General features: G+C 43.6%; 3 protein-coding genes across 3 annotated transcripts; all 3 read right to left on the bottom strand.

Annotated features, from left to right (window-relative positions):
- Nucleotides 1-23,850: 23,850 nt before the first annotated feature.
- Nucleotides 23,851-25,774, bottom strand: LOC121536282 (NAD(P)H dehydrogenase [quinone] 1-like). The gene is made up of 6 exons (XM_041843549.2): nt 25,666-25,774; nt 25,346-25,510; nt 25,054-25,184; nt 24,782-24,895; nt 24,458-24,559; nt 23,851-24,229 (listed from the first exon to the last, which is right to left on the bottom strand). The coding sequence occupies exons 1-6, from the start codon at nt 25,679-25,681 to the stop codon at nt 23,930-23,932; spliced, it is 828 nt and encodes a 275-aa protein (XP_041699483.2). The 5' UTR covers nt 25,682-25,774; the 3' UTR covers nt 23,851-23,929.
- A 26,755-nt stretch (nt 25,775-52,529) lies between these two features.
- On the bottom strand, nt 52,530-54,441 carry LOC121536281 (NAD(P)H dehydrogenase [quinone] 1-like). Its single transcript, XM_041843547.2, has 6 exons — nt 54,345-54,441; nt 54,026-54,190; nt 53,734-53,864; nt 53,462-53,575; nt 53,138-53,239; nt 52,530-52,909 (listed from the first exon to the last, which is right to left on the bottom strand). Exons 1-6 carry the CDS (start codon nt 54,358-54,360, stop codon nt 52,610-52,612), a joined length of 828 nt encoding a protein of 275 aa, XP_041699481.1. The 5' UTR covers nt 54,361-54,441; the 3' UTR covers nt 52,530-52,609.
- Nucleotides 54,442-67,104: 12,663 nt separating this feature from the next.
- Nucleotides 67,105-69,022, bottom strand: LOC121536280 (NAD(P)H dehydrogenase [quinone] 1-like). The gene is made up of 6 exons (XM_041843546.2): nt 68,920-69,022; nt 68,601-68,765; nt 68,309-68,439; nt 68,037-68,150; nt 67,713-67,814; nt 67,105-67,484 (listed from the first exon to the last, which is right to left on the bottom strand). Exons 1-6 carry the CDS (start codon nt 68,933-68,935, stop codon nt 67,185-67,187), a joined length of 828 nt encoding a protein of 275 aa, XP_041699480.1. The 5' UTR covers nt 68,936-69,022; the 3' UTR covers nt 67,105-67,184.
- Between the last annotated feature and the right edge of the window lie 3,067 nt (nt 69,023-72,089).

Genomic DNA, 72,089 nt, shown 5'->3' on the forward strand with positions numbered 1-72,089 from the left:
TCTGGAGTTTTGAATTCATCTTCATCAGCCGTTTCTGCTCGTATTCGTCTTCATCTCTGATGCCATAATCACCATGCTAGATGATCACTGAAAGCTTCCTTCTCGTAAGGTGGGTGTCTTTGTGCTGAATCCGTATGTGAGAAAGGTGTACTAACATCTGCCATTAGTCTCTCCTAACACTACCTTAGTTAAATAATTACTATTTTAGTCAATTTTCCCCTATATCAACCCTTTATATTCCTTTATTGTGACCTATGTTATTTTAGACTGTATAGCCTATGGCTATGACTTCCCCCCTTAAATTCTTAATATAACCTAAACAAATCCATTAACAATCCTGAATAATTAACCCCAATTCCTATTCCTATGTCACCAATATCAATTAGGGTTAGCTATCTTACCACAACCCATCAACTGCAAGTAAATTAGTCAACTTCAAAGCAATCCCAAAAACAAAGCCTCTAACCCTTCAATACTCCAATTCCCATAACCCCTTGCTCTATTAGCTCTTGCACTATAAGCACCTAATTATCTTAAATTTAAAGAATAATGTCAGTCCTTGATTCCCAACCCAACTGTAATTAAACCCCAGTGATACACAGAGCATCCAAAATGCAATTTTTAATGAAATAGTATTTGCCAAGTCTATGTAAAATCGTCATAACATCACATATCTTGTAACAGTAACCTTTTTTATGACTTGATCCTCTGCCGCGTCACGTGATCACTTCCTGTATCTCCTCGCTCCCCCTCTCTCCTGTCTCTCATGACAAGGGACAAAGACACAAGAACAGCTTTTAGTAGTTCATGCCATCACTGAGTATTTCCAACCATTCAATATTCATTCGTTCTACATTATTCACTCTAAGACTAAACTCAGAACTAAATAGATCGCTCAAAAACATTATTTTAATCCGTTATTTAATTATTTAATTCAATCCATTATAATCCATTATCATATATTTAATTTATAAATTCAATAGGTCCCAAAACAAGTTTCATCTTAACCCACCACCGTTTAAACTTATAAGATTCGTGTTAAAGTCTCTTTATGCGTATTTGTTCCGTCGTCTGTGTTCCTCTGTCTCCCCCTGCAGTTTAATCAATGTGTTGTTTTGCAGAATCCCACGCATGCGCAAATATCATTTTAACCTCATGCTTGAGTTTTAGCATCCCCTCGTGGTGTCGTTTAGTGCCGTAAAACAAAACGTTCCCTAATCTCGTGCCATAAACTCCCCTTTCTGTAGTGTAGTGTCGCAAAATTAAACGCATGCGCACATCCATTCAAAAACCCGTTTTCACCTCCACTAAATGGATAACAGTCCAGCTGTACCTTTCGTTCCCCTCCTAGTCAACCAACATTTAACAGCGCTCACAAAACATACAACCTGACTTACAGACAGTGACAAGTTTAAGAGACTTTAATCCATCGCAATGGAATCTCTAAGGATATCCGTTAGCATGTAGCACGCAACACAATTAGCATGTAGCATTTAGCTTAGCCCAAGGTACACTGCGACACAAAACACAGTTAGCATTTAGCCTTAAGCATTAACATTAGCATTTAGCCACGATGTACCACGTGGCCTGAAACAATCAAGCATTAGCTTCAGCCTCCAGCCAACTGCGGCCTACTAGCTATACAAATGAACACCCCGCACCGTGGCCAAATCATTGTCTATCAGTAATATCTCCTTCTAACTTTGTGTTGCCGTAAGTTCTGGATAATCATAGAGAGGTTACCCCAAGCATTATAGTTCGTCAACCATACGATGAGTATATAACATGCATATAATTCGTCCAGCTTAATAATTCCCAGAATTAACCATACACCACATAACGCGTTGCAAGGATTTTATGGCCCATTCCTAAAGAATCGCCTCGATTCGAGGGCTTTTCCAGATCCCCCGGTGCCCTAAAAATGCATACGTATTCCAACATTTATTCTCTACTAATCCATTGTCACCCGTTACCAATGAATTATACACGTTCAATACTTAAATCCTACCGTTTAATGCTCTACATTCCAATTAACTGCCGTTTTTGATGGAATAAATTTTAGCAGACTCCAGTCGACCAGCAATAACGCCACCTGAGGCCAGGTTATAATGGAACATCTCCTCAATGTACACAAGTCATATCCAATCTAACAAACTCCGAAGCGGCAAGAACACTCACCCTTTCCATGCCTCAGAGAGAGTTAGCTCGGCGATTGACTGAAACACAGAAGAGACGCAAAACCAGCCCCACGTTGGGCGCCATTATGTCGTATATGATGAATGGTGGCAATTATTGCTGTCAACAAAAAGTCCGCTATGCTGCATCGTGTTAGAGGCTTTTATTAAAATCACGAGTTTACAGCATAGATACAGACTCGCGATGTCCGGAGAACGGCTCCCCAGATTGATATGGCCGTTCTGCCGTCTCATCGTTTACCCCCTATTTATAAACAATGCAAAAAGAGGAGTGACTCCCCTCTTCTGGCCAATCACCAGTCTCCCCTGGGGCATCACCCTCCCAACGCTACATTTGAACTAAGATCATAAAACAACATTCTTTGTTCCTCCAAAACATTTAACAAAGGCATAATCTTCAGATACGATAGTCTTCAGGCAATTGAGGCATTGATTGTGTATGTGTAACATTCAGAATGTGAATGTGAAGATAACATATTTATGTCTCGTTGAACGGGGTATGGTAGAAGATGCCAGGTGCACTGGTTTGAGTGTGTCAAGAACTGCAACATGCTGGGTTTTTCTCGCTCCACAGTTTCCCGTGTTTATCAAGAATGGTCCACCATCCTAAACGAAAGCCTCGTGAAGCAGTCAATGCGTAGTCGTTCTTTGCTGATGTGAAGAAGAAACTGAATGAAAGAGAGTACAGCGAGGGAAAACGACAGGCAAGTAATCTGTATGCATATGGTCCCAATTCAGACCTGACTTGACCTCTACGGGATCGGTGTCCCGTATACGGGACGGTTGAGCTACCGTGCGCTAATGTGATTAGCATGACTGTTGTAAGTAACAGCAAACTTTCCAGGACATAGACATGTCTTATATGGGCAGAAAGCTTAAATTCTTGTTAATCTAACTGCACTGTCCAATTTACAGTAGCTATTACAGTGAAAAAAGACCATGCTATTGTTTGAGGAGAGTGCAAAACAACAACAAAAATTATCACTGCAACTGGTTTGATATATTCACCTCTGACAGTAAATAATGTACTTACATATCTTGCACTGATTTGTCATCCTAAGGGTCCCAGAGATAAAATGTAGCATAGTTTTGTTTGATAAAATCCATTTTTATATTCAAATGTATGAACTGTGTTCTACAGTTTGAACCCCTGCTGTCTCTGGCTCCACACACACACCCCGCCCGGCCATCTAGAAAGTTAGTGTATAAGCTAATGATCCATCATGTATGACATTCCTGGGAGTGTGTAAACTTACATTTTGTATTACCATATCATTTTTGTATGTTCTCTATAGTTATGTACTTGAAAATGTATCAATTGACCAGACTTGATACAAAATAGTCCAGTATTAAAATGCTTCACTGGATCAATCTGAAACTTTTCACACACACTGCTTCCATCTAGTGACCAAAATCTAAATTGCGCCTAAACTGCAATATTATAATGTGGCCTTTCTCTTGCATTTCAACTTCAAAGTGTTTCCTTTAAAATGTTATCAAGAATATGCATATCCTTGCTTCAGGTCCTGAGCTACAGGCAGTTACATTTGGGTATGTCATTTTAGGCGAAAATTGAAAAAAAGGGTCTGATCGTTAAGAGATTAAGCTTGCATAAATTGAATGCAATTCCCTTTTCATGCGCTTTTCTCTCTATACATATTCTGACCTTGAATTTAAGCATGAGAATAGAATGCTAGTCATACACTTTTCGTTTTAGGTGGAGCTCAAATAAATGAAGGTGTTTTGGAGGTGTGTCTACAGAAACAATGTATTTTGGACTTGACTTAATGCCACCATGTTTTTTGCGTAAGGAACCATGAATAAGGTCGCAGGAACCTGACGGTTACAAGTGGAAAAAACATATTATGTATTCTCCATGCATTGTAATTTATAAATTGATAATAGATCGGTAAATTAGTAATCCGTTTAGAGAAGGACATTGTAAAGACACAGATGATTTTTCCTTATGATCCTTGGAGACGAATGTCAAACCAGCCAAAAGGAAGCAAACTGAAAATCATACCAACATGACATGTATTGCAGACCCCTTTCCACAGTGAAATAAGATTATTCTGTATATATAATGTATGTGGACACCCCTTCAAATTAGTGGATTCGGCTATTTCAGCCACACACGTTGCTGACAGGTGTATAAAATCGTAGGAACTGGGTTCTACTGTTTGAACCCCTGCTTCTACAGTTTGAACCCCTGCTGTCGTGGCACCGTCATATGATGCCACCGTTCCAACAAGTCAGTTTGTCAAATTTCTACCCTGCTAGAGCTGCCCCGGTCAACTGTAAGTGCTGTTATTGTGAAGTGGAAACGTCTAGGTGTGAAGAGGAAACGTCTAGGAGCAACAACGGCTCAGCCGGGAAGTGGTAGTTCACGCTAGAGGAAAGCCTTCCCAGAAGAGTGGAGGCTGTTATAGCAGCAAAGGGGGGAACCAACTCCATATCAATGCCCATGATTTTGGAATGAAATGTTTGACAAGCAGGTGTCCACATACCTTTGGTCATGTAGTGTATATAAATAGCTGTGCCGTTATTCATAATTTTAATTGTGTGCCCTCCTAATTTGCATGGATGAAATTTGGAGACCTGAACTATAGTCTTCTGTTGGGCTGAACATGCCAAGTTGATGTATGCGCTTTAGAAAGTATTTTTTATATTTTTTATTTCACCTTTATTTAACCAGGTAAGCCAGTCGAGAACAAGTTCTCATTTACAACTGCGACCTGGCCAAGATAAAGCAAAGCAGTGCGATAAAAACAACAACAACACAAAGTTACATATGGAATAAACAAAAACAAAATGTACAGTCAATAACACAATATAAAATCTATATACAGTGTGTTTAAATGTAGTAAGTTATGGAGGTAAGGCAATAAATAGGCCATAGTGCAAAATAATTACAATTTAGTATTAACACGAGTGGTAGATGTGCAGAAGATGATGTGCAAATAGAGATACTGGGGTGCAAATGAGCAAAATAAATAACAATGTAAATAACAATATGGGGATGAGGAAGTTGGGTGGGCTAATTACATATGGGCTGTGTACAGGTGCAGTGATCGGTAAGCTGCTCTGACAACTGATGCTTAAAGTTAGTGAGGGAGATAAGTGTCTCCAGCTTCAGAGATTTTTGCAGTTCGTTCCAGTCATTTGCAGCAGATAACTGGAAGGAATGGCGGCCAAAGGAGGTGTTGGCTTTGGGGATGACCAGTGAGATATACCTGCTGGAGTGCATCCTACGGGTGGGTGTTGCTATGGTGACCAATGATCTAAGATAAGGCGGGGATTTGCCTAGAAGTGATTTATAGATGACCTGAAGCCAGTGGGTTTGGCGACGAATATGTAGTGAGGGCCAGCCAACGAGAGCGTACAGGTCACAATGGTGGGTAGTATATGGGGCTTTGGTGACAAAACGGATGGCACTGTGATAGACTACATCCAATTTGCTGAGTAGAGTGTTGGAAGCTATTTTGTAAATGACATCGCCGAAGTCAAGGATCTGTAGGATAGTCCGTTTTACGAGGGCATGTTTAGCAGCATGAGTGAAGGAGGCTTTGTTGCGAAATAGGAAGCCGATTCTAGATTTAACTTTGGTTAGGAGATGCTTAATGTGAGTCTGGAAGGAGAGTTTACAGTCTAACCAGACACCTAGGTATTTGTAGTTGTGCAAGCAGCGTTCGATTGAAGAGCATGCATTTAGTTTTACTAGCGTTTAAGAGCAGTTGGAGGCCACGGAAGGAGTCTTGTATGGCATTGAAGCTCATTTGGAGGTTTGTTAACACAGTGTCCAATGAAGGGCCAGATGTATACAAAATGGTGTCGTCTGCGTAGAGGTGGATCTGAGAGTCACCAGCAGCAAGAGCGACATCATTGATATACACAGAATAGAGTCGGCCCGAGAATTGAACCCTGTGGCACCCCCATAGAGACTGCCAGAGGTCCAGACAACAGGCCCTCCGATTTGACACATTGAACTCCATCTGAGAAGTAGTTGGTGAACCAGGCGAAGCAGTCATTTGAGAAACCAAGGCTATTTAGTCTGCCAATAAGAATGCAGTGATTGACAGAGTCAAAAGCCTTGGCCAGGTCGATGAAGACGGCTGCACAGTACTGTCTTTTATCGATTTGCAGTTATTATATCGTTTAGGACCTTGAGCGTGGCTGAAGTGCACCCATGACCAGCTCGGAAACCATATTGCATAGCGGTGAAGGTACGGTGATTATATGCCCAAGCTTTTCTCCATTTTATTTTACAATTCGTATCATGTTAAATATTATCCACTATCAGGAGCCACCCTCAGTAATACCCACATATATGTATACAGTGCTATGAAAAAGTATTTGCCCCCTTTCTAATTTTCTCTACTTTTGCATATTTGTGATACTGAATGTTATCAGATCTTCAACCAAAACTTAATATTAGATAAAGGGAACATAAGTGAACAAATAACACAACAATTACATATTTATTTCATTTATTTAATAAACAAAGTTATGCAACACCCAATTCCCCTGTGTGAAAAAGTAATTGCCCCCTTACACTCAATAACTGGTTGTGCCACCTTTAGCTGCAATGACTCCAACCAAATGCTTCCTGTAGTTGTTGATCAGTCTCTCATGTCGCTGTGGACCAAATTATGAAAGACAAGCAATGTAATTTTTAATTCTGTGAAGTGAGTGTGGAAGAGGTGAAAAAATTGTTGTTTATCAGCAATGACAAGCCACCTGGGTTTGACAACTTGGGTGGAAAATTACAGATGATAATAGCAGATGATATTGCCACTCCTATTTGTCATATGTTCAATCTTACAAGAAAGTGTGTGCACTCAGGCCTGGAGGCCTGGAAGCAAAAGTCATTCCACTACCCAAGAATAGCAAAGCCCCCTTTACTGGCTCAAATAGCCAACCAATCGGCCTGTTACTAACCCGAATTAAACTTTTGGAAAAATTGTGTTTGACCAGGTACAATGCTATTTAACTGTAAACAAATTGACAACAGACTTTCAGCACGCTTATAGGGAAGGGAATTCAACATGCACGGCACTTACACAAATGACTGATGATTGGCTGAGTGAAATTGATGATTTTGATGATAAAAAAAGATTTTTGCTAGACTTCAGTGCTGCTTTTGACATTATTGATCATAGTCTGCTGCTGGAAAAACGTACACTACTGGTCAAAAGTTTTAGAACACCTACTCATTCAAGGTTTTTCTTTATTTTTACTATTTTCCACATTGTAGAATAATAGTGAAGACATCAAAACTATGAAATAAGACATATGGAATCATGCAGTAACCCAAAAAGTGTTAAACAAATCAAAATATATTTTATATTTGAGATTCTTCAAATAGCCACCATTTGCCTTGATGACAGCTTTACACACTCTTGGCATTCTCTCAACCAGCTTCATGAGGTAGTCACCTGGAATGGATTTCAATTAACAGGTGCCTTCTTAAAAGTTAATTTTTGGAATTTCTTCCTTCTTAATGCGTTTGAGCCAATCACTTGTGTTGTGACAAAGTAGGGTTGGTATACAGAAGATAGCCCTATTTGGTAAAATAACAAGTACATATTATGGCAAGAACAGCTCAAATAAGCAAAGAAAAATTACTTCACTATTATTCTACAATGTGGAAAATAGTAAAAGTAAAGAAAAACCCTTGAATGAGTAGGTGTTCAAAAACTTTTGGCCGGTAGTGTGTGTTATGGCTTAACACCCCCTGCTATTTTGTGGATAAAGAGTTACCTGTCTAACAGAACACAGAGAGTGTTCTTTAATGGAAGCCTCTCCAACATAATCCAGGTAGAGTCTGGCATTCCCCAGGGCAGATGTCTAGGCCCCTTACTTTTTTCAATCTTTACTAATGACATGCCACTGGCTTTGATGACTCAACACTATACACGTCAGCTACTACAGCGAGTGAAATCACTGCAACACTTAACAAAGAGCTGCAGTCAGTTTCGGAATGAGTGGCAAGAAATAAGTTAGTCCTAAATATTTCAAAAAATAAAAGCATTGTAATTGGGACAAATCATTCACTAAACCCTAAACCTCAACTAAATATTGTAATGAATAATGTGGAAATTAAGAAAGTTGAGGCGACTAAACTTCTTGGAGTATCCCTAGATTGTAAACTGTCATAGTCAAAACATGTTTATGCAACAGTAGCTAAGATTGGGAGAAGTCTGTCCATAATAAAGCGCTGCTCTGCCTTCTTAACAACACTATCAACAAGGCAAGTCCTACAGGCCCTAGTTTTGTCGCACCTGGACTACTGTCCAGTTGTGTGGTCAGGTGCCAAAAACAGGGACTTAGGAAAATAATCTGTAAAAGTTTGTGAGGGTTTTAGGTGCCAAGACAAATTTCTTCAGCCTCCTTAGGTTAAAGAGGCTCTGTTGCGCCTTCTTCACCACACTGTCTGTGTGGGTGGAACATTTCAGTTTGTCAGTGATGTGTACGCCAAGGAACTTGAAGCTTTCCACCTTCTCCACTACGGTTCCATCGATGTGGATAGGGGGGTGCACCCTCTGCTGTTTCCTGAAGTCCACGAGTGAGAGGGTGAGAGGTTATTTTCCTGGCACCACAATCCCAGAGCCATCACCTCCTCCCTGTAGGCAGTCTCGTCATTGTTGGTAATCAAGCCAACTACTGTTGTGTCGTCTGCAAACTTGATGAATGAGTTGGAGGCGTGCTTGGCCACGCAGTCATTGGTGAACAGGGAGTACAGGAGGGAGCTGAGCACGCACCCTTGTGGGGCCCCAGTTTTGAGGATCAGTGAAGTGGAGATGCTGTTTCCTACCTTCACCACCTCGGGGCGGCCCGTCAGGAAGTCCAGGACCCAGTTGCACAGGGCGGGGTTCAGACCCAGGGCCTCGAGCTTAATGATGAGCTTGGAGGGTACTAAGGTGTTGAATGCTGAGCTATAGTCAATGAACAGCATTCTTACATAGGTATTCCTCTTGTCCAGATGGGATAGGGCAGCGTGCAGTGTGATGGCGATTACATCGTCTGTGGATCTATTGGGGCGGTAAGCAAATTTAAGTGGGTCTAGGGTGACAGGTAAGGTAGAGGTGATATAATCCTTGACTAGTCTCTCAAAGCACTTCATGATGACAGAGGTGAGTGCTACGGGGCGATATTCATTCAATAAATTGTTATAAAAAAAAGCCATCCACCTTTGATGGGCTATCAGCAGGACAATAGACTCTTGCCAAGTTAATTTTTATGAACTTGAAATGTATTAAAGAATGTTTTAGCTATAATAATACTAATTGTAATACATAAGAAGGATATCAAGGAGGGTAGGAGGAGTGCATGCTGTGTGCTTGTTACAGTATTTGTCTCAAACATGTTCTGTTAGATTACAATATTTTTCTGACCGTTTGGAACAGTTTAAACAACACCACAAGTACAATAACAATTTACAAACAAATATAATCAATTCCATATAGTCTAAAAAGGTATTAAAGTGTTTAATACAGCCAAGATTAAAAACAGTTGCATGCATTTGTGAATGCAATTGCTTTAGCTGACATGTTGTGGTTTATTTATTGTTAAATTATTTAAGGATCCATATGTTGTTTTGTTTTGTAACTAAAATGCTTGACTGTATTTAAAGGCATGAATGACTTGTATACTGTCACGGATTCTGCCGAGGCTGCTCCTCCTCCTTGCTCGGGCAGGCTTCGGCGTTCGTCGTCGCCGGAGTACTAGCTGCTGCCTTTCGATGTTATCGGTGTCTGTCTAGTTTTGTCTGTATTGTTTACACCTGTTACGAACCCCGTGGCTCTAAACGTCTAGGGTGGATGGACATGAGACCCGTAACATAAATTATGCAAATTAGGAGTGTGGCATGGAGCAGTGAGAACAAATGTGACACAACAACCATGAACTACCGTCAAACACAAATGGTTTATTTCAGAACACACGGTAAGGGTTTGGGAAAAAGGGCTGAGCAGGACCCAAGAAATGAAACAATAGTGTAAAACCCCCTAAACTGATCTAGCCTGCCTGAAGAACCGCTAGGCTACTGCTAGTCATACAAAAGTACAGTGGGTGGTCCGCTCAGGTCTAACTAGTGTTTTTAGACAGATTTCTTCCTACGGGTAATGTACGCCCAAGGGCAACTAGCTTAAACTCCCCTTTTCCCAGAAACACACAAAGCTACCAAACAGGGTAATCAGCAATTAAGTAGTACACAATACACAGGACACAACAGTATCCGCACTCACATAACAAAACAGTAGTCTAACAGAATTACCAATCATAATAAACAGCAACTTTAGTGAGTAACCAAAAACAGGACACCACCGTGTCCATACTCACATCCGGAAATATTCTCTCTCTCTCTCAACAAACACAAGACTGGTTTTTATACAATGGGATGTGTGATTGAACAAACGAGTAACAGGTGGTGCAATGCACAGGAATGTTCACTGATTGGTCCAATCAGCAGACACCTCAACGACCACCAATCAGGAACATACAGGACACCTGTGATTAGGGCAGAAGGAGAGAAACACACAAAAACACAGGATACCTGTATCCGTAACACTCCCACCCTTAAAAGAGCAAACCACAATGGTTTGCGACACACGTACTATCACAACACCCAAATTCACAAATCATCCTATCGGGTTAACAAAAAAAAACTAGATCATTACACACGAGACAAAGCATCTGCCAACACATTATCCAACCCCTTTTTGTGGCGGATCTCCAAATTATAATTTTGCACGACAAGTGCCCAACGCATAAGGCGTTGGTTCTGGTTGTACATCCGGTGGAGAAAAACTAAGGGGTTATGATCAGTATACACTATCACTGGTAATGCACTGGAACCAACATAAACTTCAAAGTACTGCAGAGCTAACAACAAAGCTAGAGCTTCTTGTTCAATGGTGGAATAGTTTGTCTGACATTTGTTAAATTTCCGTGAAAAATAACAGACAGGATGGTCCACTCCACTCTGGTCTTGCTGCAGTAGAACAGCCCCAGCACCTCTGGCACTTGCATCTACCTCCAGTTTAAACGGTCGTTCAAAATCTGGCGCAGCAAGAACAGGAGTACTACATAAGAGTGCTTTAGCAGTGTTGAAAGCAGTACAACAATCTTCAGACCATACAAATTTTCTCGCCGGACTGAGCAAATCCGTTAATGGAGCAACTACCGCAGAGAAATTTTTACAGAAACTACGGTAGTAGCCAACCATCCCTAAAAAACGGCGTAGCTCTCTTCTGGTGGTAGGTGCGGGAAATGCGTTTATAGCTGAGACCTTGGCATCTACAGGGCGCACCTGACCATGGCCGACCTGTTTACCAAGATAAGTAACAGTGGCCTTCCCAAACTCGCACTTTGCTAAGTTCAGGGTTAGAGAAGCGGTTGCTAGACGTTCACACACTACCCTTAGAGTTTTAACATGATCAGACCACTCAGTTGAATAAATGACCAGATCATCAAGGTAAGCACTACAATTAGGAACTCCAGCCAATACTGTGTTAACCAGGCGTTGGAAAGTGGCTGGTGCGTTCCGCATCCCAAATGCCATGACAGCATATTGTAGGAAGTGATCTGGGGTCACAAAGGCAGAGATGTCGGAGGCACGTGGGGTTAACGGCACCTGCCAGTAACCTTTTAGAAGATCTAGTTTGGTTACATAAGTAGCAGCACCAACAGTATCAATACAGTCATCCAGTCTGGGTAACGGGAACGAGTCGGGCACTGTGACAGCATTGACTTTCCGATAGTCCGTACATAATCTGGATGTCCCATCAGGTTTAGGAACCAGAATGCACGGAGAACTCCAAGGACTTGAACTTGGCATAGCCAGGTTATTCTCCAGCAAATAACCGACCTCACCCCTCATTATCTTTCTCTTAGCGACGTTGACACGATAAGGATGTTGCTTGATAGGTGCAGCGTTTCCAACATTAATGTCATGTTCTAACACATTAGTACATGTAGGAACATCATTAAAAAGACATGGAAAGCTGTGTAATAGTCTCACAATATCATCTGACTGTCTGTCCGTTAAATGAATCAGGCTTGACGGGAGAGACAGCAGCATCTCTGAAATTGGGCAATCTAGCACACTGCTGCTGAGTATTGCGCAACTCCAAACCATCTCCGTCCACATCATTAACATGACCTCCCACTACAGCCGTAGCAGCAATAGAGACAGCCGACTCGGCCAGTTTCTCTGGACTGTCTACCTGAGTGACGGGTCTGGTGTGGTATGTCTTCAACATGTTAACGTGGCACACACGAGATTGGCGTTTTCTATCAGGAGTCTGTATCACGTAGTCAGTTTCAGTTAGTTTCTTTTCAATGACATAAGGACCAGAGAAACGTGCTGACAATGACGCTCCTGGCACAGGCAACAATACAAGAACTCGGTCACCTGGCTGCAGTGAACGAGAAACAGCCTGTGTGTCATAGTGTCGTTTCATCCGTTTCTGTGAGGAAGACAGCGCTTCCTTTGCTAGAGCACAGGCAGCATGTAGGCGCTCACGAAAGCGACTAACGTAGTCCAACACATTTTCTTTCACACACAACTCTTGTGACAAAAACTGATCCTTAAGGACTTTCATAGGTCCTCTCATGGTGTGTCCAAACACCAGTTCAGCTGGGCTGAACCCTAGGGATTCCTGTACTGTCTCACGGACAGCAAACAACACTAGAGGAACTCCCTCATCCCACTCTTTCTCAGATTCCAAGCAATATTTACAGAGCATAGACTTCAGGGTCTGATGCCAACGTTCAAGCGCACCCTGAGACTCTGGGTGATACGCGCTTGACACACGGTGTGTAACTGACAAGGACTTTAACACTTGTTTGAAAAGTTTAGAAAGGAAATTCGTACCCTGATCAGTTTGTATCACCTTAGGTAACCCAAAAGTTGAGAAGAATTTGATCAACGCTTTACTCACCACCGGAGCAGTAATCCTTCGTAGAGGAATGGCCTCTGGGTACCTGGTGGCCACACACATAATTGTCAACATAAACTGGTTACCAGATTTTGTTTTTGGTAATGGTCCAACACAATCAACCATCACATGTTCGAATGGTTCACCTATGGCCGGTATGGGACAAAGAGGCGCGGGGGAAATAACCTGGTTCGGTTTCCCAACTACTTGACAGGTGTGGCAAGTCCGACAGAACAGAGCCACATCTTGTTTTAAGCCAGGCCAAAAGAAATGTCGCAAAACACGATCATAAGTCTTGGTGACTCCCAGATGTCCGGACCACTGGTGATCATGAGCGAGGGATAAAACATTTTGTCGAAAGGCTGTAGGAATCACTATTTGGTAAACAGCATTCCAATCTTCGCCAGCGTCAACATGGGATGTCCATTTACGCATGAGGAGATTACCATCAATGAAATATGCCATGTTTTTCTTCTTTAGCTCGTCCTCTGAGACAACACTAGAAAAACATTTAGCCAGGCTAATGTCAACCTGTTGGTTAGCGATCAGCTGCTCACGAGTAACTGGTAACTGTATTGCCTCAGCAACAAGTTCCACATCCTTCTTCCTTTCTCTGGGCTGTTGGTCAGACTGCACCAGCTTACCAGAGGTAGCACCCGAACTATCCTCTGGGTCACACTCTCTGAATAGAATCGTGTTCGACAAATCTATCACTTCACCCACTTGTCGTGCTTGAGCACGTGTGACAGCACAAGCGGGGAACACATCTGGATAACCCTGTGCCAGCTCCTCGGAGAGAGACTGGTCACTTTTATCCAATACCTCCAATACGGGTATCACCTTTCCTCCGGCAATATCGTTGCCCATTATAAATGTCACACCTTTTACTGGCAACATAGGACGTACGCCCACTCTGAACAATCCACTGACTAACTCAGAGTGTACGTTCACAAAGTGCAATGGCACTGGGACAAATCCCATTTCAATTCCTTGTACTAACACATTGGAACCACAATATGTATTATTAGACAAGGGCAACACATCAGATAGTATGAACGACTGCGCCGCACCAGTATCTCTGAGGATTCTAACTGGACGCTGAGACGCTTCGTCATCTGATATAGAAACAAACCCCTCAAAAATGAACGGTTCATAACTGTGATCTGGGACAGGGACTTTCAAACCACATTCACTATGAGGCTTCTGTCTTGATTCCGGCCTTACAACCGCATCGAATCAGCCCAACACCCATTGGCGGCCTGGCGTGCTGAGGCATCCCCGGTTTGCGTTTTAGCAGAAAGCAATCATTAACCATATGTCCCACCTTATGACAATAGAAACAGTGACGCACATCTTTTGGGCGTGCTGGATGTACTGCTGGTCGACTAGGATTAAAAGTTAGCAACTCCGCAACCCTGCCCTCCGGCCGAGCCGAAAACACGCTCTTATGCGTCAATACAAACTCGTCTGCCAATACAGACGCTTCCGACAGTGAGGATACTTTCTGTTCGTTCAGATAAACTACAATGCGTTCGGGTAAGCAATTTTTAAACTCTTCTAACAAGATTAACTCCCGTAGAGAGTTAAAATCAGTTACCTTACTAGCACTGTGCCATTTGTCAAACAGATTTCCTTTGTCTCTAGCAAACTCCACATAAGTCTGAGTAGGAGACTTTTTATGAGACCTAAATCTCTGTCGATATGCCTCAGGAACAAGCTCATAGGCACGAAGAACAGTAGCTTTGACCACTTCATAATTCAAACTGTCTTCAAGAGGTAGCGCTGCCAGAACCTCTTGGGCTTTACCTGTTAGTTTACACTGAAGTAATAGGCACCATACCTCTTCGGGCCATTTCAATGCTACCGCTATACGTTCAAACACACTGAAATAGGAATCAACCTCTGACTCCCTAAACACAGGTACCAAGGTGATCTGCCTACTAATATCAAACGTAGCAGATGACACAGCTGGTGAGGATGGCTCACTAGCAGGCATAGTATTAGCAGAGACTAACCTCGCTGTTTCTGCCTCTAGTTCCATTTTACGCACCTCCAGTTCCATCTTACGCATCTCCAGTTCCATCTTACGCGTCTCCTGTTCTGCCTCTAGCTTACGCGTCTCCTGTTCTGCCTCTAGCTTACGCGTCTCCTGTTCTGCCTCTAGCTTACGCGTCTCCTGTTCTGCCTCTAGCTCCATTTTACGCATCTCCAGCTTGTCTTGCCTGATTTGTGCCCGCTCTTCCGCCTCCATTTGGAGCCGTGTCGAGCGGACATCCATCCTGGCATCACTGTCAGTCAGTGGGGAGAGTGGGTCATAACGGGGCAATGTGGCTGGAGCCTTAGTCTCGTCCTCAGACACTGATGGGCTTACAGGAACAGCAACCACATCCCCTACAGGAGCAGCAGACTCAGGCGGCGGTAACTCAAGCACTCGCTCGTTTAACAATATCGCTAGCACTACTTCCCTAACTTCTGCTTTCACTAAACCCCTCGGTATGGGTACAGAAAAGTGGTCAGCCAAAGCCTGTAGATCCACTCTACGGCAATTATCAAAAACCTCCCACGTAGGGTTTTCCAAAAATGCCTCCAACTCAAAAGTAGCCATCCTACTAGCAACACGAGCCGTCGACTACTGAACACACAAAAAAAAACAGGTAGTACCGCTGCCAAGCTCAACACTGAACCAGACACTTACTAATTTGCATGAGTAGCACGGGATGGATCCCGGACGAACCCCCACTATGTTACGAACCCCGTGGCTCTAAACGTCTAGGGTGGATGGACATGAGACCCGTAACATAAATTATGCAAATTAGGAGTGTGGCATGGAGCAGTGAGAACAAATGTGACACAACAACCATGAACTACCGTCAAACACAAATGGTTTATTTCAGAACACACGGTAAGGGTTTGGGAAAAAGGGCTGAGCAGGACCCAAGAAATGAAACAATAGTGTAAAACCCCCTAAACTGATCTAGCCTGCCTGAAGAACCGCTAGGCTACTGCTAGTCATACAAAAGTACAGTGGGTGGTCCGCTCAGGTCTAACTAGTGTTTTTAGACAGATTTCTTCCTACGGGTAATGTACGCCCAAGGGCAACTAGCTTAAACTCCCCTTTTCCCAGAAACACACAAAGCTACCAAACAGGGTAATCAGCAATTAAGTAGTACACAATACACAACAGTATCCGCACTCACATAACAAAACAGTAGTCTAACAGAATTACCAATCATAATAAACAGCAACTTTAGTGAGTAACCAAAAACAGGACACCACCGTGTCCATACTCACATCCGGAAATATTCTCTCTCTCTCTCAACAAACACAAGACTGGTTTTTATACAATGGGATGTGTGATTGAACAAACGAGTAACAGGTGGTGCAATGCACAGGAATGTTCACTGATTGGTCCAATCAGCAGGCACCTCAACGACCACCAATCAGGAACATACAGGACACCTGTGATTAGGGCAGAAGGAGAGAAACACACAAAAACACAGGATACCTGTATCCGTAACACACCTGTTCCACATTATGTTTGATTGTTGCCCTATAATTACCCCTGTCTCTCATCGGGATCTTGTGTGTGATTGTTTCCCTTCACGTATGTCGTTTGTGAGCGGGTTATTTCCTCCCTGCGTGGAGTTATTCTGTGTTCATCTTTTCAGTATCGGATTAAAGTACGTTTCCGAGAGTTCCATGTCCTGCGCCTGACTTCTTCAACCGCATCTCACTGACAGACGTGACAGAATCACACACCACAACATGGAGTCAGCAGGAGCGACGGCACCGACCGTATCACTCGAGGAGCGCGTCCTACAACAGGCAGCTATGCTTCAAGATCTTGGTGCCGCCATGGAAAGGGTGGTGAACACCTTGGGACGATGGGAGAGAGGAGGTTTGCCCACATCTCCTCCAACGATACCACCACCATCGGCCACTCCTATCGTCTCACATCAGGAGTCCAGTGGGATTCGGCTCTCGCTCCCGAGGGCTTATGATGGCACCGCAGCCGGGTGTCAGGGTTTCCTGCTCCAGGTGGAACTTTACCTGGCAACCATTCACCCGGCACCCTCGGGATACGAGAGCGTGTCCGCCCTCATCTCCTGTCTGTCCGGCAAGGCACTGGAGTGGGCCAACGCCGAGTGGGGAGGAATAGACGCCGCTACTGTGAACTATGCGGAGTTCACCCGCCGCTTCAGGGCGGTGTTCGATCATCCCCGGGAGGGGAAGGCGGCGGGTGAGCGTCTGTTCCACCTCAGACAGAGGAGGAGGAGCGCGCAGGAATTCGCACTGGACTTCCGGACTCTGGCTTCCAATTCGGGATGGAATGAGAGGGCCCTCATCGACCACTACAGGTGTAGCTTAAGAGAGGACGTTCGTCGAGAGTTGGCCTGCAGGGACACCAACCTAAGCTTCGATCAGCTGGTGGACATGTCGATTCGCCTGGATATCCTGTTGGCTACCCGCAGACGTCCGGAGCTGGGGCCGTCCATTCCATCCCCCAGCACTTCCGAGCCGAGCCCTATGGAGCTCGGAGGTGCTGGTAGTAGGGAGGCCAGGAGAGAGGCTGTCCCCTGCACCAACTGTGGCCGCCGAGGACACACGGAGTCATTCCAGGTGAGTAAGGCCCCAACTCACCCAGAGCTCTCTGTTGTTCATATGTGTATTCAAGTTGTGTTTCCAGAGGTTTCTTCTCACTCTCAGCATAAGGCGCTAGTCGATTCAGGCGCAGCTGGGAATTTTATCAATCGCCATTTCTCATATAAGTTAGGAATCCCTTTATTACCAGTCGATGTGCCCTTCCCTATCCATGCCCTAGATAGCCGGCCTTTGGGGTCGGGATTGATTAGGGAGGTCACAGCGCCACTGAAGATGAAAACGCAGAAGGGTCATGAGGAGACTATACAGTTGTATTTAATTGACTCTCCTGCGTTTCCTGTGGTGTTGGGGCTTCCCTGGTTAACATCTCATGACCCCAACATTTCATGGCAACAGAGGGCTCTCAAGGGATGGTCTGATCAGTGTGTGGGGCGGTGTGTAGGTGTTTCCGTAGGGGCAATGACGGTGGAAAGTCCGAACCAAATGTCCACAATGCACATTCCTCCTGAGTATGCCGATTTGGCACGCACCTTCTGTAAGAAGAAGGCGACTCAATTACCACCTCATCGACAGGGGGATTGTGCGATAGACCTCCAGGTTGGCGCTGCGCTCCCTCGTAGCCATGTGTATCCTCTGTCTCAGGAGGAGACGGCTGCTATGGAGACATACGTCACCGAATCCTTGAGACAGGGATACAAACGGCCGTCCACTTCCCCTGCGTCCTCAAGTTTCTTTTTTGTGAAGAAGAAGGATGGGGGTTTAATCAGATCACTATTAAATACAGCTATCCTCTCCCTCTGATTGCTAGTATGACGGAGTCATTACACGGAGCGCGCTTCTTCACAAAATTGGATCTCAGGAGCGCTCACAACCTGGTGCGCATTCGGAAAGGAGATGAGTGGAAGACATCATGCAGTACCACCTCGGGTCACTATGAGTACCTCGTCATGCCATACGGTCTAATGAATGCTCCTTCAGTCTTCCAATCATTTGTGGACAAGATTTTCCGGGATTTGCATGGACAGGGGGTAGTGGTGTATATTGATGACATTCTGATATACTCCGCTACACATACCGAGCATGTGTCCCTGGTACGTCGGGTGCTGGGTAGACTGTTGGAGCATGATCTATATGTGAAGGCAGAGAAATGTCTGTTTTTCCAGGAGTCCATCTCCTTCCTGGGACACCGGTTGTCTGCGTCAGGGGTGGAGATGGAGATTGACCGCGTTTCAGCCGTGCGTAATTGGCAGACTCCCACTACGGTAAAGGAGGTGCAGCGTTTTTGGGGTTTTGACAATTACTACCTGAGGTTTATCCGGGGTTTTGAACAGGTAGCAGCTCCCATTACCTCCCTGCTAAAGGGGGGCCCGGTGTGTTTGCAGTGGTCGGCTGAGGCGGACAGGGCGTTTAGTCATTTGAAGGACCTGTTCACCTCGGCTCCGGTGCTGGCACATCCGGATCCCTCTTTGGCGTTCCAAGTTGAGGTGGATGCGTCCGAGGCGGGGATCGGTGCTATACTGTCTCAGCGCTCGGGCACGCCTCCTAAACTCCGCCCCTGTGCTTTCTATTCCAAGAAACTCAGTCCGGCGGAACGCAATTATGACGTGGGGGACAGGGAGCTGCTAGCGGTGGTCCACGCCCTGAAGGTGTGGAGACATTGGCTTGAGGGGGCTAAACACCCTTTTCTCATTCTGACTGACCATCGTAACCTGGAGTACATCCGGGCAGCGAAGAGACTGAACCCTCGTCAGGCTAGGTGGGCCATGTTTCTTGCCCGGTTTGTATTTAAGATCACTTATATCCCAGGGTCACAGAACGTTAAGGCAGACGCCCTGTCCCGACGATATGACACAGAGGAGAGGTCCATTGAGCCCACTCCCATACTACCAGAGTCTTGTCTAGTGGCACCGGTGGTGTGGGAGGTCGACACAGAAATCGAGCGGGCGTTACGTACCGACCCTACTCCCCCAGAGTGTCCAGAGGGACGGAGGTACGTGCCGCTCGAGGTCCGTGACAGACTGATTTATTGGGCTCACACGTCACCCTCCTCTGGTCATCCTGGTATTGGTCGGACGGTGCACTGTCTTAGCGGGAAGTACTGGTGGCCCACCTTAGCCAGGGACGTGAGGGTTTACGTTTCTTCCTGCTCGGTGTGCGCCCAGTGTAAGGCGCCTAGACACCTGCCCAGAGGGAAGTTACAACCTCTACCCGTTCCACAACGACCGTGGTCTCACCTGTCGGTGGATTTTGTCACGGACCTTCCCCCCTCCCAGGGGAATACCACGATCTTGGTCGTGGTGGATCGGTTTTCTAAGGCCTGCCGTCTCATCCCTATGCCAGGTCTTCCTACAGCCCTACAAACGACCGAAGCCCTGTTTACTCACGTTTTCCGGCACTACGGGGTGCCTGAGGATATAGTGTCTGATCGGGGTCCCCAGTTCACCTCTAGAGTGTGGAGGGCGTTTATGGAACGTTTGGGGGTCTCGATCAGCCTTACCTCGGGTTTTCACCCTGAGATTAATGGGCAGGTGGAGAGAGTAAACCAAGATGTGGGTAGGTTTCTGAGGTCCTATTGCCAGGACCGGCAGGAGGAGTGGTCGGGGTATATTCCCTGGGCAGAGATAGCCCAAAACTCACTCCGCCACTCCTCCACTAATCTTACGCCTTTCCAGTGTGTGTTGGGCTATCAGCCGGTTCTGGCACCCTGGCATCAGAGCCAGATCGAGGCTCCTGCCCTGCAGTGGATGAATGGTTTCGGCGCTCGGAGGAGACATGGAACGCTATGCTTGTCCATCTGCAGTGGGCCATCAGACGGCAAAAGGCGAGCGCCTATCGCCACCGCAGTGAGGGTCCGGTTTATGCACCTGGAGATCGGGTCAGGCTCTCGACCAGAAACCTGCCCCTTCACCTGCCCTGCCGGAAGCTGGGTCGGCGGTTTGTGGGGCCATTTAAAGTCCTGAGGAGATTGAACGAGGTATGTTATAGTTTAAAACTGCCTATTAATTATCGCATTAACCCCTCGTTCCATGTGTCTCTCCTCAGGCCGGTGTTAGCTGGTCCACTCCAGGAGAATGAGGTACGAGAGGCCCCTCCGCCCCCACTAGACATCGAAGGGGCTCCGGCGTACTCAGTCCGTTCCATCGTGGATTCGAGGCGTCGGATGGGGGGTCTGCAGTATCTCGTGGAGTGGGAGGGGTACGGTCCGGAGGAACGGTGCTGGGTCCCTAGGAGGGACATCCTAGATCCCTCCCTGTTGACAGAGTTCCACCGGAGGCCCCGAGGCCGGGGTCGGCGCACAGCTGAAGCCGCGCGTCAAGGGGGGGGTACTGTCACGGATTCTGCCGAGGATGTTCCTCCTCCTTGCTCGGGCAGGCTTCGGCGTTCGTCGTCCCCGGAGTACTAGCTGGTGCCGTTCGATGTTATCGGTGTCTGTCTAGTTTTGTCTGTATTGTTTACACCTGTTCCACATTATGTTTGATTGTTGCCCTATAATTATCCCTTCACGTATGTCGTTTGTGAGCGGGTTATTTCCTCCCTGCGTGGAGTTATTCTGTGTTCATCTTTTCAGTATCAGATTAAAGTACGTTTCCGAGAGTCTGTGTCCTGCGCCTGACTTCTTCAACCGCATCTCACTGACAGACGTGACATATACTGTGTAATGAGATGAACGAATTAAGGAATGATTGATTGATATATATTGAAGTAGACCTTTAGGCCAATAACACTAAATGAGGACCCACTGTAAGTACATGGGGGCTGCCATCTTTATGCACCTTCGCCATTACAACACTTGTGGACCAATTTACCTGGATGAGATTAAATACGTGCAGCATTGAGTGAATGTAAAGCAATTACATGAAATGACGACTGGCGAGCCTCTCTATGTTACACAAATACCTAGCTAACGTGGGGGAAAGTGAAGTTAGCAAGCGCATGCGAGAGGGAAGCTACCGACACACACACATTTTACATTTATATTTTAGTCATTTAGCAGACGCTCTTATCCAGAGCGACTTACATGAGCAATTAGGGTTAAGTGCCTTGCTTAAGGGCACAACGACAGATTTTTCACCTAGTCGGCTCAGGGATTAGAACCAGCAACCTTTCGGTTACTGGCACAATGGTCTTACCCACTAAGCTACACACCCTTTTAACAGCTAGCTAACCTCAATTATTGATAGTTCTTCTGGTAACTAATAATTGTTTCTACATAACCAGGAAAATCCATTGAACTTTATATCAGTATTTAGCAGCTACGTATTATATATGAACAGGTTATTACTGCGTTCTTACCTAGTGGTTGCCGTCTTACTGTAAGTATCCGTACACTGCCTTATTGACTATCGGTGGAGCTAGCTGGTGAAGCAAGCTCTTGGCTAAACCCAGTCAGGAGAAGAGGGAAAACATTTTCTCCCAGAGAAAAGCATTTAATGCAGTTATTCACTGTTCCTTCAATTAAGTTGTGACCTCCAGTTCTGATATAACTGCTGATATAGCAGCATCAACACCAACCTCAAGAGCAGCCATTGTTATGATTTTCGACTTCTTCACCCAGTACAGGGGCTCTTCATTGTCGTCATCAACTAAACCAGCCACACAGATTATCAGAGGACACTGATTGGTCCGGCCAAATGGTGGATGGAAGGAAGGGGCTCAAACGGTTTGAATCTGGTCGTGGCCAGACTGCATCCTTGCAACGAAAAAAGAATAACTGGTATCCTGTTTTTGGTCATAATTGTTTATGACTGACTTCTCGTTAAGGTCACGTCGTGCCCAGACAGAGAAACTAATTTACTGCCCCGTCAAAACAAATATGCAGTCTTTTGATTGTAAAAATTCTATGTAATATCATTCCAAGTCCTTCAAACTGGAAATATAGTTACTGCTCTTAAGTGTCATATCCATTTAATTCAGTGTTTTGTCTCATTGTAAGGGGTCTAATGTAATGTCTGTTAAATTTGTGTTCTTACTTTTCCCCTTAACTTTGAGTTGCTATTGCCTTCTATTGGATATTTTCAACCAGTGCCTTTAAAAACTGTTGGTTTGCGTGATTAACACCAGTCATTTAGGCTTCAAACGCTGTGCCAGAAAGGTTTTTCTGAATGGATGTGCTTGTTTTACCTCCCTGAGATATCCAGAGCAGCCGATCCTGGCACGAGTACCCACTTCCTCCCATTGATTGTGGAGAATAGCCTTCCTGTCAGCGTGTGGGAGATGAGAACCATGGAGAACAATAGAGCAGGATGGGACAGGACTGGTGATCTCCCTCCAGACAAACATACCCTGGCCCAAACCCTGCAACTATTTCTGACAAGCATGGCTGCTTCAGAGCCTATACATGCTCAAATATACCCACCCTTGACACAGGTTACATGCCACAAACCTCAATTACCCATTCAGGGAAAACTCCTGGCCCTATGGCAAACACGCGCACAAACACTGCAAAAAGCTTGAGCTCGCCCTTAGTTGTGCTTCCTGTGTCTTGGAACAGCAGTCCCAGATGAACCCAAGGGCTCGGACCATGTTCCCAGTGTGCCTCCGCTGTGGAATTAAGTGCTTCCCACCAAAACAAGGGAGCTCCCCTGACTCCAAACCGATCCTAGAGGTACATTGTCACTAAACTGTTGCAGAAATCCTAATCTGGAGTAACAAGCAGTGTATTCATAGCACAATGCAATAATTTAGCGCTGAATGTAAAGAAAGCCCTCTGCGACCTTGCCTATGGTAAGCCTTCTCCTAAACGGATCAATTTCTTCCCGCTGTATGGAAGCTGAGAGCTTTGAGTGGAAGGGTACAGGCCCCGCCGGTTGACCCAAACCAAAGCGGCATGTGGGAAAGGGGTCAAGCCACCCCATACCCAGTCCGTCAGTGAGAGCATACAGGTCACAGCATGTCTGCGTGGGGAGAGTATGGAACTGAGTGTTATGAAGCTGCTTTTGTAAAGTAGTGAGCCTCAACCCAGTGGCTACCATACAAGATTAGTGAACTAAACAAAATACTTGAATGCCATCAGAAAATGTGGAAGACTGCAGACGAGTTAATTAGTCAGTTGACCAACTATGAAACCTAGGTTAAAGCATTGAATAACAAGTGTGTTATTAAAGTGAACACCGTTCAGTTTAAGGAAGCCAATCTTTATTTGTTATTTAGAGCATAAGCAGCATGTGTAGGATGACAGTCCTCCAGTATCCTTCACACCCCAGCTTTGATCTGGCTGTTGGGTGGGAGGGGCTTGCCCAGGTGGATTCCGACAGACAGGCCAAACTCATTGGCTGAGTGCTTCTCCTGGACATCCTCTTTGAGCTGGAAGCCCCTCCCACCATCAAAGCTGTCAGAGGGTGTGAAAGTAAGCGGTACTTCTCCCAGAAGCCCTTGCAGCCGTGTGCGCCATGCCTCCAGCATGCTGTCCCGAGCCACAGCGGGGATGTGGGGTGGAGCCCAGAAGATCTGAGGAGCCAGAACCTGGAAACCACAGTAGTGCAGGATGCCGTTCTAAAGAGAGGGAATGAACTTATTCAATAACCATGCTAAAGTATATAAAACATGAATTGATTTGTCCAACTGAAGCAGTCCTCCAATCGTTAAAATTAGCACTTTCCAACCTGGAAGTCAAATGCTTATAATAAAAGCAGACATCCAGTGGAGATAACATATAGAAAGCAAAAGCACGTTGCAGTACAGCAGTCTACATGCTGGTAGTGTCAGCCAAGCCTAACATACCTGCAGTGGCCACAGGGTGACATTCATGTCTCCATTGATACCATTGGCACTGAACATAGACTCCTGGGATCCAGTGGTGAAGGACAGCATGGCTTTCTTGTCCTGGAGGGAAACAAGGTGAGGAGACATTGATCTGAATGGACCACAGAATGGGAGGAACCTTGAAGGAGCATGTAAACCAACCATTTGTGGCGTTATTAAAAGGCCCATTGCAGTAAATGTCTCCTGTGTCATTGTACAACAGCTGATGTAACAGTAAGAGCAAAATCTGAGTCATTTCTTGATCATTGCTGGTTGAAAATGTAATCTACATAGATCCCCTACCTTGAAGATGCCCTGGCTGTACCTCTTTTCTGAGGTGTAGGCAAATCCCAGTGTGAGCACCCGGTCCATCCAGCCCTTCATGATGGCAGGAACAGTGAACCAGTACATAGGAAACTGAGAGATGAGACACTAGTCAAAAACCAGTACCTGGAATGGGTGCATTTCAGCCACCATCCAAAAAGCACTAAAGGCTCTACACTTAAAATTAGGTTAGGAAAATTGGCTTCATCAACTGTGAGCCTAAGACACTTAACAGTACTGCAGGAGATCACCTGGAATATGACAAGCTCCGCTTCAGAGAGTTTGCGGTGTTCCTCAGTGATATCAGCAGAGAGTCGGCCCTCCTTCCATGCCAGCATGGTCTCCTCTCCATACTGGAAGTGCTCAGCATCCTTCACCTCCCCTGATAAATCATAACAGACTGAGACTAAGCAAGTTGAGGTAGAAAAGAAAAAGCTCTTGCCAACAGAAAATTGTGGTGACCTTAAGCATTTAATAGGCACTCAAGCTTACACTCTTATCATTCACTACTGTAATTAAGTAACGCATGGTTCAGACTGTTACCAGTGATATCGTCAACAGTAGCAGAGGCTTTAAACTTCATGGCGTAGAGGTCAGACACCTCCACCTTACAGCCCTGAGCAGTCAGAGCTGTCACAGCTGCATCTTTAGCTGCAGCGTTAAATGACCCAGTACTCTGGTGGGCGTACACGATCAGAACCTTCTCGGCTGCAACCAGATCAGATAAGCCACATCAAAGTATTGAAGATAATGCTTTTCTTACTCAATGAAATAAACTCATTTCTTCTAGCATAAAGACAAAGTGAAAATGGCATCTAATCTGGAACACACAAAAGCGTTTAGGACTCTTACAAATGACTCACCCATTTTGTGTGGCATGGTCTTCTGCTTGTGATGAGCTAAGGGTCAAGGTGACTTGGAGGGAAACTAGCTGAGACTAACAGGGCTGAGACTGCTGCTCTTGTAATGCTCTCTGGACCAAACACACCCTCTCACACAGCTGCCTGTCAATCAGCAATCACGCTAATCGTCTGTCAGTCAATCAATCAAGAAGTCTGTCATATCTCTCTCTCCCCAGGAGAATCTCAATTGATTTTGTTCGACTCCTCAGGTCCTCGTGGACTCCCAAACTATATGTGTTGAGTGTTGAAAAGAAATTGAGCTGATTATAGATCAGTGTGTTTACATGTGTTGTGGGTGTGTTCGCTATAGGTGCAGATAGGGTTGCAAAGGGAGGGTATATTTCTGGTAACGTACAAAGTTGAAGTTTGGTAACTTTCAAGGATTTTATGTAATTTATAACATGACATCTACTGGCATTTTTTCACCCAGATTATTACAGGTGTCTGTAATTATCTCTGGCTCTCTGTGTGGCCTTATCACATGTAAAATATATAAAATAATACAATACGATGATTTTAGAATAGAAAATATAATGTCAAAGCTGTAAAAGATTATCCTAAATATAACCTAGCAACTTAGTGAATACCACTGGTGTTTAATATGAGGGTTTCAGCCAGGGGCGGAATGGCCCTATTCCTGGTTGGCCAGTCTGATCGGACCTGTATATAGCCTTGGTCCATGGCGTTAGAACACTGCATGCGAACATACCAACTGAGAAGCAAAAACACCATCTGAGATGTTCACAGACCGGGCGCCCTCAGCGCTCACTGTCTGCAGCTGGATGCTTCTAAAAAATACAGGACAAAGACCAAACAAAACAATGGTGCATAAAGATGGAGGAATTCAGATATGATGTCTATGTTTGAGCACTATCCAAATACTTTTAAAAATACGCAAATTGCAACCGTCTTTGAGCTAAAATTGGGATCATCTGCACTGAGTTCACAAAATATTAGGAACACCTGCTCTTTCCATGACAGACTGACCAGGTGAATCCAGGTGAAAGCTATGACCCCTTACTGATGTCACCTGTTAAAGACACTTCAATCAGTGTACATGAAGGGGAGGAGACCGATTTAAAGAAGGATTTATTTTGTTCTAAGACAATTGTCTTCAGGCAATTGAGGCATGGATTGTGAATGTGAAGATAAAATATTTATGTCTCGTTGAACGGGTTATGGTGCACTGGTTTGAGTGTGTCAAGAACTGCAACATGCTGGGTTTTTCTCGCTCCACAGTTTCCCGTGTTTATCAAGAATGGTCCACCATCCTAAACGAAAGCCTCGTGAAGCAGTCAATGCGTAGTCGTTCTTTGCTGATGTGAAGAAGAAACTGAATGAAAGAGAGTACAGCGAGGGAAAAACGACAGGCAAGTAATCTGTATGCACATGGGCCCAATTCAGACATGACTTAACCTTTACGGGATCGGTGTCCCGTATACGGGACGGTTGAGCTACCGTGCGCTAATGTGATTAGCATGACTGTTGTAAGTAACAGCAAACTTTCCAGGACATAGACATATCTTATATTACCAGAAAGCGATTAGTTACCGGAGTGTAACTCCAGTTCTATGAGTGGAGTGGAGCCCCATAGGGGAGCTCTGCTCCTAATGGTTTACCCTCTGCCCTACGGCAGCAGCAGCCTGAGACAAAATTATGCACACACCTACAGCCAATAGGAGTACAGGTGTCCCTATAAGAGGGGGTGCCTCCCCTCAATCAGCCTCCCAAGATATTTTTCTTCAGCGAGACTAGAGAGGGTCGGCAGGGCCTTAAGTCCTATGGGGCTCCGCTCCACTCATAGAACTGGAGTTACACTCCGGTAACTAATCGTTCTATATCGTGGAGCTCCGCCCCATAGGGGAGCTCTGCTCCTAATGGTTTAAGGCGGAGCGTAGCGCTCCAAAATGTACTCCCTGCCGAGCCCAACACTTCCCATCGAAACGAGAAAGTCAAGCCTAGCAATGGCTGCAACCGAGTCCCGCAGTACTGCAACTAAAAAACCCTACGGGCGTCACAATATACCGCGTCATCGGTTAAAAAACCCGCCCCACCTAGTCCAATGGCAATGCCAATGACTAGTGGGCAGATCATCAGAATAGAAGCCATACTAATCTGTACTAGCAGATAGATGTGCCTCAATATCCTGTGAAAACACTACCGACCACTAATGGAATGACATCAAGTGTCACTCTACATTATGAACACGGTAGACCGCCTCACTCACTCAATGGAATCCCAGAGATTAGTGGGCAGGAACAAAAACATGAGTCATACTAACTGAACAAGCAGATAGATGACCTCATATTCTGTTAATCAACGCATGCCTCTACTGTACTGATCCTGTCAGTCAGGATTCATGTCACAAAATATGTTTTCTTATCCAAAGCGGACCTGATGGAAACCCAGTCCATAGTCCTGCTTTTCCCTCTCTTCCTAGCTCCATATCTCCCTTCAGCTATGCTGAGTACAGACCGAGCCAAAGAGTTAGAAAACACATCTGTCAAAAACACGTCTTCCTAACCAAAGCGGACCTGATGGAAACCTGAGTCCACAGTCCTGCTTCTCCTCTCTTTCTTGCTCAAGATCTCCCTTCAGCCACACTGAGTACAGATCGAGCCAGAGAATTAGAAGACATATCTAAGAGATAGAAACGGATAAATGGAGACGGCGTCGACCAGGATGCTGCTCTACAGATATCCTCTACTCCTGTTCCTCTAAAAAGGGCAGTAGAAGCCGCTACTCCACGAGTGGAGTGAGCTCTGATACCCTGAGGCAATTGCCGCCCTGCTACCTCATAAGCTGTCTCAATGCCTTCACAAAGCCAGTGAGACAGCCTCTGTTTTGAAAGAGTCTACCTAGTGCAGCCGCACCGTGACACACAAACAACTGAGGCGATGACCTAATCGCTGCTGTGCGCTCGACGTAACATGCCAAAGCGCGTACCGGGCACAGGCGATGGAGCTTCTCCTCACTCCTCTCTCTATGAGGAGGAGGAGAAAAAGCCCACAGCTCCACGGTCTGTGACCTATATGAACTCTTAATAACCTTCGGCACAAATGCCGGGTTAGGACGTAACACTGCTCTGCTCAGGTCACCATTGATGGCCAGGCAGTCAGGTCTCGTCGAAAGAGCACACAAATCACTGACCCGCTTAGCTGTAGTCAAAGCGAGCAACAGTGCTGTCTTGATAGACAGCATCTTGAGGGGTATTTGATTCAATGGCTCGAACGGCGACTTACATAGCGCTTCGAGTACCAAAGCCAAATCCCACTGAGGAAGCGTGACTCTAGGTGTTGGCCTAAGTCGCCGTGTTCCTAAAAGGAAGCGTTTCACTAGAGGGTGACTAAAGACATTGTCTCTGCCAAAACCCTCATGACAAGCTGAAATCGCTGCTGCAAACACTCTAATCGTGGCAGGCGATTTTTTCTTATCAAACATGAGCTGCAGAAAAGAGAAAATACTCTCCACCTGACAGCTCATGGGGTCCACACCTTGTGTGACACACCATCGTGAAAACACGTTCCATCTACTGGCATACATCTTAGAAGTGGAACTGGCACGTGAACCCTGTATGGTCCTGATCACTGCATCAGATAACCCACGGCGCTCTAGCCTGTCCCTCTCAGCAGCCAGGCCTTCAGTGGTTGGCCGATTATGGGCAATTTCCCTATCGTGCCAGCCGCCTGAGACAACGCGTCCCGTCGATGTGGAATTGGCCAAGGTGGCGCAATCAACATCTGACTCATCTCCGCAAACCACAGAGCCCCGGGCGATCGGGGCGCTATCAGTATCACTGACAGCCCCCTGACCTCACCCTGGCTAGCAGTGGGAGAATGCAGGACAGCGGAGGGAATGCATACAGGAGAACTCTCGGCCACGGTTGGTGCGCAAAGGCGTCCCTTCCCAGTGGCGGTTCGTCCTGTTCCCTCAGAGAGAACCACAGAGGACATTGCGAGTTCACGCGTGACGCGAATAGGTCCACCTCGGCTCTCCCGAATTGTTCCCAAATCTGGAGAACAATGTCTGGATGCAGACACCACTCGTCGTCTCGAGGACCCCCTCTTGACATGAGGTCTGCTCCTACGTTCAAGTAGCCCGGAATGTGTGCTGCTCTCAATGAGCGAAGGTGCTCGTGAGCCCACAGCCACAGTTCCTCTGCCGCCCGATGGAGAGCAGGCGACCTGACACCACCCTGGCGATTTATGTGGGCTACTGTGGTCCGGTTGTCTGACCAGACCAGCACATCGCGACCCCGAAGGGTAGATGCGAAGTGGGTCAGAACCAGTCGAACCGTTTCCAACTCCAGGAGGTTGATGTGACGACCTGATTGAGGCCACACACCTCCTATCGCTTGTGTCTGACATGTCCCTCCCCATCCCGTCAGGGACGCATCCGTGAATACTGGGATGTGAGAGGACACCTTTCCTATCGGGACTCCGTGCGTGAGAACGCGCGAGTTTCTCCAATAGTTTAGGTCTGCACTGAGCGAGAGGGGAACCACCACCAACCGATGACGTTGACGCAATGGGTCTAGTCTTAGTTGGGCGAACCATCGCTGCGTCCTGCGCATGTGCAGGAGTCCCAGCGGAACCACAGAGTGGGCTGACGACATGAGACCCAAAAGTGACATGTTCGACAGCGCCGTCACCGTGTGATTCGGACGACACTTCCTTAGGGCTAGCAACAAGGCTACCCTTCGGGGGTCCGAGATTCGAGCCCTCATCCTCACAGTGTCTAGCTGTATCCCCAGGTAGACAATCTGATGAGTGGGCCAGGGCGCGCTCTTTTTCCAATTCACAGCGAACCCCAGACTTGTGAGATGCATCACTGTCTGTGTTGTGTGAGTGATCGCCAGCTCTGCTGACGGGGCGAGAACCAGTAGGTCGTCCAGGTAGGCTAGTAGCCGTATTCCCTGACGGCGCATCGGTTCCAATGCCGCCTCCACACACTTGGAAAATGTGCGAGGTGCCAGGGCGTACCCAAATGGCATCCTCGTGTATTCGTACGCCACCCCTTGAAAGGCGAACCGCAGAAACTTCCTGTGACGCGGCTGAACCGGCACATGAAAGTACGCGTCCTTTAGGTCTATGCTCGTACAAAAGTCCCCTCTCTGGACACATTCCAGCAGACGTTTTGTCGTTAGCATTCGGAAGGGCCGTTTGGTTATGCTCTCGTTGAGAATGCGTAAATCCAAAATCGGCCTCACTCCCCCCGTCTTTTTGGGCACTAGGAAATAAGGCGAATATAGCCCTTTGTTCCTTTGCTCCCGGGGAACTACTGTCACCACCTCCTTCGCCAAAAGTTCCGTAATCTCTGTCATCAGAGCGGCCACTTTGTCTGGCGTTTTCATCACCGTCTCCACCACTCCCCTGAACGGGGGTGGGGTCCGGTGGAATTGGAGAGCATAACCCTTCTGCAACGTCTGTTCTAGCCAGCGTGAGAGGGTGCAGCTTCTTCGCCACTGCCAGCAATGCTGAGAAAGTGGCTGGGCGCGAAGCTGTGGTGCATCCAGTAGGAAGGACCTGTATTCCTCTATGGCCCTTACCGCCACTGTTCCCCAACATTGAAGTGGTGTAACAGCCCAAGGTGGGCCTCCCTTGAAAGGGAGAGGAAATGCGTTCTGAGAAAGAAAGAGGAGTAGGGACGTCGGTTAAACCCGTAACCGTCGTATTCCTGCCCTCCTTGAACGCATCGCGGGTCTGAATTGCACTGACCGAGGCCAAAGCCTGCGGCAGGGCACCATCCCCAGCAAGCGATTGCGTCATCTTAGGTGACTGCAATTCGCTATCAGAGCCCTTCACTACAGTACTCCTAGAAGTCTGTAGTATGAGGTCTCTATGAGGTAAAACAAGGCGGCGCCTTGATACCTTCTTAACTTTCACCTTCTGTGTGTGTTCAACTCTGCACCCCTGGTGGGTTGATTCACGCTCAGTGTGGTGAGTACTGGCTCGTTCTGTCAGGGGAGCTGATACTTCTGTTATACCCATAACGCTAGTAATCCTGCCCTCCGTGAACGTAGCATGGGTCTGAATCGCATTAACCGAGACCTTGGTCTGCGATAATGCGCCGTCCCCAGATAGCTGCTGTGTTACAATGCCTGGGGGCACCGATACTCTGGGCACCTTGGTGACCGTGGTAATCGGGCCCTCCGTGAACGCAGCATGGGTCTGGCTCGTACTAGTGGAGACCTTAGTCTGTACTAGTGCGCCATCCCCAAATAGCGGCTGCGTCCTCATGTCAGAATCTGACCGGGACTGCTGCCTTCTATGTAAAGCACTTCTTATACGTGAAGTGTGATGTGACGACCTGATTGAGGTCTTCTGGATACCTACTCTTAGTGCCTGTTCAGCAACGCACCCTCAGTGGGCTGAACGGCTCTTAGAGTGGTAAGGAAGAGAGGGTGAGATTTGAACGCTCTCGGACGTATTATGGAAAAGAGGCTCTTTTTTGACAAAGTCAGGTGGAGCCAACTCTTTATTAAACACATCAACAAAATCATTTACATCAGCACCCGTCCCTTCAACCGAAGGGGTGGGGGGAACAGTGGGCGCGTTTCGACACCATCGATGCGTCCTCCATCCTCTCCCCGCGTCCCGTCACGTACGCCTCCTCTTGCCTCCCTTGGAGGGCCAGGTCGGCGTCCTCGTCACCTCCCTCGCCGGCTGTAGTGGGGCTACCGTAGCTGCTGGGAGGGCCGAGCCCGCTCCCTTGCTGCTCATGGCCACCGGATGACGCCGATTACGCCGCCTCGTCGTAGATCCCGGTCTACTTAGAGGGGCGGAGGTAGATGGCCTTTGGGGAGGAGGGGGGCCGAGTCGTCCTGCCAACGGCAGGCTTCTTCTCCTCCTCCAACTTCGAAAAACGCTCCGTCGCCTCTTTGACTGCGACCCCAAAGAGGCCGTCGTCAGAGAGGGGGGCGTTCAAAAGAGACGTCCTGTCTGCCTCTTTCATGGAAGTCAAAGACAACCAGAGGTGTCATTCCCCGACCACCGAAGTGTCATTCCCCGACCACCGCGCAGACTGCGGACGCCTGTGTAAGGTGGAGTATGGCGCCAGAAATTCTGGACGCCTCCTCCACCTCCTCTGGTGCCATCTCTGTCTTACCCGTGGTTAAACGGGACAGAGAGGCCGCCAAGAGGGCAATGTTGTTAGCTGCTGCTACAGCTTGGGCTCCCAACCCAAAAGACTTCTCTAACAGCGACGCTGTGAGTCGGTCCTTCTGGGATGGCAACGTGGCCTTCTTGGAAGAGGGCCAAGGGCTCGAACCCGGTACGAGATATGGCGCTCTCTAACCTGGGGATTCCCTGACCCAGAAGCCTTCCTTCCACTCTCGTGAATGGGAGATACGCTTTTACAGGCGAACGCGCCGCTAAAGGTGCCTCCCACGAGCCTCCAACGTACCTAGCCAAAGAAGGCATGGCAGGAGCCACTGGCTCTGCCGCCTTCCTTGGCCTGGAATAAGGACCGCCCTCCATCATATCAACCTCCGGTGCGGAGGGAAGAGGGGGCAGCTCTATTGCCGTTGAGCAGCTCTCTCAATGAGACCCGGAAAATCCGCTCTCAGAGAGGCTGCAGCGAAAGAGAGAGCTTCTGATCTCTCAGAGCTCGTATCCCCTTCGCTATAGGGACTACAAGCCCTCTCGCTCTCCAAAGGAAAGGGGGGCTTGAAAGTATGAGGGACGGGGTCCGACTGTTCCATTGGAATGCCAGACCCTTCCTCAAAATCCCCATCTTCCCCGAGTCTGCGCCGTCGGACGACGCCTCTGAAGCAGAGGCTAGTATCGACAACACATCCTCAAGGGGGATGTCCTCCCTGAAAAACGCCCAACGCTGCTTCCTCTCCTTTAAAGAAAGGAGGGCGCAGGAGGCGCAATTCGGGGGACTGCAGACACCTTCCTTGGCATGCTGGGATCCCAAACACACGAAACATAAGTCGTGGTGGTCACCGGCCGCCATGGAAGTGCATCTGCACTGAGCTCTGAAAAGAGCTTTTGGGGGTGGAAATTATCCTGGTGTGCTCATTTAGACGACGTTGATGACTGGAATATCAACGGCGTTTTCGTCCTGAGTCTTCGTGCTTCGTCTCTTCTTGGCTCTTCAGTCTAGTCATCCAGTCGCTGAAGAAAAAGGGAGGCTGATTGAGGGGAGGCACCCCCTCTTATAGGGACACCTGTACTCCTATTGGCTGTAGGTGTGTGCATAATTTTGTCTCAGGCTGCTGCTGCCGTAGGGCAGAGGGTAAACCATTAGGAGCAGAGCTCCCCTATGGGGCGGAGCTCCACGATATAGAACTTAAATTCTTATTAATCTAACTGCACTGTCCAATTTACAGTAGCTATTACAGTGAAAAAATACCATGCTATTGTTTGAGGAGAGTGCAAAACAACAACAAAAATTATCACTGCAACTGGTTTGATATATTCACCTCTGACGGTAAATAATGTACTTACATATCTTGCTCTGATTTGTCAACCTAAGGGTCCCAGAGATAAAATGTAGCATAGTTTTGTTTGATAAAATCCGTTTTTATATTCAAATGTATGAACTGTGTTCTACAGTTTGAACCCCTGCTGTCTCTGGCTCCACACACACCCCGCCCGGCCATCTAGAAAGTTAGTGTATAAGCTAATGATCCATCATGTATTGGGAGTGTGTAAACTTACATTTTGTATTACCATATCATTTTTGTATGTTCTCTATAGTTATGTACTTGAAAATGTATCAATTGACCAGACTTGATACAAAATAGTCCAGTATTAAAATGCTTCACTGGATCAATCTGAAACTTTTCACACAAACTGCTTCCATCTAGTGACCAAAATCTAAATTGCAATATTATATTGTGGCCTTTCTCTTGCATTTCAACTTCAAAGTGTTTCCTTTCAAATGGTATCAAGAATATGCATATCCTTGCCTCAGGTCCTGAGCTACAGGCAGTTAAATTTGGGTATGTCATTTTAGGCGAAAATTGAAAAAAAGGGTCTGATTGTTAAGAGGTTAAGCTTGCATAAATTGAATGCAATTCCCTTTTCATGCACTTTTCTCTCTATACATATTCTGACCTTGAACGTAAGCATGAGAATAGAATGCTAGTCATACACTTTTCGTTTTAGGTGGAGCTCAAATAAATGAAGGTGTTTTGGAGGTGTGTCTACAGAAACACCGTATTTTGGACTTGACTTAATGCCACCATGTTTATGCGTAAGGAAACCATGAATAAGGTCGTGGGAACCTGCCGGTTACAAGTGGAAAAACCATCTACTTTCTTTTTCCTGATAGAAATAACAGTATTCTCCATGCACTGTAATTTATAAATTGATAATAGATCGGTAAATTAGTAATCCGTTTAGAGAAGGAGATTGTAAAGACACAGATGATTTTTCCTTATGATCCTTGGAGACGAATGTCAAACCAGCCAAAAGGAAGCAAACTGAAAATCATACCAACATGACATGTATTGCAGACCCTTTTCCACAGTGAAATAAGATTATTCTGTGTATATATAATGTATGTGGACACCCCTTCAAATTAGTGGATTCGGCTATTTCAGCCACACACGTTGCTGACAGGTGTATTAAATCGTAGGAACTGGGTTCTACAGTTTGAACCCCTGCTTCTACAATTTGAACCCCTGCTGTCTCTGGCTCCACACCCACCCCGCCCTATGATGGTGCCAAGTTGAAAGTCACTGAAGAGCTCAGTGACTTTCAACGTGGCACCGTCATAGGATGCCACCGTTCCAACAAGTCAGTTTGTCAAATGTCTACCCTGCTAGAGCTACCCCGGTCAACTGTAAGTGCTGTTATTGTGAAGTGGAAACGTCTAGGTGTGAAGAGGAAACGTCTAGGAGCAACAACGGCTCAGCCGGGACGTGGTAGTTCACTCTAGTGGAAAGCCTTCCCAGAAGATTGGAGGCTGTTATAGCAGCAAAGGGGGGAACCAACTTCATATCAATGCCCATGATTTTGGAATGAAATGTTTGACAAGCAGGTGTCCACATACTTTTGGTCATGTAGTGTATATAAATAGCTGTGCCGTTATTCAGAATTTTAATTGTGTGCCCTCCTAATTTGCATGGATGAAATTTGGAGACCTGAACTATAGGCTTCTGTAGGGCTGAACATGCCAAGTTGATGTATGCGCTTTAGAATGTTTTTTAAATTATTTTATTTAACCTTTATTTAACCAGGTAAGCCAGTTGAGAACAAGTTCTCATTCACAACTGCGACCTGGCCAAGATAAAGCAAAGCAGTGCGATTAAAAACAACAACACAGAGTTACATATGGAATAAACAAAAACAAAACGTACAGTCAATAAAACAATAGAAAATCTATATACAGTGTGTTTAAATGTAGTAAGTTATGGAGGTAAGGCAATAAATAGGCCATAGTGCAAAATAATTACAATTTAGTATTAACACGAGTGATAGATGTGCTGAAGATGATGTGCAAATAGAGATACTGGGGTGCAAATGAGCAAAATAAATCACAATATCAATAACAATATGGGGATGAGGTAGTTGGGTGGGCTAATTACAGATGGGCTGTGTACAGGTGCAGTGATCGGTAAGCTGCTCTGACAACTGATGCTTAAAGTTAGTGAGGGAGAAAAGTGTCTGCAGCTTCAGAAATGTTTGCAGTTCGTTCCAGTCATTTTCAGCAGATAACTGGAAGGAATGGCGGCCAAAGGAGGTGTTGGCTTTGGGGATGACCAGTGAGATATACCTGCTGGAGCGCATCCTACGGGTGGGTGTTGCTATGGTGACCAATGATCTAAGATAAGGTGGGGATTTGCCTCGAAGTGATTTATAGATGACCTTGAGCCAGTGGGTTTGGCGACGAATATGTAGTGAGGGCCAGCCAACGAGAGCGTACAGGTCACAATGGTGGGTAGTATTGTGACACTCTGGCTCTATGGACTTTTATTTATGGAGCCAGGGTTGTTCATTTTCACTTGGGTGTATTTCTATGTTGGTTAGTCTAGGTTGTGTGTTTCTATGTTTGGTCATTGACTCCCAATCGGAGGTGACGAGTGTCAGCTGTCGGCTCGTTATCTCTGATTGGGAGCCATATTTATACTGTTGTGTTTCACTGTGTGTTTGTGGGTTATTGTTCCTGTTCCAGTGTTGTATGTTCTGTCGGTGTCACAGAGGACTTCACGTATCGTCATTTGTTGTTTTTTCGTGGTTGCTTTAATTAAATAAAGTCATCATGTTCACTCCACGCGCTGCGTATTGGTCCGCTCCTTCAGACGATCGTGACAAGTATATGGGGCTTTGGTGACAAAACGGATGGCACTGTGATCCAATTGCGCAGCTGGGTCATGCAGCAAGACAATGATCCAAAACACACAATCAAGTCTACATGAAAATTGCTAAAAAGCAACAAATTGGACGTTTTGGAATGGCCTAGTCAAAGTCCAGACCTAATCCCAATTGAGATGTAGTGGCAGGACTTGAAACGAGCAGTTCATGCTTGAAAACCCACACGTCACTGAGTTAAAGCAGTTCTGCATGGAAGAGTGGGCCAAAATTCCTCCACAGCAACGTGAGAGACTGATCAACAACTACAGGAAGCATTTGGTTGGAGTCATTGCAGCTAAAGGTGGCACAACCAGTTATTGAGTGTAAGGGGGCAATTACTTTTTCACACAGGGGAATTGGGCATTGCATAACTTTGTTTATGAAATAAATATGTAATTGTTGTGGTATTTGTCCACTTATGTTCCCTTTATCTAATATTAGGTTTTGGATTGAAGATCTGATAACATTCAGTATCACAAATATGCAAAAGTGGAGAAAATTAGAAAGGGGGCAAATACTTTTGCATAGCACTGTATATATACAGTGGGGGAAAAAAGTATTTAGTCAGCCACCAATTGTGCAAGTTCTCCCACTTAAAAAGATGAGAGAGGCCTGTAATTTTCATCATAGGTACACGTCAACTATGACAGACAAAATGAGAAGAAAAAAATCCAGAAAATCACATTGTAGGATTATTAATGAATTTATTTGCAAATTATGGTGGAAAATAAGTATTTGGTCAATAACAAAAGTTTCTCAATACTTTGTTATATACCCTTTGTTGGCAATGACACAGGTCAAACGTTTTCTGTAAGTCTTCACAAGGTTTTCACACACTGTTGCTGGTATTTTGGCCCATTGCTCCTTGCAGATCTCCTCTAGAGCAGTGATGTTTTGGGGCTGTCGCTGGGCAACACAGACTTTCAACTCCCTCCAAAGATTTTCTATGGGGTTGAGATCTGGAGACAGGCTAGGCCACTCCAGGACCTTGAAATGCTTCTTACGAAGCCACTCCTTCGTTGCCCGGGCGGTGTGTTTGGGATCATTGTCATGCTGAAAGACCCAGCCACGTTTCATCTTCAATGCCCTTGCTGATGGAAGGAGGTTTTCACTCAAAATCTCATGATACATGGCCCCATTCATTCTTTCCTTTACACGGATCAGTCGTCCTGGTCCCTTTGCAGAAAAATGGCCCCAAAGCATGATGTTTCCACCCCCATGCTTCACAGTAGGTATGGTGTTCTTTGGATGCAACTCAGCATTCTTTGTCCTCCAAACACGACAAGTTGAGTTTTTACCAAAAAGTTATATTTTGGTTTCATCTGACCATATGACATTCTCCCAATCCTCTTCTGGATCATCCAAATGCACTCTAGCAAACTTCAGACGGGCCTGGACATGTACTGGCTTAAGCAGGGGGACACGTCTGGCACTGCAGGATTTGAGTCCCTGGCGGCGTAGTGTGTTACTGATGGTAGGCTTTGTTACTTTGGTCCCAGCTCTCTGCAGGTCATTCACTAGGTTCTGGGATTTTTGCTCACCGTTCTTGTGATCATTTTGACCCCACGGGGTGAGATCTTGCGTGGAGCCCCAGATCGAGGGAGATTATCAGTGGTCTTGTATGTCTTCCATTTCCTAATAATTGCTCCCACAGTTGATTTCTTCAAACCAAGCTGCTTACCTATTGCAGATTCAGTCTTCCCAGCCTGGTGCAGGTCTACAATTTTGTTTCTGGTGTCCTTTGACAGCTCTTTGGTCTTGGCCATAGTGGAGTTTGGAGTGTGACTGTTTGAGGTTGTGGACAGGTGTCTTTTATACTGATAACAAGTTCAAACAGGTGCCATTAATACAGGTAACGAGTGGAGGACAGAGGAGCCTCTTAAAGACGAAGTTACAGGTCTGTGAGTGCCAGACATCTTGCTTGTTTGTAGGTGACCAAATACTTATTTTCCACCATAATTTGCAAATAAATTCATAAAAAATCCTACAATGTGATTTTCAGGATTTTTCTTTCTCAATTTGTCTGTCATAGTTTACGTGTACCTATGATGAAAATTACAGGCCTCTCTCATCTTTTTAAGTGGGAGAACTTGCACAATTGGTGGCTGACTAAATACTTTTTTCCCCACTGTATATATATATATATATATATATATATATATATATATATAAAAACATGTTTTTCATCATTCAATTCCTTTTACCTTTCTTTCCTCTGTCAAGTCCTTGTAAGTTGTTCCTGAGGGTCGCTAGCATTAGTGGGTAATATTAGGCTAACATTGTGCAATAATTTGTGACATGTAGCCTATTTGAATCATTATGGAACTCAGACCACATGTAGCAGGTTAAACCTTGAGCCTGGTGCGCGATTCAAGACGACTGGACCGTTGTCATACAGTTCCATGATTAGTGAGAATTAAGGTAGGATCATTGTTCAACTTATGGTACACTTTTTTTTCCAATTTCCAATATTTTAAGGATGGAACTTAAATATGAAACTTTCAGGAGGATTCAAACCCCTGTATTTTTTTATTCATCAATATATTTAGTGAGTAAAGGTTCTCCAAACAGTTTTATTTATTCATACATACTTTCCTAACCCTAAAATGTGAATTAATAATCTACAAGATGAGAGTATTTTTTATATCTACTTTAATGACTTTTTCATTGGCAAGATTAGCAAATTTAGGCATGACATGCCAGCAACAAACGTCTACCCTACACATCCAAGTATAACTGACCAAATTATGAAAGACAAGCAATGTAATTTTTAATTCTGTGAAGTGAGTGTGGAAGAGGTGAAAAAATGGTTGTCTATCAGCAATGACAAGCCACCTGGGTTTGACAACTTGGGTGGAAAATTACAGATGATAATAGCAGATGATATTGCCACTCCTATTTGTCATATGTTCAATCTTACAGGAAAGTGTGTGCACTCAGGCCTGGAGGCCTGGAAGCAAAAGTCATTCCACTACCCAAGAATAGCAAAGCCCCCTTTACTGGCTCAAATAGCCAACCAATCGGCCTGTTACTAACCCGAATTAAACTTTTGGAAAAATTGTGTTTGACCAGGTACAATGCTATTTAACTGTAAACAAATTGACAACAGACTTTCAGCACGCTTATAGGGAAGGGAATTCAACATGCACGGCACTTACACAAATGACTGATGATTGGCTGAGTGAAATTGATGATTTTGATGATAAAAAAGATTGTTGGAGCTGTTTTGCTAGACTTCAGTGCTGCTTTTGACATTATTGATCATAGTCTGCTGCTGGAAAAACGTACACTACTGGTCAAAAGGTTTAGAACACCTACTCATTCAAGGTTTTTCTTTATTTTTACTATTTTCCACATTGTTGAATAATAGTGAAGACATTAAAACTATTAAATAACACATATGGAATCATGCAGTAACCCAAAAAGTGTTAAACAAATCAAAATATATTTTATATTTGAGATTCTTCAAATAGCCACCATTTGCCTTGATGACAGCTTTGCACACTCTTGGCATTCTCTCAACCAGCTTCATGAGGTAGTCACCTGGAATGGATTTCAATTAACAGGTGTGCCTTTTTAAAAGTTAATTTTTGGAATTTCGTCCTTCTTAATGCGTTTGAGCCAATCAGTTGTGTTGTGACAAAGTAGGGTTGGTATACAGAAGATAGCCCTATTTGGTAAAAGACCAAGTCCATATTAAGGCATGAACAGCTCAAATAAGCAAAGAAAAATGACTTCACTATTATTCTACAATGTGGAAAATAGTAAAAGTAAAGAAAAACCCTTGAATGAGTGTGTTCAAAAACGTAGGTGTTCAAAAACTTTTGACCGGTAGTGTGTGTTATGGCTTAATAACCCCTGCTATTTTATGGATAAAGAGTTACCTGTCTAACAGAACACAGAGAGTGTTCTTTAATGGAAGCCTCTCCAACATAATCCAGGTAGAGTCTGGCATTCCCTAGGGCAGATGTCTAGGCCCCTTACTTTTTTCAATCTTTACTAATGACATGCCACTGGCTTTGATGACTCAAAACGATATACGTCAGCTACTACAGCGAGTGAAATCACTGCAACACTTAACAAAGAGCTGCAGTCAGTTTCAGAATGAGTGGCAAGAAATAAGTTAGTCCTAAATATTTCAAAAAATAAAATTATTGTAATTGGGACAAATCATTCACTAAACCCTAAACCTCAACTAAATCTTGTAATGAATAATGTGGAAATTAGGAAAGTTGAGGCGACTAAACTGCTTGGAGTATCCCTAGATTGTAAACTGTCATAGTCAAAACATGTTTATGCAACAGTAGCTAAGATTGGGAGAAGTCTGTCCATAATAAAGCGCTGCTCTGCCTTCTTAACAACACTATCAACAAGGCAAGTCCTACAGGCCCTAGTTTTGTCGCACCTGGACTACTGTCCAGTTGTGTGGTCAGGTGCCAAAAACAGGGACTTAGGAAAATTACAATTTACTAAGAACAGGGCAGCACTGCTGGCCATTAAAGTACACAGAGAGCTAACATTAATAATATGCATTTCAGTCTCTTATGGCTCAAAGTAGAGAAGGGATTGACTTCATCACTACTTGTTTTTGTAAGAATAATAATAATAATTTTTGTGTGTATGGGTAGTCCCGGGGATCGAACCCACTACCATGGCATTACAAGCACCGTGCTCTACCAGCTGAGCTACAGTGTTGACATACCCCACAAGACATGCCACCAGAGGTCTTTTCACAATCCACAAGTCCATAACAGACTATGGGAGGTGCACAGTACTACACAGAGCCATGGCTACATGGAACTCTATTACAGATCAGGTAACTGACGCAAGCAGTAGAATCAGATTTTTTTTAAACAGATAAAAATACACCTTATGGAACAGCGGGGACTGTGAAGAGACACGCATACACATACACATGCTAACACATGCACTCTACACACATGTACACATTAATTTTCTATTATAGATATGTGGTAGTAGAGCGGTGGCCTGAGGGCACACACTTAATGTTTTGTGAAAAGTGTTATGAAATGTAAAGTAATGTAATATCTTTAATTGTATATAACTGCCTTAATATTGCTGGACTGCAGGACGAGTGAGGGGATCCTTAATAAATACATAATACAATACCAGTTGGTGCTGAAATGGAGACGAATATGCATAAATTGCTTTCTTTCATTGATTCTTATATTCTGACCGGTTCTCTCTATGTATTCTATTGAGTCTCTTGACAAAAGGGATGACTTAAGATAAATGTACTGAAAATCCCATTGAATAAAAACTCCACAAGAAAATCTGTTGGCCAGCAAGTGGGAGGGTTTACAGCGTTTGAATGAAATGTATTTTTAGCGCGTGTTGTGTCGAGTCAAATTGTTGCTAATAATGCTGTAACAAAGGAGTCCGCTTATACTGAACTTTGATCACAAGTTTTATTCATATCACAAGATTTCAGCATAAGTGTACAGATGTATATATCATCCGGAGAGCAGTGATTCCCAAATTACAATGTCTGCTCTGCCGTTTTTGTCTCTAGCCTATACTTATAAGATATACAAAAATATGGGTGGCTCCCTCTACTGTCCAATCCCCTGTCTTGTATGGGGCGTCACCCTAAAAACCATTCCCTTTGACACTAAATAAACATCCTCTCAGATTCCACTTAAAACCTTAACTAAGTCATAATCTTAATACACTACATATTTCCCCCCTTCGAGACTAACTAAAAGTCTCGAAAACAAAAAGAATAGGATTATGACAAGTAACAATTTCTCTTATTGAGTATCTTTAACAATAAACCCCAAAACACTTTTCTCTGGAGTGTAAATACCTTTCTATGAAATATGAACAAATCTTTATGAAGTGTGAATACATTACTATGAAATATGAACAAATCTTTATGAAGTGTGAGAGCGAAAAACCTGTCCGGCAGCCTTCTTTCCAAATATCCATCCATCAATCAAGACAGTAAAATTCTCTCACAATATTCTCTCACAATATCTCGCAAATATGTCTATATTTCATTGCAGACACTGGAATGTAGTCCACTACACTTCATCTCCCCAGCAGTCTCGACTTCCAATGCATCTTTGATGATGGAATCGGAACCTTTCCACACCTTCCTTGTTCCATTTCCTCCTTTCATATTGTCCCTTCATATTGTCCTTGTTTGAGTATTTCAATCTCTACATATTCCCCCAAATGCTTCTGGAAGAAAAGAAAAGACCAAACAGTATCTTTTGCAAAACAACACTTTCAAATTAAAACATCAATATCAACTAAGAATATAAAAATGATATATAAATGATATATGAATCAATAGATAAAAATAGAACAATGTGATTCATTCATACATTTCCCCCCTTTGATTCATAACAACATTCTAAAATCACACTAATATTGAAAAACATTTTAAAAATAATCAAATAATCAAAAAGGATATTTATCCATCAATACTCCATCCAGTCCCACTTGTCCCTCTTCATCCAGATCAGGAACAGTCAACAACGGCATCTGAGTGTTGTCTCCAGGCATCACAACTCCAACCCATCTCAATATCATAGCTTTCTCAAAGGTCAGTAACAAATTACAAAAGAAAAACATCACACACAGTGCTATCAAAGCTGCTATTAAAATCTAAACCATCACTGTTCCCACTGGGCCTAACTGATCTTGCAACCAAGACTTCACTGACCATCCAGCTCCTTCAGATCTACCAAATGCATCCCTTATATTCTTCAATGCATCTATAACACTAGTGATATTATCTGAACTATCTGGAATCAAAGTATAGGTAATATTATCAATATGATCTTCCCAAATGTTACACCATACCATGGAAAAATCCCCACTTCTCTCTTAGACTTATTCTCCAATGATAGGCTTCCCAGACTATGAAATTCCTCTAAAATTGATGCTGGAGCTATCTGCTCCCTTGTAATCAAATGCGATATATTTATGGCTTTAATAACTATCAATGTTGAAAGAGTTAAATTGCTTCTCACTGTTGTTATAATAGACTGAAGTGTTGATGTCCTTGTTGTTACTTCATCCATTCTCCCTAAGACTTTTAACTCCTTACTTGTATTTCCATCTATCACCACTAGTGTCACTCTCTCTTCCTACTAACATTGAAACTTAGCTTACTGTCCTAGAGTTCCTTCAACCCTAGTTCTCCTAACTTGTTTAATCTAATCTTTTCTCCTAACTTTTAAAAACCTCTTCCACTGATTTATTCACAAAAGCCTTTACCACCAATTTTTAGAATATGTGATTGGGTAATCCCCACCTGCTTCTGACTTCTTTACACACAGACTTGGCAAACGATCAAACATCTTTTAGCCTAGTTTGAAATCTCCTGCACCTCTTGGTGTAGGAATGTAACCAAGAATAACTGTCACCCCTTTTAACTTAATTTTTCAGACAGATTGTCTAATAGGCAGTCTAATAGATTATCATAGGAAGGAGGACATTATCTTTTCAAGCAAATATGATTCCCAAAAACCCTACTCTTTTAAATTCTTCTACCAGACAGCCGTCTAGTGTACATCTTATTGTACAGTTCAATTTACACAATGCATCTCTTCCCAACAATGCAATAGGTATATGTTCTAATACCAGTATGTGTATTTTAATTTCTCTTTGATTTTTATAGCAAAGCTCAATTGGTTCCTTAAGAGTAATCAGCTGTTTTACCTTCTCAAATCCCTATCCTAATTAGTTAATTTTACATAGTGAGATGTTTAACCTCTTTAGGCTCAACACAGATAAAAGTTTTTCCTCTATTCACCATCACTTCTCATAGTCCTTTGTTCTCACTTCAGTTGTTAGATATTTTCTTCCTAATCGGTGCTATCAGCTGACACCCCCCTTCGGATCTTCTAGGCACTCTAGAATCCTTGCTCCTTTAAGGGTTCACCTGGAGGACAGGTGATCTTCACTTGCTCCTTTATCTTCCTCAGAAATTCCCTCTGTTGTTTCCTCCTGGCGCATTGCACTCACAGGCAAAGTAACCAACCTGTCCACAATTATAACACTCTTCTGAAAGTTGCTGGAAGTGTGGCTGAAACAATTGCGATTGGAACTGGTCCTGTTGAAGCTGTGGCAGTGATTGTTGATTTGGTTCACTCTGATTCTTCATAACCAAAGCTTGCTTCTTCTCCTTCTTATTCTCCACCAGTTGTATTTGATTGAGTTTTCTGAGAGTTTCTTGGTCCTGTTCTTTCTGGTTGTGTTCCTTTTTCCTGTACAAATCCACTTGATGGGCTATATGATCTGTATAGATGCTTTTTGTCATGCTTCCAAGTCCAACCACCTCTGCCAGTTTACTCCTTACTGGTGAGGGCAGTCCCATCTGCAATTTAGCGCTCAAAATTGACTGCTCAATTTGACTCACATCTGGATCATTTCCAGTAATATTTTTCCACACTTGATGGACTCTTGACACATAGGCTCTCGGATTTTCTTGTTGTCCTAGTGGGTCAATCAGAATATTATCAGGATGCACATTTGTTGGAAATGTATCTTTCAATGCTTTCCACAGACGATTCCTACTTGCAGCCAACAATTCAGGATCATTCACTGCAGTCCCCACATATCTATTCAGTCCCGCTCTCTGAAACATTTCTTCCATACCTGGAATTCCCAGAAGATTAGCAAAAAGTATCTTAATGTCTCCTATAGCAGACTGTGTTCCCACTGTAATTTCTTCCAATTTTGAAATCCAAGGATAGGCTCCATCTTGAAGAGTAGGCAACTTCTCAAGTATATCTGACATATCGGTACTTTGCAAAGGCTTATATTCTAAGTTTTGACCTCGAATGATCACCGGCATAATTTTCTTACTAGTGCCCTCTTTCCTTGGCCTCAATGTATATTTCTTCTCAGATTCTTGGGATTCTTTTCTCAGCAGCTTCTTTTTCTTTATCTTCAGCTTCTTGAGTTGTTCCTCCAGTTCTTTTACTTCTTCTAAACTAGTCGCTTTATCCAAGCACGAGACGCATCGGTCTATATCTCTTTCTATTTCTTCTGTGCTAGTCATTGCTGGATAAAATCCTCTTGAATATGAAGCACCTTTAATCTCCAAATCTTCATCGCTGTCTTCATCTTTGCTTTCATCAGAAATCGGATCTCTTGTTGTCTTCTTCAAACATCTATCACCCCTTCTTTCCGCTCTTGCCAACCTCCGTCTGATCACAGGGTCATATCCACACATGATTTCTTCTGAATCACTCTGATCATCATCATCATCATCGTCATTGTCTTCATCAAGTTCCATTCTCCTGAACCTCATTCTACCCTTAGTTTCCAGACATCTCGGTTTTTTCTTACTTCTGGAGTTTGGATTCATTCTTATGGTAGTTTCTGCTTGTCCTCTCTCTATTATTCGTTCATCTTCATCTCTGATGCAATAATCACCCTCCTGAACGATCACCGGAAGCTGAGGATAAACGTCCCTAAGCTCTACTTCCTTCTCATAAGGTGGGGGTCTTTTTGCTGAATCCGTATGTGAGAAAGGTGTACTAACTTCTGCCATTAGTTTTTCTGTCGCCTTCTCTTCCTTTAGCATTTTCTCTATACCTTTGTTTATCTTATCGCTTGCATCTTTCATCAGTTTTTGTCCTTCATTCTCAAACAGCTTAAGAACACCCAGCTCTCTTTGTCTCTTTTCTTTACGTTGTTCCCCTTTTTTCCCTTTCTTTTGAACTGCTTTATGAATTGACAGAAGCACTTTCATTATGTTGATTACGTCAGGGTTAAGAGTCCCTTCCACTGGCCATGGTTGTTCAATGTCAGGCCAACGTTTGTTCCATTTGCCAGATAACTTTGCAATCCCATTAACTAGAGGATTACTATTTTGTACTATATCAACAGGTGTAATTACCTTCATAGTCCTTATATCCTTTTTCCCCATTGTAACAACTCTTTTATATTCCTTTAATGTGAATTATTTTATTATTTTAGAATATATAGCTTATAGTGTCCTCCCTTTAATTATTAATATAAACTAAAAAAAAAAAAAAAATCCCAATTAAACAATTATTCAATAAATGTATGAATAATAAAAATACTTTTTATTTCTATTTCCTATTTTACTAATTTATCAATTAGTGGCTATCTTACCTTTCCTGATTGAAGGTGGTATGTATAATATCTATAATCCAGCAACACTACAGTACTCATAAACCAATTATTTAATAAGCACCCAATTATCTCAATCTTACAGAATAATGTCAGTATTCGATTCCCAACAGAACTGTAATCAAACTCACTCATGCACAAAAACTCAAAAATGCACATTTTATTCAATCAGTCTTTTGCCAAGTCTCTGTGAAATTGTCATAACATCAAATATCCTGTAGGGGAAGACTTTGTAAACAGAACAGCACTAGCCTGATATTTGACGAGATCCGGTTCAGCAGCCTCTGTTGCGTCACCCCCTGTCACGTGATGTACACGTCAGCACCTCTCTTTCTCTCTCTCTCCTCGTTCCTCCTATCGTCCCTCATATGACAAAAGAACATAGAAACAGAATTTAGCAGTTTATGCAGTCACTGAGTTACTTCAACCATTCAATATTCCTCCGTTCACATTCGCTCTAAGAATTAACTCAGGAATCGCACAAATAGCTCAATAACTTTTTTATTTTATTTATCTACTTAATTATTTTTATTTTTAATCCGTCAACATCTCTCTCTCATTTATCAATTCAATATGTCTCAAGAAAACAGTTTCATCTTCAAACAACAGCCGATGTAACAACCAGAATACACCATTAGACTCTAAATGTCTAATTCTTTGTTCCTCCGTCTGTGTCTCCCCGCAGCACAGTGTAACAGAGGATTGACCTATTTACCCCTACGTCACTCTAGTGTCGTAAAATCACACGCATGCGCAGTATATTCATCACCACGATTTCACCATGGAAGCAGCTCCAGACAACAGAACGTTAGCATTCTGCTATAGCTCCTCTCTTTTACCCTTTATAGACAAACAATAACACTTAACAGTTCACAAGACACCAGGCACCAAGCCCAAGCTAACTAAACACATTTCTGGTGGCTCGTCCCATTCCAATGGACCACCAAGGAAGAAATATTAATCATAACCCACATCAAAAATTGGCATGTAGCATGATTAGCATTTAGCATTAGCATTAGCATGTAGCATGAAGCATAATTAGCAGGCCACGTTAGCATTTCTCCCTCCGCCGTGCCGTAAAATTCAATTTGTTAGCTAAATTTGTGCTACCACGAGAACTGTGGAATCGACACGAGAGATTGCATCAAATAAGCCATTCGTCAACCGCCAGCTGAGGGGCAACATACATCATCAATATACCACGGTCTCCAGCCCATAGGACTCACCTAAAACACATCTAACGCGTTATAGGATTTCTGGCCCACCATAGAGGTCGCCTGTCTACCAGGTCTTGTCCATTATTCACAGCGGCTCTAAGTTACATACACATCTGCCTAGGCATTCCTTATTCCACTTAATCGATTGTTCTTGAACTGTTATTCAAGCAACATCTCTATAGACACTCTATAGGCTCTCTCCCCCCTTTTGCGCTGTCTACCAGTGCAAACAAGTTTAGAATGGTTAGGCCAGACCCCTAGTTCTCAGCAATAAAAGCAAAACAAAGCACACATCGGTCCCCAACGGTACATCTCCCCAGCGCACATACCCAGAAGCAGACGAAGTAAACACACACACAAGACCGTGAGAAATCTCACCTTATGCCGGCATCTTGAGCGAGAGTCACGTCGCTGCTCATGAATATAACACTGAAGAGACGCAGACCGTCCCTTTTCGTGATGCCATTCTGTTGTGTCGAGTCAAATTGTTGCTAATAACGCTGTAACAAAGGAGTCCGCTTATACTGAACTTTGATCACAAGATTTATTCATATCACAAGATTTCAGCATTAGTGTACAGATGTATATCTCATCCGGAGAGCAGTGATTCCCAAATTACAATGTCTGCTCTGCCGTTTTTGTCTCTAGCCTATACTTATAAGATATACAAAAATATGGGTGGCTCCCTCTACTGTCCAATCCCCTGTCTTGTATGGGGCGTCACCCTAAAAACCATTCCCTTTGACAATAAATAAACATCCTCTCAGATTCCACTTAAAACCTTAACTAAGTCATAATCTTAATACACTACACGCGCAAGTTAGCTGCACCTGCATAGCGCATCACGGGCCTAAAAATGTTACGTCTGAATACCAAACACTGAGAAGTGCGTAGGAAAGGTGTGCATAGGAAAGGCATAAATGTCTAAGTCGGGATCGTGCCCATGTTGTATACGGAGGGGAAAAAGGTTGCCCATATTTTCAAGACCTGAGATATTTAATTGATTTATTTGATTTATTACATTTACTAGTTTATTTAGGCAATTTAATTGATTAGTTTAGGCTTGGTCTATTTAGTAGGCTATTCTGACTCACTCATTCAGGGCTTTGGTTCAAAATAAATAAGCACCGACACATCCTTTCTGATCGTCTTTACTTTTTTCCTTCTTTTTTTAAATTATATTTTATTTTCCAGCTGCACGCGTTTAAACTGTAGGTCTATATGGCCTGTGTATGGTCTATGAACAAAAGCCTGAATTAGACAAGTAAAGTTACTTAAACAATTTTTGGCAAAGAAATAACCAATTTAATTAGCAAAAATATTCTGTTCATCACTTGAACGAAATCCTGAATTAGCCAACAAATAGCGCTAAAACAACTTCGAAAACAGTAAATTCATCACTCAGATTGCTTATGTAGGGTTGTAAGGCACAAGTATCCTATTTTTCGAAAATCAAGTGTAATTGCAGCATTTTATTAACCCATGTTCTCGCTCAACTCCGGGACTAGGCTAATTTTTTTTAGTTTTTGCCCTATGCAAATAGTGTGAGAGGAAAGAGACTCTTGGACAGAAACATTTACACCTCAATTAATTTACAAAAGGATAGTCTAATAGCTCGGCTAGGTGGGAAAGCTGCGGTCAGTCATCTAAGCCAGGGTAGGAGGAACAGACTGATAAATAGGAATAGATTTTGATTTGTGCTACCGCAGTTCACAATGCACTAGCAAGTTGGGAGAATACGGTGAATACTGATGATACCAGATGGTAATAGCGTGTCATTTTTAATTATTTGGTTAGGTCACTTCAGTGACCACTTGGAATTAATGCATAAACCATTAACCTTTTGAGTTGTTTCTGTTTTAACCCTGTAATCACACACAATTAACCCTGTAACCAAGTGGGGAAAAAATGACAAAAGAAGGCGCTTCATACGGATTATATGTATATGATTACATGAAATGATTTATTTCAGTTGTTGTGGGACTGGAATGTTACTGAATAGATAACAACAATAGAAAGAAGAATCTAGTGGCAATGGTAGAGAGTCAGGCGGAGAAGGCTTGTTGTAGAGGGTGAGAGAGGAGATTATGGTCACAATCATGGTTGGGCGGAGTATAGGCCTATGTGCTATCGTGTCGCGTCGAATGCTGGTGCTCATTGCTGTCAAACAAAGGAGTCCGCTCATACTGAACCTGGATCATAAGTTTTATTTATATCACAAGCTTTCAGCATGAGTTACAGACTTGCAGGGTCTGGAGAGCAGTGTCCTCGAATTCTAATGGCTGCTCTGACTCCCTCTTTGTCTAGCTCATACTTATAAACAATGGCAGAATATGGGTTGCTCCCTCTTCCGTCCAATCACCGGTCTCCCCTGGGGCGTCACCCTACAACTGCTACTTTTGAACTAAGATAAACATATTTTCTTTGTCCCTCTAGAATAGTCATAATATTTAATACACTACAGTGCTCACTGTGAATGGCCGACGTGAATGCCCTTCACTCAACGTAATTGTTGATAAATAAAATGTTGACCTGCAGAAAGCTTGGTACCCTCTTCTATTAACCACAGAGTCAGTGAAAGTGCATTGTAAATACGTTATAAAGCTGTGGGCCAAGTGTAAATCGTCTGGCAGCCTTACCTATTAAAATCAAATCACATACGTGTTTAGCAGATGTTATTAAGGGTGTATCGAAATGCTTGTGCTTCTATCTCCGACAGTGCAGTAGTATCTAACAATTTCACAACATATACCCAATACATACAAGGAATGGAATTTAAGAATATTTAACTCCCGAGTGGCGCAGTGACTGACTTCTCGTTAAGGTCACGTCGTGCCCAGACAGAGAAACTAATTTACTGCCCCGTCAAAACAAATATGCAGTCTTTTGATTGTAAAAAGTATATGTAATATTATTCCAAGTCCTTCAAACTGGAAATATATAGTTACTGCTCTTAAGTGTCATATCCATTTAATTCAGTGTTTTGTCTCATTGTAAGGGGTCTAATGTAATGTCTGTTAAGTTTGTGTTCTTACTTTTCCCCTTATTAACAACTTTGAGTTGCTATTGCCTTCTATTGGATATTTTCAACCAGTGCCTTTAAAAACTGTTGGTTTGCGTGATTAACACCAGTCATTTAGGCTTCAAACACTGTGCCAGAAAGGTTCTGAATGGATGTGCTTGTTTTACCTCCCTGAGATATCCAGAGCAGCCGATCCTGGCACGAGTACCCACTTCCTCCCATTGATTGTGGAGAATAGCCTTCCTGTCAGCGTATGGGAGATGACAACCATAGCAGAGCAGGATGGGTGATCTCCCTCCAGACAAACATACCCTGGCCCAAACCCTGCAACTATGTCTGACAAGCATGGCTGCTTCAGAGCCTATACATGCTCAAATATACCCACCCTTGACACAGGTTACATGCCACAAACCTCAATTACCCGTTCAGGGAAAACTCCCTGGCCCTATGGCAAACACTCGCACAAACACTGCAATAAGCTTGAGCTCGCCCTTAGTTGTGCTTCCTGTGTCTTGGAACAGCAGTCCCAGATGAACCCAAGGGCTCGGACCATGTTCCCAATGTGCCTCCACTGTGGAATTAAGTGCTTCCCACCAAAACAAGGGAGCTCCCCTGACTCCAAACCGATCCTAGAGGTACATTTTCACTAAACAGTTGCAGAAATCCTAATCTGGAGTAACAAGCAGTGTATTCATAGCACAATGCAATAACTTAGCGCTGAATGTAAAGAAAGCCCTCTGCGACCTTGCCTATGGTAAGCCTTCTCCTAAACGGATCAATTTCTTCCCGCTGTATGGAAGCTGAGGGCTTTGAGTGGCAGGGTACAGGCCCCGCCGGTTGACCCAAACCAAAGCGGCATGTGGGAGAGGGGTCAAGCCACCCCATACCCAGTCCGTCAGTGAGAGCATACAGGTCACAGCATGTCTGCGTGGGGAGAGTATGGAACTGAGTGTTATGAAGCTGCTTTTGTAAAGTAGTGAGCCTCAACCCAGTGGCTACCATACAAGATTAGTGAACTAAACAAAATACTTGAATGCCATCAGAAAATGTGGAAGACTGCAGACGAGTTAATTAGTCAGTTGACCAACTATGAAACCTAGGTTAAAGCATTGAATAACAAGTGTGGTATTAAAGTGAACACCATTCAGTTTAAGGAAGCCAATCTTTATTTGTTATTTAGAGCATAAGCAGCATGTGTAGGGATGACAGTCCTCCAGTATCCTTCACACCCCAGCTTTGAGCTGGCTGTTGGGTGGGAGGGGCTTGCCCAGGTGGATTCCGACAGACAGGCCAAACGCATTGGCTGAGTGCTTCTCCTGGACATCCTCTTTGAGCTGGAAGCCCCTCCCACCATCAAAGCTGTCAGAGGGTGTGAAAGTAAGCGGTACTTCTCCCAGAAGCCCTTGCAGCCGTGTGCGCCATGCCTCCAGCATGCTGTCCCGAGCATCAGCGGGGATGTGGGGTGGAGCCCAGAAGATCTGAGGAGCCAGAACCTGGAAACCACAGTAGTGCAGGATGCCGTTCTAAAGAGAGGGAATGAACTTATTCAATAACCATGCTAAAGTATATAAAACATGAATTGATTTGTCCAACTGAAGCAGTCCTCCAATCATTAAAATTAGCACTTTCCAACCTGGAAGTCAAATGTTTATAATAAAAGCAGACATCCAGTGGAGATAACATATAGAAAGCAAAAGCACGTTGCAGTACAGCAGTCTACATGCTGGTAGTGTCAGCCAAGCCTAACATACCTGCAGTGGCCACAGGGTGACGTTCATGTCTCCATTGATACCATTGGCACTGAACATAGACTCCTGGGATCCAGTGGTGAAGGACAGCATGGCTTTCTTGTCCTGGAGGGAAACAAGGTGAGGAGACATTGATATGAATGGACCACATAATGGGAGGAACCTTGAAGGAGCATGTAAACCAACCATTTGTGGTGTTATTAAAAGGCCCATTGCAGTAAATGTCTCCTGTGTCATTGTACAACAGCTGATGTAACAGTAAGAGCAAAATCTGAGTCATTTCTTGATCATTGCTGGTTGAAAATGTAATCTACATAGATCCCCTACCTTGAAGATGCCCTGGCTGTACCTCTTTTCTGAGGTGTAGGCAAATCCCAGTGTGAGCACCCGGTCCATCCAGCCCTTCATGATGGCAGGAACAGTGAACCAGTACATAGGAAACTGAGAGATGAGACACTAGTCAAAAACCAGTACCTGGAATGGGTGCATTTCAGCCACCATCCAAAAAGCACTAAAGGCTCTACACTTAAAATTAGGTTAGGAAAATTGGCTTCATCAACTTTGAGCCTAAGACACTCAACAGTACTGCAGGAGATCACCTGGAATATGACAAGCTCCGCTTCAGAGAGTTTGCGGTGTTCCTCAGTGATATCAGCAGAGAGTCGGCCCTCCTTCCATGCCAGCATGGTCTCCTCTCCATACTGGAAGTGCTCAGCATCCTTCACCTCCCCTGATAAATCATAACAGACTGAGACTAAGCAAGTTGAGGTAGAACAGAAAAAGCTCTTGCCAACAGAAAATTGTTGTGACCTTAAGCATTTAATAGGCACTCAAGCTTACACACTTATCATTCACTACTGTAATTAAGTAACGCATGGTTCAGACTGTTACCAGTGATGTCGTCAACAGTAGCAGAGGCTTTAAACTTCATGGCGTATAGGTCAGACACCTCCACCTTACAGCCCTGAGCAGTCAGAGCTGTCACAGCTGCATCTTTAGCTGCAGCGTTAAATGACCCAGTACTCTGGTGGGCGTACACAATCAGAACCTTCTCGGCTGCAACCAGATCAGATAAGCCACATCAAAGTATTGAAGATAATGCTTTTCTTCCTCAATGAAATAAACTTTTTCTTCTAGCATAAAGACAAAGTGAAAATGGCATCTAATCTGGAACACACAAAAGCGTTTAGGACTCTTACAAATGACTCACCCATTTTGTGTGGCATGGTCTTCTGCTTGTGATGAGCTAAGGGTCAAGGTGACTTGGAGGGAAACTAGCTGAGACTGCTGCTCTTGTAATGCTCTCTGGACCAAACACACCCTCTCACACAGCTGCCTGTCAATCAGCAATCACGCTAATCGTCTGTCAGTCAATCAATCAAGAAGTCTGTCATATCTCTCTCTCCCCAGGAGAATCTCAATTGATTTTGTTCGACTCCTCAGGTCCTCGTGGACTCCCAAGCTATATGTGTTGAGTGTTGAAAAGAAATTGAGCTGATTATAGATCAGTGTGTTTACATGTGTTGTGGGTGTGTTCGCTATAGGTGCAGATAGGGTTGCAAAGGGAGGGTATATTTCTGTTGAAGTTTGGTCACTTTCAAGAATTTTATGTAATTTATAACATGACATCTAGTGGCATTTTTCCACCCAGATTATTACAGGTGTCTGTAATTATCTCTGGCTCTCTGTGTGGCCTTATCACATGTAAAATATATAAAATAATACAATACGATGATTTTAGAATAGAAAATATAATGACAAAGCTGTAAAAGATTATCCTAAATATAACCTAGCAACTTAGTGAATACCATTGGTGTTTAATATGAGGGTTTCAGCCAGGGGCGGAATGGCCCTATTCCTGGTTGGCCAGTCTGATTGGACCTGTGTTTGCCAGTCTGATCGGACCTGTATATAGCCTTGGTCCATGGCGTTAGAACACTGCATGCGAACATACCAACTGAGAAGCAAAAACACCATCTGAGAAGTTCACAGACCGGGCGCCCTCAGCGCTCACTGTCTGCAGCTGGATGCTTCTAAAAAATACAGGAAAAAGACCAAACAAAACAATGGTGCATAAAGATGGAGGAATTCAGATATGATGTCTATGTTTGAGGACTATCCAAATACTTTAAAAAATACGCAAATTGCAAACCGTCTTTGAGCTAAAATTGGGATCATCTGCACTGAGTGTACAAAATATTAGGAACACCTGCTCTTTCCATGACAGACTGACCAGGTGAATCCCGGTGAAAGCTATGACCCCTTACTGATGTCACCTGTTAAAGACACTTCAATCAGTGTACATGAAGGGGAGGAGACCGATTTAAAGAAGGATTTATTTTGTTCTAAGACAATTGTCTTCAGGCAATTGAGGCATGGATTGTGAATGTGAAGATAAAATATTTATGTCTCGTTTAACGGCGTATGGTAGAAGATGCCAGGTGCACTGGATTGAGTGTGTCAAGAACTGCAACATGCTGGGTTTTTCTCGCTCCAAAGTTTCCCGTATTTATCAAGAATGGTCCACCATCCTAAACGAAAGCCTCATGTGAAGCAGTCAATGCGGAGCCGTTCTTTGCTGATGTGAAGAAGAAACTGAATGAAAGAGAGTACAGCGAGGGAAAAACGACAGGCAAGTAATCTGTATGCACATGGACCCAATTCAGACCTGACTTAACCTCTACGGGAGCTACCGTGCGCTAATATGATTAGCATGACTGTTGTAAGTAACAGCAAACTTTCCAGGACATAGACATATATTATATTACCAGAAAGCTTACATTCTTATTAATCTAACTGCACTGTCCAATTTACAGTAGCTATTACAGTGAAAAAAGACAATGCTATTGTTTGAGGAGAGTGCAAATCAAGAACAAAAATTATCACTGCAACTGGTTTGATATATTCACCTCTGACGGTAAATAATGTACTTACATATCTTGCTCTGATTTGTCAACCTAAGGGTCCCAGAGATAAAATGTAGCATAGTTTTGTTTGATCAAATCCATTTTTATATTCAAATGTATGAACTGTGTTCTACAGTTTGAACCCCTGCTGTCTCTGGCTCCACACACCCCGCCCGGCCTAGAAAGTTAGTGTATAAGCTAATGATCCATCATGTATGACATTCCTGGGAGTGTGTAAACTTACATTTTGTATTACCATATCATTTTTGTATGTTCTCTATAGTTATGTACTTGAAAATGTATCAATTGACCAGACTTGATACAAAATAGTCCAGTATTAAAATGCTTCACTGGATCAATCTGAAACTTTTCACACACACTGCTTCCATCTAGTGACCAAAATCTAAATTGCAATATTATATTGTGGCCTTTCTCTTTTATTTCAACTTCAAAGTGTTTCCTTTCAAATGGTATCAAGAATATGCATATCCTTGCTTCAGGTCCTGAGCTACAGGCAGTTAAATTTGGGTATGTCATTTTAGGCGAAAATTGAAAAAAAGGGTCTGATCGTTAAGAGGTTAAGCTTGCATAAATTGAATGCAATTCCCTTTTTATGCGCTTTTCTCTCTATACATATTCTGACCTTGAACTTAAGCATGAGAATAGAATGCTAGTCATACACTTTTCGTTTTAGGTGGAGCTCAAATAAATGAAGGTGTTTTGGAGGTGTGTCTACAGAAACACCGTATTTTGGACTTGACTTAATGCCACCATGTTTATGCGTAAGGAAACCATGAATAAGGTCGCAGGAACCTGCCAGTTACAAGTGGAAAAACCATATTATGTATTCTCCATGCATTGTAATTTATAAATTGATAATAGATCGGTAAATTAGTAATCCGTTTAGAGAAGGACATTGTAAAGGCACAGATGATTTTTCCTTATGATCTTTGGAGACGAATGTCAAACCAGCCAAAAGGAAGCAAACTGAAAATCATACCAACATGACATGTATTGCAGACCCTTTTCCATAGTGAAATAAGATTATTCTGTATATACAGTGGGGAAAAAAGTATTTAGTCAGCCACCAATTGTGCAAGTTCTCCCACTTAAAAAGATGAGAGAGGCCTGTAATTTTCATCATAGGTACACGTCAACTATGACAGACAAATTGAGAATTTTTCTTTCCAGAAAATCACATTGTAGGATTTTTTATGAATTTATTTGCAAATTATGGTGGAAAATAAGTATTTGGTCACCTACAAACAAGCAAGATTTCTGGCTCTCACAGACCTGTAACTTCTTCTTTAAGAGGCTCCTCTGTCCTCCACTCGTTACCTGTATTAATGGCACCTGTTTGAACTTGTTATCAGTATAAAAGACACCTGTCCACAACCTCAAACAGTCACACTCCAAACTCCACTATGGCCAAGACCAAAGAGCTGTCAAAGGACACCAGAAACAAAATTGTAGACCTGCACCAGGCTGGGAAGACTGAATCTGCAATAGGTAAGCAGCTTGGTTTGAAGAAATCAACTGTGGGAGCAATTATTAGGAAATGGAAAACATACAAGACCACTGATAATCTCCCTCGATCTGGGGCTCCACGCAAGATCTCACCCCCGTGGGGTCAAAATGATCACAAGAACGGTGAGCAAAAATCCCAGAACCACACGGGGGACCTAGTGAATGACCTGCAGAGAGCTGGGACCAAAGTAACAAAGCCTACCATCAGTAACACACTACGCCGCCAGGGACTCAAATCCTGCAGTGCCAGACGTGTCCCCCTTCTTAAGCCAGTACATGTCCAGGCCCGTTTGAAGTTTGCTAGAGTGCATTTGGATGATCCAGAAGAGGATTTGGAGAATGTCATATGGTCAGATGAAACCAAAATAGAACTTTTTGGTAAAAACTCAACTCGTCGTGTTTGGAGGACAAGGAATGCTGAGTTGCATCCAAAGAACACCATACCTACTGTGAAGCATGGGGGTGGAAACATCATGCTTTGGGGCTGTTTTTCTGCAAAGGGACCAGGACGACTGATCCGTGTAAAGGAAAGAATGAATGGGGCCATGTATCGTGAGATTTTGAGTGAAAATCTTCTTCCATCAGCAAGGGCATTGAAGATGAAACGTGGATGGGTCTTTCAGCAATGATCCCAAACACACCGCCCGGGCAACGAAGGAGTGGCTTCGTAAGAAGCATTTCAAGGTCCTGGAGTGGCCTAGCCAGTCTCCAGATCTCAACCCCATAAAAAATATTTTGGAGGAAGTTGAAAGTCCGTGTTGCCCAGCGACAGCCCCAAAACATCACTGCTCTACAGGAGATCTGCATGGAGGAATGGGCCAAAATACCAGCAACAGTGTGTGAAAACCTTGTGAAGACTTACAGAAAACGTTTTACCTGTGTCATTGCCAACAAAGGGTATATAACAAAGTATTGAGAAACTTTTGTTATTGACCAAATACTTATTTTCCACCATAATTAGCAAATAAATTCAGAAAAAATCCTACAATGTGATTTTCAGGATTTTTTTCTTCTCATTTTGTCTGTCATAGTTGACGTGTACCTATGATGAAAATTACAGGCCTCTCTCATCTTTTTAAGTGGGAGAACTTGCACAATTGGTGGCTGACTAAATATTTTTTTTCCCCACTGTATAATGTATGTGGACACCCCTTCAAATGAGTGGATTCGGCTATTTCAGCCACACACGTTGCTGACAGGTGTATAAAATTGTAGGAACTGGGTTCTACAGTTTGAACCCCTGCTTCTACAGTTTGAACCCCTGCTGTCGTGGCACCGTCATAGGATGCCACCGTTCCAACAAGTCAGTTTGTCAAATTTCTACCCTGCTAGAGCTGCCCCGGTCAACTGTAAGTGCTGTTATTGTGAAGTGGAAACGTCTAGGTGTGAAGAGGAAACGTCTAGGAGCAACAACGGCTCAGCCGGGAAGTGGTAGTTCACTCTAGTGGAAAGCCTTCCCAGAAGAGTGGAGGCTGTTATAGCAGCAAAGGGGGGAACCAACTCCATATCAATGCCCATGATTTTGGAATGAAATGTTTGACAAGCAGGTGTCCACATACTTTTGGTCATGTAGTGTATATAAATAGCTGTGCCGTTATTCAGAATTTTAATTGTGTGCCCTCCTAATTTGCATGGATGAAATTTGGAGACCTGAACTATAGGCTTCTGTAGGGATGAATATGCCAAGTTGATGTATGCGCTTTAGAAAGTATTTTTTATATTTTTTATTTAACCTTTATTTAACCAGGTAAGCCAGTCGAGAACAAGTTCTCATTTACAACTGCGACCTGGCCAAGAAAAGGAAAGCAGTGCGATAAAAACAACAACAACACAGTTACATATGGAATAAACAAAAACAAAATGTACAGTCAATAACACAATAGAAAATCTATATACAGTGTGTTTATATGTAGTAAGTTATGGAGGTAAGGCAACAAATAGGCCATAGTGCGAAATAATTACAATTTAGTATTAACACGAGTGATAGATGTGCAGAAGATGATGTGCAAATAGAGATACTGGGGTGCAAATGAGCAAAATAAATAACAATGTAAATAACAATATGGGGATGAGGTAGTTGGGTGGGCTAATTACAGATGGTCTGTGTACAGGTGCAGTGATCGGTAAGCTGCTCTGACAACTGATGCTTAAAGTTAGTGAGGGAGATAAGTGTCTCCAGCTTCAGAGATTTTTGCAGTTCGTTCCAGTCATTTGCAGCAGATAACTGGAAGGAATGGCGGCCAAAGGAGGTGTTGGTTCTGGGAAATGACCAGTGAGATATACCTGCTGGAGCGCATCCTACGGGTGGGTGTTGCTATGGTGACCAATGATCTAAGATAAGGCGGGGATTTGCCTAGAAGTGATTTATAGATGACCTGGAGTCAGTGGGTTTGGCGACGAATATGTAGTGAGAGCCATCCAACGAGAGCGTACAGGTCACAATGGTGGGTAGTATATGGGGCTTTGGTGACAAAACGGATGGCATTGTGATAGACTACATCCAATTTGCTGAGTAGAGTGTTGGAAGCTATTTTGTAAATGACATCGCCGAAGTCAAGGATCTGTAGGATAGTCAGTTTTACGAGGGCATGTTTAGCAGCATGAGTGAAGGAGGCTTTGTTGCGAAATAGGAAGCAGATTCTAGATTTAACTTTGGATTGGAGATGCTTAATGTGAGTCTGGAAGGAGAGTTTACGGTCTAACCAGACACCTAGGTATTTGTAGTTGTCCACATATTCTAAGTCAGACCCGCCGAGAGTAGTGATTCTAGTTGGGCGGGCGGGTGCAAGCAGCGTTCGATTGAAGAGTATGCATTTAGTTTTACTAGCGTTTAAGAGCAGTTGGAGGCCACGGAAGGAGTCTTGTATGGCATTGAAGCTCATTTGGAGGTTTGTTAACACAGTGTCCAATGAAGGGCCAGATGTATACAAAATGGTGTCGTCTGCGTAGAGGTGCATCTGAGAGTCACCAGCAGCAAGAGCGACATCATTGATATACACAGAATAGAGTCGGCCCGAGAATTGAACCCTGTGGCACCCCATAGAGACTGCCAGAGGTCCAGACAACAGGCCCTCCGATTTGACACATTGAACTCCATCTGAGAAGTAGTTGGTGAACCAGGCGAAGCAGTCATTTGAGAAACCAAGGCTATTTAGTCTGCCAATAAGAATGCAGTGATTGACAGAGTCAAAAGCCTTGGCCAGGTCGATGAAGACGGCTGCACAGTACAGTCTTTTATCGATTTGCAGTTATTATATCGTTTAGGACCTTGAGCGTGGCTGAAGTGCACCCATGACCCACTCGGAAACCAGATTGCATAGCGGTGAAGGTACGGTGATTATATGCCCAAGCTTTTCTCCATTTTATTTTACAATTCGTATCATGTTAAATATTATCCACTATCAGGAGCCACCCTCAGTAATACCCACATATATGTATACAGTGCTATGAAAAAGTATTTGCCCCCTTTCTAATTTTCTCTACTTTTGCATATTTGTGATACTGAATGTTATCAGATCTTCAACCAAAACTTAATATTAGATAAAGGGAACATAAGTGAACAAATAACACAACAATTACATATTAATTTCATTTATTTAATAAACAAAGTTATGCAACACCCAATTCCCCTGTGTGAAAAAGTAATTGCCCCCTTACACTCAATAACTGGTTGTGCCACCTTTAGCTGCAATGACTCCAACCAAATGCTTCCTGTAGTTGTTGATCAGTCTCTCATGTCGCTGTGGACCAAATTATGAAAGACAAGCAATGTAATTTTGAATTCTGTGAAGTGAGTGTGGAAGAGGTGAAAAAATGGTTGTCTATCAGCAATGACAAGCCACCTGGGTTTGACAACTTGGGTGGAAAATTACAGATGATAATAGCAGATGATATTGCCACTCCTATTTGTCATATGTTCAATCTTACAAGAAAGTGTGTGCACTCAGGCCTGGAGGCCTGGAAGCAAAAGTCATTCCACTACCCAAGAATAGCAAAGCCCCTTTACTGGCTCAAATAGCCAACCAATCAGCCTGTTACGAACCCGAATTAAACTTTTGGAAAAATTGTGTTTGACCAGATACAATGCTATTTTACTGTAAACAAATTGACAACAGACTTTCAGCACGCTTATAGGGAAGGGAATTCAACATGCACGGCACTTACACAAATGACTGATGATTGGCTGAGTGAAATTGATGATTTTGATGATAAAAAAAGATTTTTGCTAGACTTTTGCTAGACTTCAGTGCTGCTTTTGACATTATTGATCATAGTCTGCTGCTGGAAAAACGTACACTACTGGTCAAAAGTTTTAGAACACCTACTCATTCAAGGTTTTTCTTTATTTTTACAATTTTACACATTGTAGAATAATAGTGAAGACATCAAAACTATGAAATAACACATATGGAATCATGCAGTAACCCAAAAAGTGTTAAACAAATCAAAATATATTTTATATTTGAGATTCTTCAAATAGCCACCATTTGCCTTGATGACAGCTTTGCACACTCTTGGCATTCTCTCAACCAGCTTCATGAGGTAGTCACCTGGAATGGATTTCAATTAACAGGTGCCTTCTTAAAAGTTAATTTTTGAATTTCTTCCTTCTTAATGCGTTTGAGCCAATCACTTGTGTTGTGACAAAGTAGGGTTGGTATACAGAAGATAGCCCTATTTGGTAAAATAACAAGTACATATTATGGCAAGAACAGCTCAAATAAGCAAAGAAAATGACTTCACTATTATTCTACAATGTGGAAAATAGTACAAGTAAAGAAAAACCCTTGAATGAGTAGGTGTTCAAAAACTTTTGACCGGTAGTGTGTGTTATGGCTTAACACCCCCTGCTATTTTGTGGATAAAGAGTTACCTGTCTAACAGAACACAGAGAGTGTTCTTTAATGGAAGCCTCTCCAACATAATCCAGGTAGAGTCTGGCATTCCCTAGGGCAGATGTCTAGGCCCCTTACTTTTTTCAATCTTTACTAATGACATGCCACTGGCTTTGATGACTCAAAACGATATACGTCAGCTACTACAGCGAGTGAAATCACTGCAACACTTAACAAAGAGCTGCAGTCAGTTTTGGAATGAGTGGCAAGAAATAAGTTAGTCCTAAATATTTCAAAAATAAAAGCATTGTAATTGGGACAAATCATTCACTAAACCCTAAACCTCAACTAAATATTGTAATGAATAATGTGGAAATTAAGAAAGTTGAGGCGACTAAACTTATTGGAGTATCCCTAGATTGTAAACTGTCATAGTCAAAACATGTTTATGCAACAGTAGCTAAGATTGGGAGAAGTCTGTCCATAATAAAGCGCTGCTCTGCCTTCTTAACAACACTATCAACAAGGCAAGTCCTACAGGCCCTAGTTTTGTCGCACCTGGACTACTGTCCAGTTGTGTGGTCAGGTGCCAAAAACAGGGATTTAGGAAAATAATCTGTAAAAGTTTGTGAGGGTTTTAGGTGCCAAGACACATTTCTTCAGCCTCCTTAGGTTAAAGAGGCTCTGTTGCGCCTTCTTCACCACACTGTCTGTGTGGGTGGACCATTTCAGTTTGTCAGTGATGTGTACGCCAAGGAACTTGAAGCTTTCCACCTTCTCCACTGCGGTTCCGTCGATGTGGATAGGGGGGTGCACCCTCTGCTGTTTCCTGAAGTCCACGATTGAGAGGGTGAGAGGTTATTTTCCTGGCACCACAATCCCAGAGCCATCACCTCCTCCCTGTAGGCGGTCTCGTCATTGTTGGTAATCAAGCCAACTACTGTTGTGTTGTCTGCAAACTTGATGAATGAGTTGGAGGCGTGCTTGGCCACGCAGTCATGGGTGAACAGGGAGTACAGGAGGGGGCTGAGCACGCACCCTTGTGGGGCCCCAGTTTTGAGGATCAGTGAAGTGGAGATGCTGTTTCCTACCTTCACCACCTCGGGGCGGCCCGTCAGGAAGTCCAGGACCCAGTTGCACAGGGCGGGGTTCAGACCCAGGGCCTCGAGCTTAATGATGAGCTTGGAGGGTACTAAGGTGTTGAATGCTGAGCTATAGTCAATGAACAGCATTCTTACATAGGTATTCCTGTTGTCCAGATGGAGTAGGGCAGCATGCAGTGTGATGGCGATTACATCGTCTGTGGATCTATTGGGGCGGTAAGCAAATTGAAGTGGGTCTAGGGTGACAGGTAAGGTAGAGGTGATATAATCCTTGACTAGTCTCTCAAAGCACTTCATGATGACAGAGGTGAGTGCTACGGGGCAATATTCATTCAATAAATTGTTATAAAAAAGAAGCCATCCACCTTTGATGGGCTATCAGCAGGACAATAGACTCTTGCCAAGTTAATTTTTATGAACTTGAAATGTATTAAAGAATATTTTAGCTATAATAATACTAATTATAATAATACATAAGAAGGATATCAAGGAGGGTAGGAGGAGTGCATGCTGTGTGCTTGTTACAGTATTTGTCTCAAACATGTTCTGTTGGATTACAATATTTTTCTGACCGTTTGGAACAGTTTAAACAACACCACAAGTACAATAACAATTTACAAACAAATATAATCAATTCCATATAGTCTAAAAAGGTATTAAAGTGTTTAATACAGCCAAGATTAAAAACAGTTGCATGCATTTGTGAATGGAATTGCTTTAGCTGACATGTTGTGGTTTATTTATTGTTAAATTATTTAAGGATCCATATGTTATTTTGTTTTGTAACTAAAATGCTTGACTGTATTTAAAGGCATGAATGACTTGTATACTGTCACGGATTCTGCCGAGGCTGCTCCTCCTCCTTGCTCGGGCAGGCTTCGGCGTTCGTCGTCCCCGGAGTACTCGCTGCTGCCGTTCGATGTTATCGGTGTCTGTCTAGTTTTGTTTGTATTGTTTACACCTGTTCCACATTATGTTTGATTGTTGCCCTATAATTATCCCTTCACGTATGTCGTTTGTGAGCGGGTTATTGCCTCCCTGCGTGGAGTTATTCTGTGTTCATCTTTTCAGTATCGGATTAAAGTACGTTTCCGAGAGTCCGTGTCCTGCGCCTGACTTCTTCAACCGCATCTCACTGACAGACGTGACATATACTGTGTAATGAGATGAACGAATTAAGGAATGATTGATTGATATATATTGAAGTAGACCTTTAGGCCAATAACACTAAATGAGGACCCACTGTAAGTACATGGGGGCTGCCATCTTTATGCACCTTCGCCATTACAACACTTGTGGACCAATTTACCTGGATGAGATTAAATACGTGCAGCATTGAGTGAATGTAAAGCAATTACATGAAATGACGACTGGCGAGCCTCTCTATGTTACACAAATACCTAGTTAACGTGGGGGAAAGTGAAGTTAGCAAGCGCATGCGAGAGGGAAGCTACCGACACACACACATTTTACATTTACATTTTAGTCATTTAGCAGACGCTCTTATCCAGAGCGACTTACATGAGCAATTAGGGTTAAGTGCCTTGCTTAAGGGCACATCGACAGATTTTTCACCTAGTCAGCTCGGGGATTAGAACCAGCGACCTTTCGGTTACTGGCACAACGCTCTTACCCACTAAACTACACACCCTTTTAACAGCTAGCTAACCTCTATTATTGATAGTTCTTCTGGTAACTAATAATTGTTTCTACATAACCAGGAAAATCCATTGAACTTTATATCAGTATTTAGCAGCTACGTATTATATATGAACAGGTTATTACTGCGTTCTTACCTAGTGGTTGGCGTCTTACTGTAAGTATCCGTACACTGCCTTATTGACTATCGGTGGAGCTAGCTGGTGAAGCAAGCTCTTGGCTAAACCCAGTCAGGAGAAGAGGGAAAACATTTTCTCCCAGAGAAAAGCATTTCATGCAGTTATTCGCTGTTCCTTCAATTAAGTTGTGACCTCCAGTTCTGATATAACTGCTGCTATAGCAGCATCAACACCAACCTCAAGAGCAGCCATTGTTATGATTTTCGACTTCTTCACCCAGTACAGGTGCTTTTCATTGTCGTCATCAACTAAACCAGCCCCACAGATTATCAGAGGACACTGATTGGTCCGGCCATATGGTGGATGGAAGGAAGGGGCTCAAACGGTTTGAATCTGGTCGTGGCCACACTGCATCCTTGCAACGAAAAAGAATAACTGATATCCTGTTTTTGGTCATAATTGTTTATGACTGACTTCTCGTTAAGGTCACGTCGTGCCCAGACAGAGAAACTAATTTACTGCCCCGTCAAAACAAATATGCAGTCTTTTGATTGTAAAAATTCTGTAATATTATTCCAAGTCCTTCAAACTGGAAATATATAGTTACTGCTCTTAAGTGTCATATCCATTTAATTCAGTGTTTTGTCTCATTGTAAGGGGTCTAATGTAATGTCTGTTAAGTTTGTGTTCTTACTTTTCCCCTTATAACGACTTTGAGTTGCTATTGCCTTCTATTGGATATTTTCAACCAGTGCCTTTAAAAACTGTTGGTTTGCGTGATTAACACCAGTCATTTAGGCTTCAAACACTGTGCCAGAAAGGTTCTGAATGGATGTGCTTGTTTTACCTCCCTGAGATATCCAGAGCAGCCGATCCTGGCACGAGTACCCACTTCCTCCCATTGATTGTGGAGAATAGCCTTCCTGTCAGCGTATGGGAGATGACAACCATAGCAGAGCAGGATGGGTGATCTCCTCCAGACAAACATACCCTGGCCCAAACCCTGCAACTATGTCTGACAAGCATGGCTGCTTCAGAGCCTATACATGCTCAAATATACCCACCCTTGACAGGTTACATGCCACAAACCTCAATTACCCGTTCAGGGAAAACTCCTGGCCCTATGGCAAACACTCGCACAAACACTGCAATAAGCTTGAGCTCGCCCTTAGTTGTGCTTCCTGTGTCTTGGAACAGCAGTCCCAGATGAACCCAAGGGCTCGGACCATGTTCCCAATGTGCCTCCACTGTGGAATTAAGTGCTTCCCACCAAAACAAGGGAGCTCCCCTGACTCCAAACCGATCCTAGAGGTACATTTTCACTAAACAGTTGCAGAAATCCTAATCTGGAGTAACAAGCAGTGTATTCATAGCACAATGCAATAACTTAGCGCTGAATGTAAAGAAAGCCCTCTGCGACCTTGCCTATGGTAAGCCTTCTCCTAAACGGATCAATTTCTTCCCGCTGTATGGAAGCTGAGGGCTTTGAGTGGCAGGGTACAGGCCCCGCCGGTTGACCCAAACCAAAGCGGCATGTGGGAGAGGGGTCAAGCCACCCCATACCCAGCCCGTCAGTGAGAGAGCATACAGGTCACAGCATGTCTGCGTGGGGAGAGTATGGAACTGAGTGTTATGAAGCTGCTTTTGTAAAGTAGTGAGCCTCAACCCAGTGGCTACCATACAATATTAGTGAACTAAACAAAATACTTGAATGCCATCAGAAAATGTGGAAGACTGCAGACGAGTTAATTAGTCAGTTGACCAACTATGAAACCTAGGTTAAAGCATTGAATAACAAGTGTGGTATTAAAGTGAACACCATTCAGTTTAAGGAAGCCAATCTTTATTTGTTATTTAGAGCATAAGCAGCATGTGTAGGGATGACAGTCCTCCAGTATCCTTCACACCCCAGCTTTGAGCTGGCTGTTGGGTGGGAGGGGCTTGCCCAGGTGGATTCCGACAGACAGGCCAAACGCATTGGCTGAGTGCTTCTCCTGGACATCCTCTTTGAGCTGGAAGCCCCTCCCACCATCAAAGCTGTCAGAGGGTGTGAAAGTAAGCGGTACTTCTCCCAGAAGCCCTTGCAGCCGTGTGCGCCATGCCTCCAGCATGCTGTCCCGAGCATCAGCGGGGATGTGGGGTGGAGCCCAGAAGATCTGAGGAGCCAGAACCTGGAAACCACAGTAGTGCAGGATGCCGTTCTAAAGAGAGGGAATGAACTTATTCAATAACCATGCTAAAGTATATAAAACATGAATTGATTTGTCCAACTGAAGCAGTCCTCCAATCATTAAAATTAGCACTTTCCAACCTGGAAGTCAAATGTTTATAATAAAAGCAGACATCCAGTGGAGATAACATATAGAAAGCAAAAGCACGTTGCAGTACAGCAGTCTACATGCTGGTAGTGTCAGCCAAGCCTAACATACCTGCAGTGGCCACAGGGTGACGTTCATGTCTCCATTGATACCATTGGCACTGAACATAGACTCCTGGGATCCAGTGGTGAAGGACAGCATGGCTTTCTTGTCCTGGAGGGAAACAAGGTGAGGAGACATTGATATGAATGGACCACATAATGGGAGGAACCTTGAAGGAGCATGTAAACCAACCATTTGTGGTGTTATTAAAAGGCCCATTGCAGTAAATGTCTCCTGTGTCATTGTACAACAGCTGATGTAACAGTAAGAGCAAAATCTGAGTCATTTCTTGATCATTGCTGGTTGAAAATGTAATCTACATAGATCCCCTACCTTGAAGATGCCCTGGCTGTACCTCTTTTCTGAGGTGTAGGCAAATCCCAGTGTGAGCACCCGGTCCATCCAGCCCTTCATGATGGCAGGAACAGTGAACCAGTACATAGGAAACTGAGAGATGAGACACTAGTCAAAAACCAGTACCTGGAATGGGTGCATTTCAGCCACCATCCAAAAAGCACTAAAGGCTCTACACTTAAAATTAGGTTAGGAAAATTGGCTTCATCAACTTTGAGCCTAAGACACTCAACAGTACTGCAGGAGATCACCTGGAATATGACAAGCTCCGCTTCAGAGAGTTTGCGGTGTTCCTCAGTGATATCAGCAGAGAGTCGGCCCTCCTTCCATGCCAGCATGGTCTCCTCTCCATACTGGAAGTGCTCAGCATCCTTCACCTCCCCTGATAAATCATAACAGACTGAGACTAAGCAAGTTGAGGTAGAACAGAAAAAGCTCTTGCCAACAGAAAATTGTTGTGACCTTAAGCATTTAATAGGCACTCAAGCTTACACACTTATCATTCACTACTGTAATTAAGTAACGCATGGTTCAGACTGTTACCAGTGATGTCGTCAACAGTAGCAGAGGCTTTAAACTTCATGGCGTATAGGTCAGACACCTCCACCTTACAGCCCTGAGCAGTCAGAGCTGTCACAGCTGCATCTTTAGCTGCAGCGTTAAATGACCCAGTACTCTGGTGGGCGTACACAATCAGAACCTTCTCGGCTGCAACCAGATCAGATAAGCCACATCAAAGTATTGAAGATAATGCTTTTCTTCCTCAATGAAATAAACTTTTTCTTCTAGCATAAAGACAAAGTGAAAATGGCATCTAATCTGGAACACACAAAAGCATTTAGGACTCTTACAAATGACTCACCCATTTTGTGTGGCATGGTGTTCTGCTTGTGATGAGCTAAGGGTCAAGGTGACTTGGAGGGAAACTAGCTGAGACTGCTGCTCTTGTAATGCTCTCTGGACCAAACACACCCTCTCACACAGCTGCCTGTCAATCAGCAATCACGCTAATCGTCTGTCAGTCAATCAATCAAGAAGTCTGTCATATCTCTCTCTCCCCAGGAGAATCTCAATTGATTTTGTTCGACTCCTCAGGTCCTCGTGGACTCCCAAACTATATGTGTTGAGTGTTGAAAAGAAATTGAGCTGATTATAGATCAGTGTGTTTACATGTGTTGTGGGTGTGTTCGCTATAGGTGCAGATAGGGTTGCAAAGGGAGGGTATATTTCTGGTAACGTACAAAGTTGAAGTTTGGTCACTTTCAAGAATTTTATGTAATTTATAACATGACATCTAGTGGCATTTTTTCCACCCAGATTATTACAGGTGTCTGTAATTATCTCTGGCTCTCTGTGTGGCCTTATCACATGTAAAATATATAAAATAATACAATACGATGATTTTAGAATAGAAAATATAATGACAAAGCTGTAAAAGATTATCCTAAATATAACCTAGCAACTTAGTGAATACCATTGGTGTTTAATATGAGGGTTTCAGCCAGGGGCGGAATGGCCCTATTCCTGGTTGGCCAGTCTGATTGGACCTGTGTTTGCCAGTCTGATCGGACCTGTATATAGCCTTGGTCCATGGCGTTAGAACACTGCATGCGAACATACCAACTGAGAAGCAAAAACACCATCTGAGAAGTTCACAGACCGGGCGCCCTCAGCGCTCACTGTCTGCAGCTGGATGCTTCTAAAAAATACAGGAAAAAGACCAAACAAAACAATGGTGCATAAAGATGGAGGAATTCAGATATGATGTCTATGTTTGAGGACTATCCAAATACTTTAAAAAATACGCAAATTGCAACCGTCTTTGAGCTAAAATTGGGATCATCTGCACTGAGTGTACAAAATATTAGGAACACCTGCTCTTTCCATGACAGACTGACCAGGTGAATCCCGGTGAAAGCTATGACCCCTTACTGATGTCACCTGTTAAAGACACTTCAATCAGTGTACATGAAGGGGAGGAGACCGATTTAAAGAAGGATTTATTTTGTTCTAAGACAATTGTCTTCAGGCAATTGAGGCATGGATTGTGAATGTGAAGATAAAATATTTATGTCTCGTTTAACGGCGTATGGTAGAAGATGCCAGGTGCACTGGATTGAGTGTGTCAAGAACTGCAACATGCTGGGTTTTTCTCGCTCCAAAGTTTCCCGTGTTTATCAAGAATGGTCCACCATCCTAAACGAAAGCCTCATGTGAAGCAGTCAATGCGGAGCCATTCTTTGCTGATGTGAAGAAGAAACTGAATGAAAGAGAGTACAGCGAGGGAAAAACGACAGGCAAGTAATCTGTATGCACATGGACCCAATTCAGACCTGACTTAACCTCTACGGGAGCTACCGTGCGCTAATATGATTAGCATGACTGTTGTAAGTAACAGCAAACTTTCCAGGACATAAACATATATTATATTACCAGAAAGCTTAAATTCTTATTAATCTAACTGCACTGTCCAATTTACAGTAGCTATTACAGTGAAAAAAGACAATGCTATTGTTTGAGGAGAGTGCAAATCAACAACAAAAATTATCACTGCAACTGGTTTGATATATTCACCTCTGACGGTAAATAATGTACTTACATATCTTGCTCTGATTTGTCAACCTAAGGGTCCCAGAGATAAAATGTAGCATAGTTTTGTTTGATCAAATCCATTTTTATATTCAAATGTATGAACTGTGTTCTACAGTTTGAACCCCTGCTGTCTCTGGCTCCACACACCCCGCCCGGCCTAGAAAGTTAGTGTATAAGCTAATGATCCATCATGTATGACATTCCTGGGAGTGTGTAAACTTACATTTTGTATTACCATATCATTTTTGTATGTTCTCTATAGTTATGTACTTGAAAATGTATCAATTGACCAGACTTGATACAAAATAGTCCAGTATTAAAATGCTTCACTGGATCAATCTGAAACTTTTCACACACACTGCTTCCATCTAGTGACCAAAATCTAAATTGCAATATTATATTGTGGCCTTTCTCTTTTATTTCAACTTCAAAGTGTTTCCTTTCAAATGGTATCAAGAATATGCATATCCTTGCTTCAGGTCCTGAGCTACAGGCAGTTAAATTTGGGTATGTCATTTTAGGCGAAAATTGAAAAAAAGGGTCTGATCGTTAAGAGGTTAAGCTTGCATAAATTGAATGCAATTCCCTTTTCATGCGCTTTTCTCTCTATACATATTCTGACCTTGAACTTAAGCATGAGAATAGAATGCTAGTCATACACTTTTCGTTTTAGGTGGAGCTCAAATAAATGAAGGTGTTTTGGAGGTGTGTCTACAGAAACACCGTATTTTGGACTTGACTTAATGCCACCATGTTTATGCGTAAGGAAACCATGAATAAGGTCGCAGGAACCTGCCAGTTACAAGTGGAAAAACCATATTATGTATTCTCCATGCATTGTAATTTATAAATTGATAATAGATCGGTAAATTAGTAATCCGTTTAGAGAAGGACATTGTAAAGGCACAGATGATTTTTCCTTATGATCCAGTCAAAACTGTTCGCTGCTCTGGCACCCCAATGGTGGAACAAGCTCCCTCACGACGCCAGGACAGCGGAGTCACTCACCACCTTCCGGAGACATTTGAAACCCCACCTCTTTAAGGAATACCTGGGATAGGATAAAGTATTCCTTCTAACCCCCCCCAAATTGTAAAGTGGTTATCCCACTGGCTATAGGGGTGAACGCACCAATTTGTGAGTCGCTCTGGCTAAGAGCGTCTGCTAAATGACGTTAATGTGCCCCTGAGCAAGGCACTTAACCCTAATTGCTCCTGTAAGTCGCTCTGGTTAAGAGCGTCTGCTAAATGACTAAAATGTAAATGTAAATGTAAATGAGACGAATGTCAAACCAGCCAAAAGGAAGCAAACTGAAAATCATACCAACATGACATGTATTGCAGACCCTTTTCCACAGTGAAATAAGATTATTCTGTATATACAGTGGGGAAAAAAAGTATTTAGTCAGCCACCAATTGTGCAAGTTCTCCCACTTAAAAA

This window comes from Coregonus clupeaformis, chromosome 23, assembly GCF_020615455.1.
Source record: "Coregonus clupeaformis isolate EN_2021a chromosome 23, ASM2061545v1, whole genome shotgun sequence".
In the NCBI taxonomy this organism is placed as follows: Eukaryota; Metazoa; Chordata; class Actinopteri; order Salmoniformes; family Salmonidae; genus Coregonus; species Coregonus clupeaformis.

Excerpts from the sequence above, each read along its gene's own strand:
- LOC121536282 (XM_041843549.2), bottom strand. Across the intron at positions 24,896-25,053 it reads CGGAGCTTGTCATATTCCAG|TTTCCTATGTACTGGTTCAC; the intron begins GTGATCTCCTGC and ends CTCATCTCTCAG. Across the intron at positions 24,230-24,457 it reads TCACCCTGTGGCCACTGCAG|AACGGCATCCTGCACTACTG; the intron begins GTATGTTAGGCT and ends CCCTCTCTTTAG.
- LOC121536281 (XM_041843547.2), bottom strand. Across the intron at positions 53,865-54,025 it reads TACTGTTGACGACATCACTG|GGGAGGTGAAGGATGCTGAG; the intron begins GTAACAGTCTGA and ends ATGATTTATCAG. Across the intron at positions 53,240-53,461 it reads ACAGCCAGGGCATCTTCAAG|GACAAGAAAGCCATGCTGTC; the intron begins GTAGGGGATCTA and ends GTTTCCCTCCAG.
- LOC121536280 (XM_041843546.2), bottom strand. Across the intron at positions 68,440-68,600 it reads TACTGTTGACGACATCACTG|GGGAGGTGAAGGATGCTGAG; the intron begins GTAACAGTCTGA and ends ATGATTTATCAG. Across the intron at positions 67,485-67,712 it reads TCACCCTGTGGCCACTGCAG|AACGGCATCCTGCACTACTG; the intron begins GTATGTTAGGCT and ends CCCTCTCTTTAG.